General features: G+C 47.4%; 1 protein-coding gene across 2 annotated transcripts; it reads left to right on the top strand.

Annotated features, from left to right (window-relative positions):
* The first annotated feature begins 14,132 nt into the window (after window positions 1–14,132).
* Window positions 14,133–70,259, top strand: LBHD2 (LBH domain containing 2). Of its 2 annotated transcripts, none has more exons than XM_075330912.1 (4): window positions 14,133–14,349; window positions 45,140–45,227; window positions 48,114–48,294; window positions 69,732–70,259. In XM_075330912.1, exons 2-4 carry the CDS (start codon window positions 45,141–45,143, stop codon window positions 69,800–69,802), a joined length of 339 nt encoding a protein of 112 aa, XP_075187027.1. In that variant the 5' UTR covers window positions 14,133–14,349; window position 45,140; the 3' UTR covers window positions 69,803–70,259. The 2 variants fall into 2 exon arrangements, with proteins under 2 accessions (XP_075187027.1, XP_075187028.1); XM_075330913.1 differs by lacking the exon at window positions 14,133–14,349 and adding an exon at window positions 14,538–14,676.
* Window positions 70,260–72,089: the final 1,830 nt, after the last annotated feature.

Here is a 72,089-nt window from a genome sequence, read left to right as displayed (position 1 = left end):
GTGAACTCTGATATTTCTGCTTGCATAGACACCATAGACACACACTCAGCTGCAGCTGTGACAGGGGAGGGGGTCAGAGAAAGGTGTGACAATGCCTCTACAAGTAACCAGCCTGTGAGCTGGGATCTGTTGCCCTCTGCAGGGATAAGCAGAGGGCAGGGTGCTGCAGGGGGAGGACCAGTGTGTGGGGTGGGGGCTACCACAGCAAATGTGGGGTCCCCAGAGATTTCACAGCGGGGTTCTGTTGCTGCAGGAGGGGAACAGGCAGGTGAGATTGGGGCCGGTCCAGGAGCGGAAGTGCTCCCAGGTAAGATCTCGGTGCATGGTTCCCCCACAACCGGGGTGTCAGGAAGCCAGGTAGGTCTGCCTGAACCGGCGACTTGGTCAGGAACGGAGGAGGAGCAGGCACGACCCACGGTCGCAGCGGCTGTGGCCGCTGTCACCCGCAGTGGGAGTGCTGGAAGCCAAGGGGCCTCCCGGAGGTCCGATAGCTCTTCCCCTTCTGACCAAGTGGCAGCCGAGTCAGGTGGAGGCCAGGACACAGGTCCCGGGGTACTGACTGAAGATGTGACAGTCTCGTCGATTCTGGCCACATCTAGTCAGGGGTTTCAGGCAGCGTTAGAAGCTGACGACAGCCTGAAAGCTCTTAAGGAGCAGGCGGCACAGCCTCCCTCGGACTCGGACCCGGAGCGAGTGGTCTGGGACCAAGGACGGCTGTACCGGGCCACGGTCCAGCAGGGTTCACCGGAGGCGTGGCCCAGGGACCGACAGTTGGTGGTACCCTATCCGTTCCGGACGGAGTTGTTGCGGATCGCACATGAGATTCCGATGGCCGGACACCTAGGGATCGCTAAGACCAAGGCCAGGTTAAACCAGCATTTCTACTGGCCAAAAATGGGGGCCGATGTGGCTGCCTACTGCCGTTCGTGTGAAACCTGTCAGAGAGTGGGGAAGGCGGGGCCACGCCCCAAAGCCCCACTGGTATCTCTGCCCATCATCGATGAGCCTTTCAGGAGGGTGGCTGTGGATCTGGTCGGCCCGCTGGCCATCCCCAGCAGCTCCGGGAAACGCTTCATACTGACGGTAGTGGACTATGCCACCCGGTACCCAGAAGCAGTGGCCTTGTCGTCCATTCGGGCTGACAAGGTGGCCACCGCATTGCTGGAGATTTTCTCCCGAGTGGGTTTTCCCCAGGAAATGCTCACTGACCGGGGGACCCAATTCATGTCCCAGCTGATGGAGGCCCTCTGTAAGCAAGTCCAGGTGCGACATCTGGTGGCCAGCCCGTACCATCCACAGACTAATGGCCTGTGCGAGCGGTTCAATGGCACCTTAAAGCAGATGCTTAAGATGTTGGTCGACTCCCATGGGCGTGACTGGGAGCGGTATCTCCCACACCTGTTATTTGCTTACCGGGAGGTTCCACAGGCCTCAACAGGATTCTCACCGTTTGAGCTCCTGTACGGGCGACGTGTGCGGGGCCCCCTGGCTCTGGTGAAAGAGGCTTGGGAAGGGGATTTGGCCACCCCTGGAGTGTCGGTTATCGAGTATGTCATGCGCTTCCGGGACAAAATGCAGGCCTTGACGCAACTGGTACACGACAATATGGCTCAAGCCCAGGCCGATCAGAAGCGTTGGTACGACCAGAACGCTTGTGAGAGGACCTACCAAGTGGGTCAAGAGGTGTGGGTACTGGTCCCCGTACCACAGGACAAGCTTCAGGCAGCCTGGGAAGGCCCATACCTCGTGTACCAGCAGCTCAACCCTGTGACGTACCTGGTCACCCTGGACCCTGCCCGTGGAAGGCGGAAGCCCTTCCATGTGAACATGATGAAGGCACATCAGGAGCGGGAGGCATGTGCGCTCCCCGTGTGCAACCTGCCCGAGGAGGGAGAAGCGGAAACCCTCTTGGATATGCTAGCCCAGGTTAGGGCAGGCGGATCCATTGAGGATGTGGAGGTTGGCCACCAGCTCTTGGAAGACCAACGGTCCCAGCTGTGGGCCACCCTCCTCCCCTTCCGGGGGTTGTTTACCAACCAGCCCGGAAGGACTGACTTGGCTGTCCATCACGTGGACACTGGGGATCATCCCCCGATCCGGCGTTCAGCATATCGGGTCTCCCTGGAGGTGCAGCAACACATGCGCCAGGAGATTGACGAGATGCTGAAGCTGGGGGTGATCCAGGCATCCAACAGCGCTTGGGCCTCGCCTGTAGTCCTCGTCCCTAAGAAGGACCGAACCACTCGGTTCTGCGTGGACTACAGGGGGCTCAATGCGGTCACGGTCGCCGATGCGTACCCAATGCCACGCATCGATGACCTGCTCGATCAGTTGGCCGGGGCTCAGTACCTGACCATCATGGATCTGAGCCGGGGATATTGGCAGATCCCCCTGACTCGCAAGGCCAGGGAACGCTCTGCCTTTATTACCCCATTTGGACTGTACGAGTCCACGGTGATGCCATTCGGGATGAGGAATGCCCCTGCCACTTTCCAGCGGATGGTCAACACCCTGCTCAAGGGACTTGAAGGGTACGCGGCCGCGTACCTGGATGACATTGCCGTCTTCAGTCCCACCTGGGAGGACCACCTAGAGCATCTAGCACAGGTGCTCAGGCGGATCCACCGGGCAGGTTTGACCATCAAGCCGGGAAAGTGTCAGCTGGCCATGAGCGAGGTCCAGTACCTCGGTCACCGGGTAGGCGGGAGAACACTGAAGCCCGAGCCTGAGAAAGTGGAAGCCATCGCATCCTGGCCCACCCCCAGGACCAAGAAGCAGGTGATGTCCTTCTTGGGGACCGCTGGGTACTATAGGAGGTTTGTTCCATGCTATAGTAGCCTGGCAAAGCCCTTGACGGACCTCACCAAGAAGAAGCTGCCCTCTGCAGTCGATTGGACAATGGACTGCGAGACAGCCTTCCGGGCCCTAAAGGACGCCCTGTCCAGCCCGCCCGTGCTACAGGCAGCCGACTTCACGCGGCCGTTTGTAGTACAGACCGACGCCAGTGACTTCGGCCTCGGTGCGGTGCTCAGCCAGGTGGACTCTGCGAGCCAAGAGCACCCAGTCTTGTACCTGAGCAGGAAGCTGTTACCAAGGGAAGTTGCCTATTCCACGATGGAGAAGGAGTGCCTGGCCATAGTGTGGGCCCTGCAGCGTCTGCAACCCTATCTATACGGGCGCCACTTCATCGTGGAGACGGACCACAATCCCCTCAGCTGGTTGCACACCGTCTCTGGGACGAATGGGCGATTGTTGCGATGGAGCCTTGCGCTCCAGCAATACAACTTCACCATTCGCCACAAAAGGGGCCGTGACCACGGTAACGCAGACGGTCTGTCCCGACAAGGAGAGGTCGCGGACGGGCGCACGGGGGAACACCGGAGTGTGCTGCCCCCTAGCGCCCTCAAAAGGGGGGAGGTGTGAGGCAAATCCCGGGATATGAAGATGAATTATGACTCCAGTCATAATCCCTCATCACTCCCTGGCAGTGCCCCCTCCCTTCTTGTTCTCAGTGTTCCACTTACACCTCCATGGCCATGTCCTGTGATATGGAAATGAGGTGGTGTGGGAACAATGGACACAGGATGACTCCCTGCCGTCACCCTGTAGTAGGAGCTGCTAGCTAGTTAGCAAGGCTATGGAAATAGCCAGACAGAACGACTCCAGTAAAAAATGGTTCATATCTCGCAAGCCATATTTCCGATAAATATGGCAACCATAAAAATGGTGTCTCCGCATGCGGACGATGCCGGCACACCCTTTTTATGGGAGCAGGACATTGGGAAATGCCCCAGGCGTGATATCAGCCAATGGGGAACTAGCAGACAGGTCATGAGTCCCCTCGTTCTGTAGCTAAATTCATAACTGTCACAATGAGAGCATTGGCGTCCGCCTACGACGCTCCCAGGCAAAGTTATGGCCCATATTCCATGTTGGGATATTGTCCATAACTCAAGCCAGGGGTGGAGCAGTGCTCCCTGTGAGGTCACGAAGGTAGGAGGGGACCTGGATCTGCCCAGGTTGATAACCCTACTTCGGCCATTTTCCAGTGTTCTTTTCGCTGGGGGCACGTGTAGGAAACATCTGTGGGAAGGATCCTAGAAACCTGGGTACAGCGCCCCCCTGTGGCCAGACGCAACAAGGTAACTGCTGGAACTGTGTATGCCTGTTTGTAACCCATGCTTTGATTGTAACTGTACTCTGACATATGTATATTCTGTAGATTCCCTATTGTATATATTGTAGTTTCTAGTGTGCTTTAGGCTGATTAAATTATATAATTAATCTTGGGCTGTTCTGTTATCTCGATCTTGAATCCCACGTCTGTGTGTTCGGCTAATAGTTACCGTAAATCGGTTGGTGGCAGCGAATTGTGCCAAGGATTATTGTGGGGAGGCCAGTGAGATTCGGGGAGATTTTATATATTCCGCCCGCGGAGGTCGGGGGAATATATACCCTACTCTCACCGGGGACCCTTCAATAATCGGCATAAGTAGTATAGCGGCCTCCTTGCTTATGGTCGGGCAATTCCATAATTGGCCTGACTATAAGAGGGGCGCTAGAGAGCGCGTCACGTGCTCTGTCTGTCGGTCGGGAGGTATAAAGGAGGGGTGACCCCCACTTGTTACCCCCCGATTGTGACGTACTGGTAGCCAGCGCGGGGGATTTCTGAGTGACCCCCCCCGGTGGTTTGTGACACCTACCTTCACCACAACCCGTGGGTGGCGTCACGGACTAACTCCCCCAAACCAACCACCCCTTTCACTCACGGACGAGGAGCGCCACTCGAGTCCCCGGATCCGGCCCACCGCTCGAGCCACCGAGCAGCAGCGCCGGACCCGAGCGTTAGCGAGCGCAGCGGCGGCATCCTCCCCACTCACGACATACACACACACACACACGTGTGTATATATATATATATATATATATATATATATATATATAGTATACGGTATATATACAGTGTGTGTATATATATATATATATATATATGTGTGTGTTGAAATCGATAGAGATAATAAATAATAAAATAAAATGTATATAAATAATAGTGAATAAATAAAACATAAATACTAAACTATCTATATAACTATATTAGAACTATAACTATATAATCAATGAAAATACTTTGTATTTGTTACTATTATTTATTCCATTAGCTATTATTTTTATTAGTGTTAATATTTGTTGCTATTGGGCCACTGAACTCTACTAATAATAATAATAATACTTTTCAATCTGCAGAATCCTGATATTTTCTCTATTTTCCAATACACCCTAAAATACCCAGTAAAGCTAGTTGCTCTCAGTGTGGATAATCTGCAGCCCCCCATGCCCCTTCTGTTGGTGGGTCCCCCTGTTGGCTGTGTGGCACCCCCTCTACTGGTGTTGTGTCCCCCTGTTGGGTGTGTGGCATCTCCTCTGCTGGAGGTGGGTCCCCTCTGGTGGGTGGGTGGCACTTCCTCTGCTGGTGGTGGGTCCCCCTGTTGGCTGCATGGCACCTCCTCTGCTGGGTTCCTCTTTTGGGCGTGTGGCACCTCCTCTGCTGGTGGTGGGTCCCCCTGTTGGCTGTGTGGCACTTTCTTTGCAGGTGGTGGGTCCCCCTGTTGGGTGTGTGGCACCTCCTCTGCGGGTGGTGGGTCCCCCTGTTGGGTGTGTGGCACTTCCTTTGCTGGTGGTGGATACCCCTGTTGGGTGGGTGGCACTTACTTTGCTGGTGGTGGATACCCCTGTTGGGTGTGTGGCACCTCCAGCTGGTGGTGTGTCCCCCTGTTGGGTGTGTGGCATCTCCTGCTGGTGTTGGGTGTGTTGTGTAGCACCTCCTCTACTGGTGGTGGGTCTACCTGTTGGGTGTGTGTCACCTCCTCTGCTGGTGGCGTGTACCCCTGTTGGGTGTGTGGCATTTCCTCTGCTGGTGGCGGGTCTCCCTGTTGGGTGTGTGGCACCTCCTCTACTGGTGGCGGGTCTCCCTGTTGGGTGTGTGGCACCTCCTCTACTGGTGGTGGGTCTCCCTGTTGGGTGTGTGGCACTTCCTCTGCTGGTGGTGGGTCTCCCTGTTGGGTGTGTGGCACTTCCTCTGCTGGTGGTGGGTCTCCCTGTTGGGTGTGTGGCATTTCCTCTGCTGGTGGTGGGTCTCCCTGTTGGGTGTGTGGCACCTCTTCTACTGGTGGTGGGTCTACCTGTTGGGTGTGTGGCACCTCCTCTGCTGGTGGTGGGTCTCCCTGTTGGGTGTGTGGCACTTCCTCTGCTGGTGGTGGGTCTCCCTGTTGGGTGTGTGGCACCTCCTCTACTGGTGGTGGGTCTACCTGTTGGGTGTGTGGCACCTCCTCTGCTGGTGGTGGGTCTCCCTGTTGGGTGTGTGGCACTTCCTCTGCTGGTGGTGGGTCTCCCTGTTGGGTGTGTGGCACCTCCTCTACTGGTGGTGGGTCTACCTGTTGGGTGTGTGGCACCTCCTCTGCTGGTGGTGGGTCTCCCTGTTGGGTGTGTGGCACTTCCTCTGCTGGTGGTGGGTCCCCCACTTGGGTGTGTGGCACTTCCTCTGCTGGTGGTGGGTCCCCCACTTGGGTGTGTGGCACTTCCTCTGCTGGTGGTGGGTCCCCCACTTGGGTGTGTGGCACTTCCTCTGCTGGTGGTGGGTCCCCCACTTGGGTGTGTGGCATCTCCTCTGCTGGTGGTGGGTTCCCTTGTTGGCTGTGTGGCACATCCTGCACTACAGTGTGCACTGTCTCTCTAGCTCTCTCTGTCTCTTCTTCTCTCTATCTCTTCCTCTCTCTCCAGCCCCTTCTGTCTCTCCAGTTCTCTCTGTCTGTGTCTGTTCCTCTGTCTCCCACTCTGTCTCTCCAGCTCTTTATCTTTCTCTGTCTCTCCAGCACTCTCTGTCTCTCTCTTCCTCTGTCTCTACAGCTCTCTCTGTCTCTTCCTTCTTTGCTCTCTGTCTCTCCAAGTCTCTGTGCCTCTCTTTCTGACTCTCTCCTCTCTCTGTCTGTTCCTCTCTCTTACTCTCTAACTTGTCTCTCTTTGTCTCTCTCGGTCTCTTCCTCTCTCTCTCACTTTGTCTCATCCTCTGTCTGGCTCTTCCTCTTTGTCTCTTCCTCTCTGTCTCTCCAGCTCTCTCTGTCTCTTCCTTTTTCTTTTCCTCACTCTCTGTCACTTCCTCTCTCTGTCTCTTTCTCTATCTCTTCCTCCCTCTCTGTCTCTTCCTCTGTCTCTCCAGCTCTCTCTGTTTCTTTCTCTCTCTATCTCTTCTTCTATGTCCTCTATCTTTTGCTTCCTTCTCCTTCTGTCTCTTCTTCTCTGTCTCCAGCTTTCTTTCTCTCCAGCTCTCTTCTTTCTCTCTCTTGTTCTCTCTCTTCCTCCCCCTCTTCCTCTCTCTCTCTGTCTCTTGCCCTCCCACACTCTCTTCTTCTCTCTCTCTCTCTCTTCCTCTCTGGCTCTCTCTCTGTCTCACTCTTCCTCTCTCTCTCTTCCTCTCTGTCTCTTCTCCTCTGCTTCTTCCCCTCCCTCTCTCTCCTGCCTCCCTCTCTCGCTATCGCTACCTCTTTCTTTCTCTCGCCCCTTTCTCTCTGTCTCTTTCTCTCTGCAGCTCTCTTTCTCTCTCCAGCTCTCACTTTGTCTCTCTCTTCCTCTGTCTCTTCCCCTCCAGATCTTTCTCTACTCACTCTCTCCAGCTCTCTCTTCCTCTTCCCCTCTCTCACTCTCTTCATCTCTGCCTCCTCCCCTCTCTCTTCCTCTGTCTCTCCAGCATTCTCTCCTTCCTCTCTGTCTCTCTCTTCCTCTGTCTCTTCCACTCTCTTTCTGTCTTCCTCTCCAGTTCTCTCTCTTCCTGTCTCTCCAGCACTCTTTCTGTGTCTCTCTCTCCTCCTCTGTCTCTTCCTGCCTCTTTCCTCCCTCTCTATACTGCCTCTCTCTTCCCCTCTGCCTCTTCCCCTCCCTCCTGACTCTCTCTTCCTCTCTCGCTCTGCCTTTCTCTATCTTCTCCTCCTTCTCTCCCCTCCCTCTCTCTCCTGACTCTGTCTCTTCCCCTCCCTCTTTCTCCTGCCTCTCTGTTTCTCTGCCTCTCTCTCTCTTCCCCTCTGTCTTTCTCTGCCTTGCTCACAGTCATTCCTCTCTCTATCTCTGTCTCTTCCTCTCTCTCTCTTCCCTTCCCTCTCTTCCTCTCTCTGTGTCTCTACCTCTCTCTCTTCTCCTCTCTCTTTCTCTGCCTTGGTCACAGTCATTCCTCTCTCTATCTCTCTCTCTTCCTCTCCCCCTGTCTCTGCCTCTCTCTAGTCCTTTATAGCCACAAGAACCATTAGGGACGGTGTTTAACCTAAAAAGATAAACTTTATTTCTTCATATAAAAATTATATTAACAATTACATGTGTCAAGCAAGGATCGTAATCACACTGGACATGTCAACATACTTATATTGTACCAGTGAACTCTACTCATGTTGTACCAGTAAGCTCTATAGTGCTGTCAAAAACCTGGTTACAACTTCAGAAACCTATAGCCATTATTCAGCCTCACCCAAGATTACTGTAACCACCTCTAGAGGAAAATACTATTTGTGTAACTAATCTAATTCAAGTTACTATTATAGTTCTCACTGGCATCAATATTCTGATTTTCACCATTTACAAAGGTTCTACCTGACCCAATCAGAGCTCCGGCACCACTATTAAAGGGCGCTTCTTTTAAAAAGATGCACACACGTCCCCTGAAGAAGTGGGAAACGCGCGTCGGGACAGCGGACGGTCACACTAAGTACTAATACAGGTCAGTGTATCTCTACATCACCATGGGCTGCATCTACCCTTTTGGGGAAGCAATGGTTGGCAGCGGGGACGCCCGGTTACTGGGGGTCACCTTACTGGCAAAATAATCATTCAGGTCTCACTTCTATTTTTGGTGGTATCAGTCTGATTGGGTCAGGTAGAACCTTTGTAAATGGTGAAAATCAGAATATTGATGCCAGTGAGAACTATAATAGTAACTTGAATTAGATTAGTTACACAAATAGTATTTTCCTCTAGAGGTGGTTACAGTAATCTTGGGTGAGGCTGAATAATGGCTATAGGTTTCTGAAGTTGTAACCAGGTTTTTGACAGCACTATAGAGCTTACTGGTACAACATGAGTAGAGTTCACTGGTACAATATAAGTATGTTGACATGTCCAGTGTGATTACGATCCTTGCTTGACACATGTAATTGTTAATATAATTTTTATATGAAGAAATAAAGTTTATCTTTTTAGGTTAAACACCGTCCCTAATGGTTCTTGTGGCTATAAAGTGTTTTTGGTGTAAAACCTGAGTATGAGGGTCATAGAATTTGGACAAATGATGTACACTCTCTCTAGTCCTCTCTACTGACTCTCTGTCTGTCTCTCTCTTCCCATCTGTCTCTTTCTCTGCCTTGCTCACAGTCATTCCTGTGTCTCTTCCCCCCTCTATCTCTTCCCCTCTGTCTCTTTCATTCCCTCTCTCTCCAGCTCTCTCTTCCTCTCTGTCTCTCTCTCTTCCTATGTCTCTCCAGCTCTGTCTCTTCCACTCTGCCTCTCTTACTCTCCAGCTCTCTGTCCCTTCCTCTGTCTCTCCAGCTTTCTTTCTCTTCCTCTCTCTACTGCCTCTCTTTCCCTTCCTCTCTCTCTCTCTCTTCCTCTACCCGTCTCTTCCGCTCCCTCTTCCCCTCCCTCTCTGTCTCATCCCCTCCCTCTCTCCTGACTCTCTCTTCCTGTCTCTCCAGCTCTCTCTTCCTCTGTCTCTCCAACTCTCTGTCTCTTCCTCTGTCTCACCAGCTTCCTCTCTTCCTCTCCCCCTGTCTCTTCCTCTCTGTCTCTTCCCCTCCCACTCTCTCCTGCCTCTCTCTTCCTCTCTCTGTCTCTCTCTTCCCCTCCCTCTCTCCTGCCTCTGTCTCTCTCTTCCTCTCCCCCTCTCTCCTGCCTCTCTCTTCCCCTCCCTCTTCTGCCTCTATCTTCCCCTCACTCTCCTGCCTGTCTCTTCCTCTCCCCCTATCTCTTCCCTCTCTCTCTTCCTCTGTCTCTTCCCTTCCCTCTCTCTCTCTTCCTCTCCCCCTGTCTCTTCCCCTCCCTCTCTCTTCCTCTCTGTCTCTTCCCCTCCCTCTCTCCTGCCTCTGTCTCTCTCTTCCTCTCCCCCTGTCTCTTCCCCTCCCTCTCTCTCCTGCCGCTCTCTTCCTCTCTCTCGCTCTTCCCCTCCATCTCTCCTGCCTCTGTCTCTTCCTTTCCCCCTGACTCTGCCTCTCTGTCTCTTCCCCTCTCTCTCCTGCCTCTCTCTGCCTCTTTCTCTTCTCCTCTGTCTCTTTCTCTGCCTTGCTCATAGTCATTCCTCTCTCTGTCTCTTCCCCTCCCTCTCTCTCCTGCCTCTCTCTCTCTTCCCATCCCTCTCTCCTGCCTCTGTCTCTCTCTCTCTTCCTCTCCCCCTGTCTCTTCCCCTCCCACTCTCTCCTATCTAACTCTCTTCCTCACCCCTGTCTCTTCCCCTCCCACTCTCTCCTGCCTCTCTCTTCCCCTCCCTCTCTCCTGCCTCTCTCTTCCCCTCCCTCTCTCCTGCCTCTCTCTCTTCCTCTCCCCCTGTCTCTGCCTCTCTGTGTCTTCCCCTCCCTCTCTCTGTGTCTCTGCCTCTTTCTCTCTTCCCCTCCCTCTCTCTCCTGCCTCTCTCTTCCCCTCTCTCCTGCCTCTGTCTCTCTCTTCCTCTCCCCCTGTCTCTTCCCCTCCCTCTCCTGCCTCTCTCTTCCTCTCTCTGTGTCTCTGCCTCTCTCTCTTCCTCTCCCCCTGTCTCTTCCTCTCTGTCTCTTCTTCTCTGTCTCTTCCCCTCTCCTGCATCTGTCTCTCTTCCTCTCCCCCTGTCTCTTCCCCTCCCACTCTCTCCTGCCTCTCTCTTCCCCTCCCTCTCTCCTGCCTCTCTCTTCCCCTCCCTCTCTCCTGCCTCTCTCTCTTCCTCTCCCCCTGTCTCTGCCTCTCTGTGTCTTCCCCTCCCTCTCTCTGTGTCTCTGCCTCTTTCTCTCTTCCCCTCCCTCTCTCCTGCCTCTCTCTTCCCCTCTCTCCTGCCTCTGTCTCTCTCTTCCTCTCCCCCTGTCTCTTCCCCTCCCTCTCCTGCCTCTCTCTTCCTCTCTCTGTGTCTCTGCCTCTCTCTCTTCCTCTCCCCCTGTCTCTTCCTCTCTGTCTCTTCTTCTCTGTCTCTTCCCCTCTCCTGCATCTGTCTCTCTTCCTCTCCCCCTGTCTCTTCCCCTCCCACTCTCTCCTGCCTCTCTCTTCCCCTCCCTCTCTCCTGCCTCTCTCTTCCCCTCCCTCTCTCCTGCCTCTCTCTCTTCCTCTCCCCCTGTCTCTGCCTCTCTGTGTCTTCCCCTCCCTCTCTCTGTGTCTCTGCCTTTCTCTCTTCCCCTCCCTCTCTCTCCTGCCTCTCTCTTCCCCTCTCTCCTGCCTCTGTCTCTCTCTTCCTCTCCCCCTGTCTCTTCCCCTCCCTCTCCTGCCTCTCTCTTCCTCTCTCTGTGTCTCTGCCTCTTTCTCTTCCTCTCCCCCTGTCTCTACCTTTCTGTCTCGTCCCCTCCCTCTCTCTCCTGCCTCTAACTTCCTCTCTCTGTCTCTTCCCCTACCTCTCTCCTGCCTCTCTCTCTTCCTCTCCCCATGTCTCTTCCTCTCTGTCTCTTCCCCTCTCCTGCATCTGTCTCTCTTCCTCTCCCCCTGTCTCTTCCCCTCCTTCTCTTTCCTACCTCTCTCTCTCTTCCTCTCCCCCTGTTTCTTCCTCTCTGTCTCTTCCCCTCCCTCTCTCCTGCCTCTCTCACTTTCTCTCCCTCTCCTGCCTCTCTCTCTCTTCCTCTCCCCCTGTCTCTTCCTCTCTGTCTCTTCCCCTCCCTCTCTCTTCCCCTCTCTCCTGCCTCTGTCTCTCTCTCTTCCTCTCCCCGTCTCTTCCTCTCTGTCTCTTCCCCTCCCTCTCTCCTGCCTCTCTCTCTTCCCCTCCCTCTCTCTCTCCTGCCTCTCTCTCTCTTCCTCTCCCCCTGTCTCTTCCTCTCTGTTTCTTCCCCTCCCTCCTGCCTCTGTCTCTCTCTCTTCCTCTCCCCCTGTCTCCTCCCCTCCCTCTCTCTCTTCCCCTCCCTCTCTCTCCTGCCTGCCTCTCTCTCTCTTCCTCTCCCCCTGCCTCTTCCTCTCTGTCTCTTCCCCTCCCTCTCTCTTCCCCACTCTCCTGCCTCTATCTCTCTCTTTTCCTCTCCCCCTGTCTCTTCCTCTCTCTCTTCCCCTCCCTCTCTCCTGCCTCTCTCTCTTCCCGTCCCTCTCCTGCCTCTCTCTCTCTTCCTCTCCCCATCTCTTCCTCTCCGTCTCCTACCCTCTCTCTCTTTTCCCCTCTCTCCTGTCTCTGTCTCACTCTCTTCCTCTCCCCCTGTCTCTTCCTCTCTGTCTCTTCCCCTCCCTCTCTCCTGCCTCTCTCTCTTCCTCTCCCCCTGTCTCTTCCTCTCTGTCTCTTCTTCTCTGTCTCTTCCCCTCTCCTGCATCTGTCTCTCTTCCTCTCCCCCTGTCTCTTCCCCTCCCACTCTCTCCTGCCTCTCTCTTCCCCTCCCTCTCTCCTGCCTCTCTCTTCCCCTCCCTCTCTCCTGCCTCTCTCTCTTCCTCTCCCCCTGTCTCTGCCTCTCTGTGTCTTCCCCTCCCTCTCTCTGTGTCTCTGCCTCTTTCTCTCTTCCCCTCCCTCTCTCTCCTGCCTCTCTCTTCCCCTCTCTCCTGCCTCTGTCTCTCTCTTCCTCTCCCCCTGTCTCTTCCCCTCCCTCTCCTGCCTCTCTCTTCCTCTCTCTGTGTCTCTGCCTCTCTCTCTTCCTCTCCCCCTGTCTCTACCTTTCTGTCTCGTCCCCTCCCTCTCTCTCCTGCCTCTAACTTCCTCTCTCTGTCTCTTCCCCTACCTCTCTCCTGCCTCTCTCTCTTCCTCTCCCCATGTCTCTTCCTCTCTGTCTCTTCCCCTCTCCTGCATCTGTCTCTCTTCCTCTCCCCCTGTCTCTTCCCCTCCTTCTCTTTCCTGCCTCTCTCTCTCTTCCTCTCCCCCTGTTTCTTCCTCTCTGTCTCTTCCCCTCCCTCTCTCCTGCCTCTCTCACTTCCTCTCCCTCTCCTGCCTCTCTCTCTCTTCCTCTCCCCCTGTCTCTTCCTCTCTGTCTCTTCCCCTCCCTCTCTCTTCCCCTCTCTCCTGCCTCTGTCTCTCTCTCTTCCTCTCCCCGTCTCTTCCTCTCTGTCTCTTCCCCTCCCTCTCTCCTGCCTCTCTCTCTTCCCCTCCCTCTCTCTCTCCTGCCTCTCTCTCTCTTCCTCTCCCCCTGTCTCTTCCTCTCTGTTTCTTCCCCTCCCTCCTGCCTCTGTCTCTCTCTCTTCCTCTCCCCCTGTCTCCTCCCCTCCCTCTCTCTCTTCCCCTCCCTCTCTCTCCTGCCTGCCTCTCTCTCTCTTCCTCTCCCCCTGCCTCTTCCTCTCTGTCTCTTCCCCTCCCTCTCTCTTCCCCACTCTCCTGCCTCTATCTCTCTCTCTTCCTCTCCCCCTGTCTCTTCCTCTCTGTTTCTTCCCCTCCCTCCTGCCTCTGTCTCTCTCTCTTCCTCTCCCCCTGTCTCCTCCCCTCCCTCTCTCTCTTCCCCTCCCTCTCTCTCCTGCCTGCCTCTCTCTCTCTTCCTCTCCCCCTGCCTCTTCCTCTCTGTCTCTTCCCCTCCCTCTCTCTTCCCCACTCTCCTGCCTCTATCTCTCTCTTTTCCTCTCCCCCTGTCTCTTCCTCTCTCTCTTCCCCTCCCTCTCTCCTGCCTCTCTCTCTCTTCCTCTCCCCGTCTCTTCCTCTCCGTCTCCTACCCTCTCTCTCTTTTCCCCTCTCTCCTGTCTCTGTCTCACTCTCTTCCTCTCCCCCTGTCTCTTCCTCTCTGTCTCTTCCCCTCCCTCTCTCCTGCCTCTCTCTCTTCCTCTCCCCCTGTCTCTTCCTCTCTGTCTCTTCTTCTCTGTCTCTTCCCCTCTCCTGCATCTGTCTCTCTTCCTCTCCCCCTGTCTCTTCCCCTCCTTCTCTTTCCTGCCTCTCTCTCTCTTCCTCTCCCCCTGTCTCTGCCTCTCTGTCTCTTCCCCTCCCTCTCTCTCTTCCTCTGTCTCTTTCTCTTCCCCTCCCTCTCTTCCTCTCTGTCTCTTCCCCTCCCTCTCTCTCTCCTGCCTCTCTCTTCCTCTCTCTGTGTCTCTGCCTCTCTCTCTTCTCCTCTGTCTCTTTCTCTGCCTTGCTCACAGTCATTCCTCTCCCACCCCTGACCCAGTATTACCATCTCTGGGAAGCGCAGAGCTCACTGATCACCAGCAGCAGCAGCAGCAGCAGCAGCTCTGAGCCGGGCAGGAGCTGATCCGGGACCCCCACTCCAGGTGAGCACTGAGCCCCCCACATCATGCCGTCCATCACACACACCCAGCCTGTGATGTGCGAGCTCAGCCCAGTTATCAGCTCATCTCAGGGCTTCGTGTTGCACGAATTGAGTTTCAAGAGGAAGGAAGGAAATGGGAGTTAAAAATATAATGAAAAAGAAGTTTGCAGCCCGAGCTGTGTGCAGAAGTCGCTGATCTGCAGGCTACCTGCCTCTCTGAGCTCTCACTCGGGTGCAAAGACCGTCAGTGATTACATTGCACAGATAAGATCGGTCCCTGCCTGCAGGAAGTGAAGGGGTTAAGGACCACCTGTGTGACTGGGACCAGGTAAGGGCTTCTGCCTCTGGGGTTCATCGCCTGAACGATTTATTTATTAGGAAGGGGAATGGTAGATCCAGATGTTTGATGCCCCTTGCAGCTCAATGACAATACCCTGTAGGGCCCCAGGGGGCGCTGGTGGGCGTTAATGAGCAGCGCCCTCTGCAGGAATGTGTTGGGTGGGCAACAAGAATGACAGCACATAGGAGTGATGTATATTTTGTATCACAGTTTTTATGCACTGATAATTGATGGATTAAATGTAAATAATGCCCTATAAGAAAAATTTAGACTGTGGGCAAAACAGTTTAATCTTGCAATCCCCTAGAGTACAGTTAGGGGGCACAGCGCTCCATGATAAGCCCCGAGATCAGCCAATCAGATCCCCAGGATGGCAACTTCCTGTACATGACAAGGAAGCACTGATGCGATTTGGTTGGTTGCAGTTCCCAGTACTGCCTCTAGAGGGCAGCGTTGCCATCTGTGTGTGTTACTTGGCGCCACCTTCAGGAGAGTGAGGGAAGTGCTGGATCCATCAGACAGCAGATATCTTCAATAAATGAAGACTGTCTCCAGAATATTTCACAGTTGAAGGTTTGATGTTTTATGCAGCAGATATGCCCAGATATTCCCTGCACTGCATGCGGTGTGTTAATAGACACAAACCCAGCAATGATTGGAGCAAATACAGCAGGAGCCCTGCGCTGTACTGTATGGAACCACAAGTGCCAGCATGACCTGTCAATCTTATCACCAGACTGTGCCGCTGAGGACATATAAATAATCCAAAGTAACATCAAATGTAGCATGTAGTAATGTCACATAGTGTATAGCATAGTGTGCATATATAGTGTTATGTGGTGGTATAAATAGTATTGTAATACAGCTGTATAATAAAAGGTATACTATAGTGGTGTGATATAATAGCGTAATGTTGCGGTATAATATAATAGTGTAATGTAGCTTTATAATAAAGATATATTATAATGGTGTAATGTAGCGGTATAATATAGTAGTGTCACAAGGCGGTATAATATAGTAGTGTAATACAGCTGTATAATAAAAGGTATAGTGGTGTAATATAGTGATACAATAGCGTAATGGTGTGGTATAATATAATAGTGTAATGTAGCTGTATAGTAAAGATATATTATAATAATGTAACGTAGCGGTATAATACAGTAGTGTCATAAGGTGGCATAATATAGTAGTGTAATACAGCTGTATAATATAGTAGCGTAAAGTAGCGGTATAATATAGTAGTGTCACAAGGCGGTATAATATAGTAGTGTAATACAGCTGTATAATAAAAGGTATAGTGGTGTAATATAGTGTATGTATATAATAGCGTAATGATGTGGTATAATATAATAGTGTAATGTAGCTTTATAATAAAGATATATTATAATGGTGTAATGTAGCGGTATAATATAGTAGTGTCACAAGGCGGTATAATATAGTAGTGTAATACAGCTGTATAATAAAAGGTATAGTGGTGTAATATAGTGATACAATAGCGTAATGGTGTGGTATAATATAATAGTGTAATGTAGCTGTATAGTAAAGATATATTATAATAATGTAACGTAGCGGTATAATACAGTAGTGTCATAAGGTGGCATAATATAGTAGTGTAATACAGCTGTATAATATAGTAGCGTAAAGTAGCGGTATAATATAGTAGTGTCATAAGGCGGTATAATATAGTAGCATAATGTAGCTGTATAATAAAGAGATATTATAATGGTGTAATATAGCGGTATAATATAGTAGTGTAATACACTCATATAAAGGATATATTATAGCGGTATGATATAGTAGTGTCATAATGTGGCAGTATATAATAGTGTAATACAGCTGTATAATATAGTAGCACAATGTAGCGGTATAATAGAGTAGTGTCATATAGCTTTATAATAAATAGACATATTACAGTGGTGCGGTATAGTGGTATAATATAGTAGTGTCATAAGGCGTAGGAAGTAGTGGAAGAGTTAGTAAGTGTAACACTCCTGCTCTGATCCACCTAGCCCTTTTTACCATCATTTTACAGCACAATGTTTGGGTCCCCATAGACTTATATGGGGGATCGGTGTCCGGCCAGATATCAGGAATGAATTCCGGTCCCAAACTGTTTTTTTTTTCTTAAATCCGGTTGGACCCTCCGATTCCAGATATCTGCAGGTTCGCCCATCCGTACGCCTGGCCAATAACCTGCTGATGGTTTCCCTCTATTGGCATTATCAGGTGTCAGTCAATTGCTTGAAAATTGAATCAGATCTCAAAGTGGCCGTCTTCAGTGTCCTCTGTGGCATATACAGTGTGTCCACCCATATCCTGTCCACTGCCATTAACTTGAGAACGGCGGCAGCTATAGGCATAGAAGTGGTGTCTAGGTATAGTAAAGTAGCCATGCGCTACGCAATGAAACCACCTATAGCGCCACCTGGTGGAAAACAACGGAGTTAGCATTTTTATCTCGAAAACGGAACGAGATAGAGAAAAAAAGGGAATTACAAAGTTGTAGGGCATCAACAATTCAATACGAATCCACACCTTGCATACAGAAATGCTATGATATGAAACCCATGGCCCCCCACAACAAAGCCTTCTGCTTTCCTCCATGCTTTGTGCTATCTTGGGTATGTGCTTTGTCAGCTCAGCTATTCCATATGTATTATAGCTCATTCCACAGCCTCCAGTCTCGGCTACAAATGCCCCGGTGATAAGGCTGCAGATATGGACCCTGCGCCGTGATCCCGGGATTGTTCTCTTTGGGTCATTATTATGAGAAATTGTGGTAAAAGACATATTTTATAAACACAAATCTAATGTGCTACATTTTTGCCTTATAAGACAGTTTTCTGTATCACAGATTTTGTGACACTGTATACAATATTTATATTTTAAAGCCACAGAATTCACTGTTATTTTAACTAGGTCTAATCTACAAGTTTTTTTGAACTTGGAAAATGATTACAATTTTATAAAAGTGACTTGTGAGTCCGTCACCAGAACACATAGAGCGGTTTATGGCAGCCGGTATGGCCTGTATGGTACGGGCCGCCTGGCTGCTGGGAGGTTACAGGAAAGTTGATTTTCCCCATCGTGTTCTGCTCCATGAGAGAGAGATCCGGTATTAGAAGTACTGGTTGAATCTGCAAATGTGCATGTTCATTAAAAGGAAACCATCAGCAGGTAGGACTCAAACTCCTCAGATAAATCTGTATGTAATGATCTCAGTGTGGGAATGGGATTTCATTATCTCCGGCACAAATCCCCTGAAGAGGCTATTCCCAGGGAGCAGATTTTCTGCTGTGGATTTGTGAGTGGTAAGTCGTCTGGGTATTATAGTAGAAACATTGTGAACAGGAGTTTACAAAATCTCATCTTCACTCTGCAAAGAAGATCCGCAGCGCACCTGTCCTGGCACCGCAGATTTATGGCAATTTATGCTGCAGATGTCACCGCAGATTTCACCTTTAGCAATGAGAAGAGTGAAATGTTAATATACAGCATTCCTCCATGAAATATGCAGTAGCAAAAGCCGCGGTATTTACAGCATATTTTCCTTGTATTCCCCTCAAGACAATATCTTCTTCTGACCCTTCTGCCACCATTTGTCTCTTCCAGACTCCTCTATCCTCTCCAGAGCCCTTTGACCTTTCTGTTCCCCAAATCTCCATGTCCTCTCCACAAACTCCTGATTCCTGTCTTCTTCTGCCCCCACCAGACCCCTGTGTCTCCATCTGTCTCCTTCAGACCCCTCTGTCCCAAGAAAACCTTTCTGTCTTCTTCTGTATTCTTCAGACCTCCCTGTCCTCTCCAGACTCCTCTGTCTTCTTCTGACACCTCTGTCCCCTCCAGACCCCTGTATCCTCTTAAGTCCCATCTGTGCCTATCTGACACTTCTGTCCCTTCAGATTCCTCTGTCTCCTTATGACACCTCTGTCCTCCTTGGGCTCGTCCACATTTTTCTATATCCCTCCAGACCTCTCTGTCTCCTCCAAACTCATCTGTCCTCTTCTGACTCCTCTGTCCCCTCCAAAACCCTTTGTCTTCACCAGACTCCTCGGTCACCTTCTGTTTTGTCTAAGCCCCTCTGTCCTCCCCTCCAAACCCTACTGTTGTTTCCAGACTCCTCTGTCCCATCCAAACCCTGCTGTTCTTTCTAGACTCTTCTGTCCTCTCTAAACCCTTCTGTCCTCTTCAGACTCCTCTGCCCCCTCCAAACCCATCTCTCTTCTCCAGACTCCTCTGTCCTCTCCAAACCCTTCTGTACTCTCCAGACTCCTCTATCCTCTCCAGACTTCTCTATCCTCTCCAGACTTCTCTATCCTCTCCAGACTTCTCTATCCTCTCCAGACTCCTCTGTCATCTCTAGACTTTTCTGTCCCCTCCAAACCCCTCTGTCTCCCTTTGACTTTTCTATCCCCTCCAGACTCCCTTGCGTCTTGAGACCCCTCTGTTCCATCTAGACCCTTCTGTCCTCTACAAACTTTTGGACTCCGCAGGCTCGTTTGGCCCTTGTGAGCCACCCTGTTCCCTCCAGAAGTGCTCTGGTTGGGATCTATGTCCTTAGAGAACATAAGGATCAGGCACTGAAAAATTAACATGCCCAATCCTTCTTTTGTCAAATTCTTGAGGAAGAGCTGGGAGGCCCAATACACAGTTGGTTTGTGGGTTCAGCTCACCTGAAGTTATTCTCGCTTTGATAAACCAAAACCTTTCAGTTCCCATTGACCTTGAATATTAACTGTGCCCTTAAAGTGGATCCTGGAACCCAAAAATTATGGTAAAGAGAACCAAGGCTACTGTTACCATAGACGTAATCGTGGCTTTGCGGGGACAACAGAAGTAGCAGCGATACCCGTGGGCTGCAGGTATTATAACATTTTCTTTCCAGTTTTTGACCTTTTGACCGCCTTTGACCGTACAGAAAGTTGATAGAAAATAGAACGAAAAGGGCGAGTTTTTAATTAAAGAAAACAAGCTGCTCCAATCCCGGTGTCTAAACAGTTAAGAAGTGGAGTCCAATTTTTCCGTAACGTTAGCAAACAGATTATAATTTCACGTTACGGCGGGGAAATCTCGCCACATCCTGTAAATAGGCCGCTGTTTGTTCTATGGGTGTGAATGTGTTTTTCACCGGTCTACACTTTGCCAAAATTATATCCCACAAAAATTCAGATTTCATCTGTTACAGGGGAGTATTTTTCGCTCGCAGCTCCGGGGGAGTGTGGTGTCTGTGGAGTTTATATTACGTGAGTTGTGGGGAAACGAATCGCCACCTCGAGTTGGGAGCAAAGCTGGTAGAGACCGGACTCAGAATCTCCATGATAGGATGGGGCTGAGGTTCGGGCTCTGTGTCATGTTCTCCCCTCTTCTCTGTATGGACCTCGTGCACTCTGCAGTCATGGAAAATAGAGAAGGGTCTTCCCCAAACTGTTACCACAAAACTGAAGATACAATTCTCCACAATGTCTTGTGCTGACGGATTAAGATTTCCCTCCACTAGTACTAGGTGGTTGAGGTCAGCCCCTGATAACAGGCTGGAGCATTATCCTCCTCCACCATCTGTACAGTGGGCACAATGCAGTCAGGGGTGATGTCCTCCATCACCAAACCCAGACTCCTGCATCAGACGCAGATAGAGCAGTGTGATCCCTGCACAGAACACGTGTCCTCCAGAGTCCAGTGGTGGCAGCTTTACACCTCGGCATCCGACGCTCAGCATTGTGCTTGGTGATGTACGGCTCCGCATTGTGCTTGGTGATGTACGGCTCGGCATTGTGCTTGGTGATGTATGGCTCGGCATTGTCCTTGGTGATGTATGGCTCAGCATTGTGCTTGGTGATGTATGGCTCAGCATTGTGCTTGGTGATGTATGGCTCGGCATTGTGCTTGGTGATATACGGCTCGGCATTGTGCTTGGTGATGTACGGCTTGGCATTGTGCTTGGTGATGTATGGCTCAACATTATGGTTGGTGATGTACAGCACGGCATTGTGCTTGGTGATGTATGGCTTGGTATTGTGCTTGGTGATGTATGGCTCGGCATTGTGCTTGGTGATGTATGGCTCAGCATTGTGCTTGGTGATGTATGGCTCAACATTATGGTTGGTGATGTACAGCACGGCATTGTGCTTGGTGATGTACGGCTCGGCATTGTGCTTGGTGATGTACGGCTCGGCATTGTGCTTGGTGATGTATGGCTCAGCATTGTGCTTGGTGATGTATGGCTCAACATTATGGTTGGTGATGTACAGCACGGCATTGTGCTTGGTGATGTACGGCTCGGCATTGTGCTTGGTGGTGTACGGCTCAGCATTGTGCTTGGTGATGTATGGCTCAACATTATGGTTGGTGATGTACAGCACGGCATTGTGCTTGGTGATGTACGGCTCGGCATTGTGCTTGGTGGTGTACGGCTCAGCATTGTGCTTGGTGATGTATGGCTCAGCATTGTGCTTGGTGATGTACGGCTTGGCATTGTGCTTGGTGATGTATGGCACAGCATTGTGCTTGGTGATGTACGGCTCGGCATTGTGCTTGGTGATGTATGGCTCGGCATTGTGCTTGGTTATGTACGGCTTGGCATTGTGCTTGGTGATGTACGGCCCGGTATTGTGCTTGGTGATGTACGGCCCGGTATTGTGCTTGGTGATGTATGGCTCGGCATTGTGCTTGGTGATGTACGGCCCGGTATTGTGCTTGGTGATGTATGGCTCGGCATTGTGCTTGGTGATGTACGGCTCGGCATTGTGCTTGGTGATGTATGGCTCGGCATTGTGCTTGGTGATGTATGGCTCGGCATTGTGCTTCGTGATGTACGGCTCGGCATTGTGCTTGGTGATGTATGGCTCAGCATTGTGCTTGGTGATGTACGGCTCAGCATTGTGCTTGGTGATGTATGGCTCAGCATTGTGCTTGGTGATGTACGGCTCGGCATTGTGCTTGGTGATGTACGGCCCGGTATTGTGCTTGGTGATGTAGGGCTCGGCATTGTGCTTGGTGATGTACGGCTCGGCATTGTGCTTGGTGATGTACGGCTCGGCATTGTGCTTGGTGATGTACGGCTCGGCATTGTGCTTGGTGATGTACGGCTCGGCATTGTGCTTGGTGATGTATGGCTCAGCATTGTGCTTGGTGATGTACGGCTCAGCATTGTGCTGGGTGATGTATGGCTCGGCATTGTGCATGGTGATGTATGGCTTGAAATTGTGCTTGGTGATCTATGGCTCGGCATTATGCATGGTGATGTATGGCTGCAGCATACAAGACAGGTTTCCTCCAGAGTCCAGTGGTGGCAGCTCTACTCCCCTCCTTCCGACACTCAGCATTGTGCTTGGGGATGTACGGTTCAGCATTGTGCTTGGTGATGTATGGCTCCGCTTGGTGATGTACAGCTTGTCATTGTGCTTGGTGATATATGGCTTGGCTGCAGCTGCTAGGGGGGGATGCAGGGTTTGTGCTGCTGTTACCAGAAGAGGTCTGGACTCTGCAGTTATGGGGTGAATTTTTCTCCTCTGCTGCTCAGTATTCGGCCCCCCGCTCTGTAACATTACGGGGTCTCCACTTTGTGGCTGAGTTGCTGCGGTTCCTTCCACTTCTCAGTAATATCACTCGCAGATGATGGGGAGGATTCAGGAGGAAGAATTGTCATGAATGGACTTGTTATCCCAGTGGCTCCTATTATAGGAGGCGCTGGTATCAGTGAGCTCTGCACCACCGGCCACTCTGTCACGTTAGTAAAGGCAGACCACATGGGGGGGCAGAGGTTATATACATTGGGGGGCGATGGGGCTGGATATTTATATCAGGGGTAAGGGGACTGAATGAATAACTGAAATTCACAGTACCATATATATTTATAACGGTTTTATGCTTTTTTGCCACTTTTGTCCGTCCTATAGTGCAGAAATATAAACTTTCGCTCCATTGTCTAATTGTTACATGGAGCCAATATCCAAGATCTGAGCAATGAATAATTCAATCTGCTCCGACTTCCTCTTCCTCTGCTCTTTGCAATTAACGGCGGGTTTTTTTTGCTCAGAATATCCGTATTATCAGCTGCTGGGATGTGAACACACGGAGGATATTGGTTTCGTTATGAGGCTACAAGACGCCCACATGTGTTTTTCCATTGGATTAGTATTGTTATTCAGCATTGTGAACATAGAATGATCATTGTCCTGCCATGTGCAAGCAGACGGCACACTATATGTGACTTTTTATTTTATGTGGCACCGTATGGCACCATTATTAGTGCACTATTGTTGTATGGCTATAATGTGTGGACTGTATCTTACTATAATAAGGCTGCTGATGTGGATTTTTCTGCATGGTACTGTTAAACTGTTAGCAGGATGTTTTACGACATTATTTTGTGGAACCAGTGATGAACAAATCCACCAAAATTAGAATTTGGCGTTAGTTTCAAATTTGGACAGGAAATTAAATTTCCATTGGATTTAGTTGATACGAATTGAATGTTCCCTTTTATACTCTGAGGTTTCTCTGAAACACAATAACCCAATGGTTTTAAAAAAAAAAAAAAAAAATAGTATCCTGTCTTAACGCGTTTCGCCTTGGCAGCTCTCCATCTGGGGCTCCGCTGGTTTTCTTCGATTCTGGTCTTCATGGCAGGTGACGGCGCAGGGGGAAGAAAGAGACAGAAGAGGACGTCCCGTCCCATTAAGACCATTTTGATATGCCTCGAACAGATTTCTTTATGTCTAGTAGGGACTGTATGGCACTATTTTATTCAGCACGGTAGGGAATTATTATTCCTCAGCACTATTACAATACCGCATTATTATATGGTTACAATGTGTCAGTAAAGGACTTTATGTGCTGACTGTTGTTAGAATGTTACATACTGTACAGAATGTATTATTGCCGTACTGGGTGACCTGGATAAACCGGACAAACAGGTAGCAAAATGGACGATACGTTTTGGGGAAGAGGGAAAAAATGGACGTCATTAATGTTACAAATGGATTGTAAATGGGTGAGTCTGCTCTGGAGAAGGAGTTGGATGTCATTTTTGATAGTAAACCAAACTCACAGATTCCCTAAAAAGGCGAGAAATGGAACATACAGGACATAAAAAATGTGCACCCACCTACTCAGACCCCGGGCCGACTATAGCTTTAAGCGATACCGGTCCATGTGATGTTGTGATCCAGTTGCTGGTGATCTACTGAGTGCTGTTTGGTGTGTTGTGGGAATTTTCTTGTCGTCTGTTTATTCTCTCCCTGCTCTTTATTTCCTCCTGATCACGTATTGTCTAATACCTCTGTGTGTGATTACTGTGAGTTAGGGGCACTTTGCACGCTGTGACATCGCAAGCCGATGGTAGTGATGCCGAGCGCGATAGTCCCCGCCCCTGTCGCAGATGCGATATCTTGTGATAGCTGCCGTAGCAACCATTATCGCTACGGCAGCTTCACACGCACTCACCTGCCCTGCGACATCGCTCTGGCTGGCGACCCGCCTCCTTCCTAAGGGGGCGAGTCGTGCTGCGTCACAACGACGTCACACGGCAGGCGGCCAATAGAAGCGGAGGGGCAGAGATGAGCGGGACATAATCATCCCGCCCACCTCCTTCCTTCCTCATTGCAGGCGGGACGCAGGTAGGAGATGTTCCTCGCTTCTGCGGCTTCATACACAGCGATGTGCGCTGCCGCAGGAACGAGGAACAACATCGTACCTGTCGCTGCAGCGAAATTATGGAAATGACCGACACTACTCCGATCACCGATTTTCGACGCTTTTGCGATCGTTTATCGGTGCTTCTAGGCGTTACACGTTGCGACGTCGTTACCGGCACCGGAAGTGCGTCACTTTCGATTTGACCCCGACGAGATCGCAGTAGCGATGTCGCAACGTGCAAAGTAACCCTTAGAGTTTTGGGTTCCCTGGTTGTCTATTTATATGGGTATAACCACTCCTGTCCTGGCCCTCCCCCGCAGTGGGTGATAGGGGGTATTAGAGCAGGGCTGGCCAGGAGCAGGGCTAGGCTGGCGGTCCAGACCTCTTCACCATCAGAAGTATCTCGGGGGTAGGGCACAGCTAGGGTCCTCTAGCCTGGGCACCAGTGTAGGAACCCCAGTGCTGAGTTATCCCCTTATGCATCATGACATTTGGTTTACAAAAATGAGGTCACTTGTGGGGGTTTCTGATGTTCCTCGGGGGCTCTGTAAATGCAACATGCTGCCCGCTGTCTATTTCAGCCAATTTTGCTTTCCAAAATTCAAATATTGCTCTTTCTGTTCCGATCCCTCCCATTTGTCCAAACAGAGGCTTCTGACCACAAGTGGGGTATCAGTGCACTCAGAAGAGAATGGGTAACAGATTTTGGGGTCCATTTTGTCACGCTGTCCCTTGTAAAAGTGAATAATTTGGGGCTAAAGCAACATTTTTAGGTAAAATGTATTTTCTTTTCATTCATTCCTGTCCTGAAGGATTAATAAGCTTCTTGGATGTGGTTTGAGATGTGTGAGGGGGGCAGTTTTTAGAATGGGGTCACTATTGGGTATTTTCTGTCACCTCGGCCTCTCAAAGTCACTTCAAATGTGATGTGGTCCCCAAAAAAAAAAATAATTTTGTTGGAAAAATGAGAAACTTCTAACTTACGAACAAAAAAAATTGCCAAATTTTCACCAAATTTTCGTATTTTCACCAAATATCCAATATTTTCACATATGAACACAAACAATATCATGTTAAATTTACCAGTAACATGAAGTACAATATGTCCCGGCAGTGCGGGTTTATCCGGTGGCTGTGTGGCGGTTTTCTACCATACGCTGCACGTTGCTGGCTGCTGCGCTCCTTGTCGAGGTTTCCACATGATCTAATACAAATCACTGAAGAAATATGAAAGATGGGTGAAGAGTGATGGAGACTGTACGGGCGATCCAGGGGTGACACCAGAAGGAAGGAGTATGGCCGCACGCCCCCTCTGCACGACCGCAGAGACCGACTGACAGGAAGGAGAGCACGGCATCGGGCATCGCTCACACTGCTGAGGTAAAACGAAAGCAGAGTTCTCATTGGATTAAATTGAGCAGACAGCTGATTGGGTAAAATGGAAGCTGAGCTCTGATTGGTGGCTTTACTGACAGTTCAGGCTATAGGATTTGTAGGTACGGTATTTTTATTGCACACAGCACAGTGCGGTGGTATTACGTGTTACATGAGTGCGCTATTGCTGCATTCTGTGTGTACGCTGGCACTATATCTGGGTACTCTGTGGCACTGTTACATAGATACTCTGTGGCGGTGTTACGTGGGCACTCTATGGCAGTATTACATGTGTGTTCTGTGATGGTTTGTGGATTCTGTGGCAGCATTATCTTGTTATACTGTGGTAATGTTATGTAAGGACTCTGGTGGTATTACATAGGTGTTTTGTGGCAGTGTTATGTGGATACTCTGTGGCAGTATTATGGGGGTGCTGTGTGGCAGTGTTATGTGGGTGCTCTGTGGCAGTATTACATGGGTACTCTGTAGCGGTATTATGTAGGTGTTCTGTGGCGGTATTAAGTGGGTGCTCTATGATGGTATAAAGTTGATGCTCTGTGGTGGTATTAGGTTGGTGCTCTGTGGCAGTGTTATATGGGTGCTCTAGTGCTCTGTAGCCGTTTTACATGGGTACTCTGTGGCGGTATTATGTAGGTGCTCTATGATGGTATAAAGTTGATGCTCTGTGGTGGTATTAGGTTGGTGCTCTGTGGCAGTGTTATATGGGTGCTCTAGTGCTCTGTAGCCGTTTTACATGGGTACTCTGTAGCGGTATTATGTAGGTGTTCTGTGGCGGTATTAAGTGGGTGCTCTATGATGGTATAAAGTTGATGTTCTGTGGTGGTATTAGGTTGGTGCTCTGTGGCAGTGTTATATGGGTGCTCTAGTGCTCTGTAGCCGTTTTACATGGGTACTCTGTGGCGGTATTATGTAGGTGCTCTATGATGGTATAAGGTTGGTTCTCTGTGGTGGTATTACATGGGTGCTCTGTGGTGGTATTATGTGGGTGCTCTATGGTGGTATAAGGTTGGTGCTCTGTAGTGGTATTACATGGGTGCTCTATGGTGGTATAAGGTTGGTGCTCTGTGGCGGTATTATGTTGGTGCTCTGTAGTGGTATAAGGTTGGTTCTCTGTGGTGGTATTACATGGGTACTCTGTGGTGGTATTATGTGGGTGCTCTATGGTGGTATAAGGTTGGTGCTCTGTGGCGGTATTATGTCGGTATTCTATGGCTTTGTTACATGGGTTCTTTATGGCGGTATTATGTAGGTGCTCTATGGCAGCCACATATTTCTATAAACAATAATTTAGGATGTCCATTAAAATATTCAGGACAGTGATAAACTAGGCACAGAAATTTGTTTCTGGTATTCAGTGCTAGCATAATACTTAGAGGGGATATCCCATACATTTGTTGATTTAGGGGCGGTGAGTGCCCGGCCTTCTTTATAGTGACAGCTCATAGAGTCCCGCGGCTTCCAGTATCATCTCTATGCCGATGACACACAGATCTACCTCTCTGGACCTGACATTACCTCTCTACTAACCAGAATCCCACAATGTCTGTCCGCTATTTCATCCTTGTTTTCTGCGCGAATCCTCTCCCCTCGCTATTCCCCAGCCTCGCCACTCTGCCAATCCCTTCACTGGCTTCCTATTACACATTAACCATGACATACAAAGCCATGCACAACCTGTCTCCTCCCTACATCTGTGACCTAGTCTCCCGGTACCTTCCTGCACGCAACCTCAGATCCTCACAAGATCTCCTTCTCTACTCCTCTCTTATCTCCTCTTCCCACAATCGCATACAAGATTTCTCCCGTGCTTCCCACATACTCTGGAATGCTTTACCCCAGCATATCAGACTCTCTCCTACCGTGAAAAGCTTCAAGAAGAACCTCAAGACCCACCTCTTCCAACAAGCCTACAACCTACAATAGCCCTCAGTCCAGTAGACCACTGCGCAACCAGCTCTGTCCTCACCTATTGTACCATCACCCATTCCCTGTAGACTGTGAGCCCTCGCGGGTAGGGTCCTCTCTCCTCCTGTATACTGTGAGCCCTCGCGGGCAGGGTCCTCTCTCCTCCTGTAGACTGTGAGCCCTCGCGGGCAGGGTCCTCTCTCCTCCTGTATACTGTGAGCCCTCGCGGGCAGGGTCCTCTGTCCTCCTGTAGACTGTGAGCCCTCGCGGGCAGGGTCCTCTCTCCTCCTGTAGACTGTGAGCCCTCACGGGCAGGGTCCTCTCTCCTCCTGTAGACTGTGAGCCCTCGCGGGCAGGGTCCTCTCTCCTCCTGTAGACTGTGAGCCCTCGCGGGCAGGGTCTTCTCTCCTCCTGTAGACTGTGAGCCCTCGCGGGCAGGGTCCTCTCTCCTCCTGTAGACTGTGAGCCCTCGCGGGCAGGGTCCTCTCTCCACCTGTAGACTGTGAGCCCTCGCGGGCATGGTCCTCTCTCCACCTGTAGACTGTGAGCCCTCGCGGACAGGGTCCTCTCTCCTCCTGTAGACTGTGAGCCCTCGCGGGCAGGGTCCTCTCTCCTCCTGTAGACTGTGAGCCCTCGCGGGCAGGGTCCTCTCTCCTCCTGTAGACTGTGAGCCCTCGCGGGCAGGGTCCTCTCTCCTCCTGTAGACTGTGTGCCCTCGCGGGCAGGGTCTTCTCTCCTCCTGTAGACTGTGAGCCCTCACGGGCAGGGTCCTCTCTCCTCCTGTAGACTGTGAGCCCTCGCGGGCAGGGTCTTCTCTCCTCCTGTAGACTGTGAGCCCTCGCGGGCAGGGTCTTCTCTCCTCCTGTAGACTGTGAGCCCTCGCGAGCAGGGTCCTCTCTCCTCCTGTAGACTGTGAGCCCTCGCGGGCAGGGTCCTCTCTCCTTCTGTAGACTGTGAGCCCTCGCGGGCAGGGTCTTCTCTCCTCCTGTAGACTGTGAGCCCTCGCAGGCAGGGACCTCTCTCCTCCTGTAGACTGTGTGCCCTCGCGGGCAGGGTCTTCTCTCCTCCTGTAGACTGTGAGCCCTCACGGGCAGGGTCCTCTCTCCTCCTGTAGACTGTGAGCCCTCACGGGCAGGGTCCTCTCTCCTCCTGTAGACTGTGAGCCCTCGCGGGCAGGGTCTTCTCTCCTCCTGTAGACTGTGAGCCCTCGCGGGCAGGGTCTTCTCTCCTCCTGTAGACTGTGAGCCCTCGCGAGCAGGGTCCTCTCTCCTCCTGTAGACTGTGAGCCCTCGCGGGCAGGGTCCTCTCTCCTTCTGTAGACTGTGAGCCCTCGCGGGCAGGGTCTTCTCTCCTCCTGTAGACTGTGAGCCCTCGCAGGCAGGGACCTCTCTCCTCCTGTAGACTGTGAGCCCTCGCGGGCAGGGTCTTCTCTCCTCCTGTAGACTGTGAGCCCTCGCGGGCAGGGTCCTCTCTCCTCCTGTAGACTGTGAGCCCTCGCGGGCAGGGTCCTCTCTCCTCCTGCAGACTGTGAGCCCTCGCGGGCAGTGTCCTCTCTCCTCCTGTACCAGTCTGTTTTGTACTGTTAATTATTGTTGTACTAGTTTTTATATATACCCTTTCTCACTTGTAAAGCGCCATGGAATTAATGGTGCTATAATAATAAATAATAATAATAGTGATCGGTTAGTTCCAGAGTCCAGTGAGATTCATGCTCATCCCAGTTTTCTTGCTCGGTCTCCCCGGGGCTCCTGTACCCGCCCGGGGTCTGATTAGTTGGGTGCACATTTTGTGCATCCTGCATGTTCCATTTCTGGCCGTTTTAGGGAATCTATGAGTTTGGGCAGCTGCACCCGGCTCCGCTCCCCTGCGCTCTCTGACATCACTAATACCTACAGGTTTTGCGAGTGCTGCACCTACACCCGGGAATTCCCAGACTTACTCAAGTTGCTTTTTTTTACCTGCAGCGTTGAAATACTTTAGGTCAGGACACGTCAGTGTCAGCTTAATAAAGCTTAATGGCTACTGATGGATCAACAATGGTACAACGTGAAGCGAAGCGCAGCTCTGGAGCCACTTAACTGGGCGTCTGCAGATCGTCCATAGTGGAATGTTTTAATACTGAGGTCACAACATAGAAGTAAAGCAAAGCAAAGGATGCAGAGTGGCAGTCACCACTGTACGAAGAGGTACAGCAAGAGTACACTGTGTGCAGAATTATTAGGCAAGTTGTATTTTAGCGTTTTTTTTAATTATTGATCAACAACTATGTTCTCAATCAATCTAAAAGACTCATAAATATCAAAGCTTAATATTTTTGGCAGTTGGAGGGGTTTTTAGATTTGGCTATCTTAGGAGGATATCTGTGCAGGTAACTATTACTGTGCAGAATTATTAGGCAACTTAATAAAAACCAAATCTATTCCCATCTCACTTGTTTATTGTCACCAGGTAAACCAATATAACTGCATAACATTTAGAAATAAACATTTCTGACATGCAAAAACAAAACCCCAAAAAAATCAGTGACCAATATAGCCCCCTTTCTTTCTGATGACACTCAGCAGCCGACCATCCATAGATTCTGTCATTGCTTGATCTGTTTACGATCCACATTGCGTGCAGCAGCCACCACAGCCTCCAGACACTGCTCCCAGAGGTGGACTGGTTTCCCTTCCTGTAGATCTCACATTTTATGAGGGACCACAGGTTCTCTATGGGGTTCAGATCAGGTGAACAAGGGGGCCATGTCATTATTTTTTCATCTTTTAGACCTTTACTGGCCAGCCACACTGTGGAGTAGTTGGATGCATGTGATGAAGCATTGTCCTGCATGTAAATCATGTTTTTCTTGAACGATAGCGACTTCTTCCTGTACCACTGCTTGAAGAAGTTGTCTTCCAGAAACTGGAAGTAGGTCTGGGAGTTGAGCTTCATTCCATCCTCAACCCGAAAAGGTCCCACAAGTTGATCTTTGCTGATCCCAGCCCATACCAGTGCCCACCTCCACCTTGCTGGGGTCTGAGTGGGAGTGGAGCTCTCTGCCCTTTACTGATCCAGCCTCTGGCCCATCCATCTGCCCATCAAGAGTCACTCTCATTTCATCAGTCCATAAAACCTGTGAAAAATCAGTCTTAAGATATCTCTTGGCCCAGTCTTGACGTTTGATCTTATGTTTCTTGGTCAGAGGTGGTGGTTTTCAGCCTTCCTTACCTTGGCCTGTCCCTGAGTATGGCACACCTTGTGCTTTTTGATACTCCAGTAACGTTGCAGCTGTGAAATATGGCCAAACTGGTGGCAAATGGCATCCTGGCAGCTTCACGCTTGATATTCCTCAGTTCATGGCCAGTTATTTTGCGCCTTTTTTGCCCAGCACGCTTCTTGCGACCCTGTTGGCTATTTGCCGTGAAACGCTTGATTGTTCGGTGATCACGCTTCAAAAGTTTGACAATTTCAAGACTGCTGCATCCCTCTGCAAGACTCTCACAATTTTGGACTTTTCAGAGCCCGTCAAATCTCTCTTCTGACCCATTTTGCCAAAGGAAAGGAAGTTGCCTAATAATTAAGCACCCCTTATATAGGGTGCTGATGTCATTACACCGCACCCCTCCTCATTACAGAGACGCACATCACCGGATTTACTTCATTGGTAGTTGGCTCTCAGCCTATACAGCTTGGAGTAGGACAACATGTATAAAAAGTATCATGTGATCAGAATACTCATTTGCCTAATAATTCTGCACACGGTGTATATAGGGTTTGGGTATATAGTGAGGCACAGGATATAACACTGCAGAGTGTGTATATATAGGGACGCACAGGGCATACCACTGCAGGGTGTGGATAGATGGTCAGGCGGAGGGCGTAACACTGCAGGGTGTGGGTATGTGGTCAGGCGGAGGGCGTAACACTGCAGGGTGTGGGTATGTGGTCAGGCGGGGGGCGTAACACTGCAGGGTGTGGGTATGTGGTCAGGTGGCGGGCGTAACACTGCAGGGTGTGGGTATGTGGTCAGGCGGAGGGCGTAACACTGCAGGGTGTGGGTATATGGTCAGGTGGAGGGCGTAACACTGCAGGGTGTGGGTATGTGGTCAGGTGGAGGGCGTAACACTGCAGGGTGTGGGTATATGGTCAGGTGGAGGGCGTAACACTGCAGGGTGTGGGTATGTGGTCAGGCGGGGGGCGTAACACTGCAGGGTGTGGGTATGTGGTCAGGTGGAGGGCGTAACACTGCAGGGTGTGGGTATGTGGTCAGGCGGAGGGCGTAACACTGCAGGGTGTGGGTATATGGTCAGGTGGAGGGCGTAACACTGCAGGGTGTGGGTATGTGGTCAGGTGGAGGGCGTAACACTGCAGGGTGTGGGTATATGGTCAGGCAGAGGGAAGGCTTTTATTGTGGCCAGTTAATTTTCTATAGTTAGAATGTTATTTTAGCTGTTTCTCCGGGGTTAGTATTGGCGGTTTCTCCTCCGATCGTGCGCTCTGTACGCGGTGCGCTCTGTACGCGGTGCGCTCTGTACGCAGTGCGCTCTGTACGCGGTGCGCTCTGTACGCGGTGTGCTCTGTACGCGGTGCGCTCTGTACGCGGTACGCTCTGTACGCAGTGCGCTCTGTACGCGGTGCGCTCTGTACGCGGTGTGCTCTGTACGCGGTGCGCTCTGTACGCGGTGCGCTCTGTACGCGGTGCGCTCCGAATAATATCAGGTTGCACGTTACACTTTCCTGGTGCTGCATTTTCCTGGTGTAAACGGATTTGACTGATTGATTCATCTGATATGAGACCATAATTATTGTGACAAAAGATCAGCGGCGTCACCCACATCATTCCCGGTGTGACGAGGAGGAGCCGCGTCTCTGCCGGGGGCCGATCTCGCGCTGCGCTGTCATTTTCACGTTTTATCTCTGTAACTCCAGCGATGATTGATATTGATATGACGGGGACCGGAATCACTTCTGAGGAGTCTATTAAATTGAATTTTCCCTTTAATTTGATCTTAAAGGGATTGTCTGAAGGATGTGTGCGGTATCAAAGTGCGGCCCGTTACTTTTAATCCATTTTCTGTTACAATATCAGACACAAAGTCTGGCTCAGCTTCTAAAATAAAGCGGCTATAATATGGACAGAGCCTTCCACCATGCCTCCCTTTCTTGGGAGAAGCTTTTCTTGCTTTCGTTGCTGTAAAGGAACTGCAGTAAAGAATAGTGGGAATGGAAGTGAAAACTTCTCCAAACACATTTCTGCTTTGCAAAAGTTGTCAGAAAACTGTGAACAGTGTGATTGGTTTGATTCTGGCAGCTGGTGGATCCCAAATCCAGAAGTCCATAGTTTCTAACAATCCCAAATTTGTCAGGACCACTCATTGTTTTTTGCATTCTTTCCCATATCTACAGTGCCTTGCGAAAGTATTCGCCCCCCCTTGAATTTTTCAACCTTTTCCCACATTTCAGGCTTCAAACATAAAGATAAAATGTTAATGTTCTGGTGAAGAATCAACAACAAGTGACACAATTGTGAAGATGAATGAAGTTTATTGCTTATTTTAAACTTTTGTAAAAAATAATAAACTGAAAATTGGGGCGTGCAATATTATTCATCCCCTGTAAGTGAATACTTTGCAGCGCCCCCTTTTGCTGCGATTACAGCGGCAGTCTCTTGGGGTATGTGTCTATCAGTTTTGCACATGGAGAGGCTGAAATTCTCGCCCATTCTTCCTTTGTAAACAGCTGGAGCTGAGTGAGGTTGGATGGAGGTGTTTGTGAACAGCAGTTTTCAGCTCTTTCCACAGATTCTCGATTGGGTTCAGGTCTGGACTGTGACTTGGCCATTCTAACACCTGGATACGTTTATTTGTGAACCTTCCATTGTAGATTTTGCTTTATGTTTGGGATCATTGTCTTGTTGGGAGACAAATCTCCATCCCAGTCTCAGGTCTTTTGCAGACTCCAACAGGTTTTCTTCAAGAATGGTCCTGTATTTAGGTCCATCCATCTTCCCATCAATTTTAACCATCTTCCCTGTCCCTGCTGAAGAAAAGCAGGCCCAAACAATGATGTTGCCACCACCATGTTTCACAGTGGGGATGGTGTGTTCAAGGTGATGAGCTGTGTTTCTTTTACGCCAAACATATCGTTTGGCATTGTGCCCAAATAGTTTGATTTTGGTTTCATCTGAGCAGAGCACCTTCTTCCACATGTTTGGTGTCTCCAGGTGGCTTGTGGCAAACTTTAAACAACACTTTTTATGGATATCTTTGAGAAATGGCTTTCTTCTTGCCACTTTTCCATAAAGGCCAAATTTGTGCAGTGTATGACTGATTGTTGTCCTATGGACAGACTTTCCCACCTCAGCTGTAGATCTCTGCAGATCATCCAGAGGGATCATGGGCCTCTTGGCTGCATCTCTGATCAGTCTTCTACTTGTGTGAGATGATAGTTTGGATGGAGGCCGGGTCTTGGTAGATTTGCAGTGGTATGATTCTCCTTCCATTTCAATATGATCGCTTGCACAGGGCTCCTTGGGATGTTTAAAGTTGTGGAAATCTTTTTGTAACCAAATCTGGCTTTAAACTTCTCCCCAACAGTATCCTGGACCTGCCTGTTGTGTTCCTTGAATTCGTATAGACCTGGCTCACTATGAATGCGGGTGCTCTAGGGAAACAGTCAATACTCCAAAAATACAAAATTATCCCCGGCACTCCAAGAGAAAAAAGAAACAATGTCTGGGTATTTTTGATGTTTTTTATTGTGAATAGTCTTATCTCGACGTTTCGGTCATACCTTGACCTTTATCAAGAGAATTAATCAGACTATAGAAAGAGAACATAAAAAAACAGAAATTAATACATAATACAGGAGAAGAATTACCAGGAGACACAGCTCCGGTTATTTATATACATTGTACACAAAAGGAGTATACATTACAATGGTAAGGTACAGAGTCAAAGATATATATAAGATAATAACATCTGTATACACCCAAGAAGAAAGAACAACATGTTGTTGTTCTTTCTTCTTGGGTGTATACAGATGTTATTATCTTATATATATCTTTGACTCTGTACCTTACCATTGTAATGTATACTCCTTTTGTGTACAATGTATATAAATAACCGGAGCTGTGTCTCCTGGTAATTCTTCTCCTGTATTATGTATTAATTCCTGTTTTTTTATGTTCTCTTTCTATAGTCTGATTAATTCTCTTGATAAAGGTCAAGGTATGACCGAAACGTCGAGATAAGACTATTCACAATAAAAAACATCAAAAATACCCAGACATTGTTTCTTTTTTCTCTTGGAGTGCCGGGGATAATTTTGTATTTTTGTTGTGTTCCTTGGTCTTCATGATGCTCTCTGTGCTTTACACAGAACCCTGAGGCTATCACAGAACAGGGGCATTTATACGGAGACTTGATTACACACAGGGGCTTATATTTATCATCAGTCATTTAGGACAACATTGAATCATTCACAGATCCTCAATGAACTTCTGGAGGGAGTTTGCTGCACTGAAAGTAAAGGGGATGAATAATATTGCACGCCACAATTTTCAGTTTATTATTTTTTACAAGCGTTTAAAATAAGCAATAAATATCGTTCATCTTCACAATTGTGTCACTTGTTGTTGATTCTTCACCAAAACATTAACATTTTTATCTTTATGTTTAAATCCTGAAATGTGGGAAAAGGTTGAAAAATTCAAGGGGGCCTAATACTTTCGCAAGGCACTGTAAGTGGTTATTTGGAATCACCAAATTTTGGAAAGTTTTCATAAAAGTTGGGTATTTCCAGGTAAAATGAGAGGTGGAAATTAAAGGGGAAGTTAATATTCAAAAAACATGGCTGCTTTCTTTCAGAAAATGCACCACCCTTGACCATGAGTTGTGTAATTTACTGCATCTCCTTTCAATGAAGCCAAGTTACAGTACCAGACACAACCTGTCACAGGTAACAAACAGTCCTGTGGTGTCCGGCAATAGAGGGTCACAGTGTTTGGCTGTGCAATCTGCTCTCTGACATTTTATTATTCCTACTTGGTGTATTTGGTATCTTACGTATCTCCTCTGCTTGGTTTTCATCCCTTTCCCTTTAGGACCCTGCAGATTTCCTCAGCCTTTCAGCTGCTTTCATCAGCACTTCCCTTTATGTCTTTATATAACCTCATTCCCCCTTACTCTGTGCTGGTGATAGATCTAATACCCTTATCAAGTTTTCAGTGCAAGCAGTCGACTTGTATTCATCTGGAGAAACTTTGTTGTTGTTTGCAGTTCCTCTCCTAGAGGCATCTGGAGATAAATTGTTCGTTCACTTTACCCGTTTGTTATCCCTGTGTCTTCTTTAGAGCTTGGGGTTGACTAAGTGCTCATCCCATCCAGGGTCAGCCAGGAGTCAGGTATACAGCTCGGCGCATAGGTGTGGAACCTATCTAGGGTGGTGAGGGAAGCCAGAGGACAGGTATCCTGCTCAGTGCATAAGTGCAAAATCTATCTAGGGTGGTGAAGAAACCCAAGGCCTAGTAGTAGGCTTGGTCAGGGTCACCATCCCACTCTTCCGTAGACACAGGGCTTCCCTTCAATCTCGCTGTTCACTTGGTACTTCCCTAGTGTGACACAACCCATGTTCAGGTTTCTGAAAGAAAGTAGCCATCACTTTTGCTAAGTTTTGGATTTCCTTTAAGCCATAAATGTTTATTGCTCCTTTAAGAGCTCCTCTAAGAGCTGCACAAGATCTGCCAAGTTGTCCGTTCCCTGCTCCGGGCAAAGATGGTTGTAGGAGGACTCTGCTCACCGCTGCATATCGGTACCTCGCGCCTCATTGAGGCACTATGAATGCCATCCACTGTAGGAAAAACCCAGCAGAACTTTTCTGATCTTGTCGTCTGAAGATGTCTGAAGTGACATGTGTTGTGTGTGGGATGTCATCTCCCCGACAGACTGTTCTGGAGAACAGGAAGAGCTCGATCCAATGGACATTACAATAAAACATTACAGTCCAATAATCCTGCGGTGCCTGCGGAGCTGTGCGCCCTCCTCTGAGAGAACGAAAACATATCTTTCTACAGCAGAAGTGCTGAGGGGGGGGTGCACTTACTTAAAGGGAGCTTTCATTTTTTTAAAAACACTTCACTCTATAAATCTACAGAATAAACTGAGTGACTTCGTAAATACTTTGCTTTACTGGTTTTGTTCTGATTTCCAGTTATCTGCTTTTGTTTTCTCCATTTCTCTGGGTAAGCTCCGCCCTGATATCAGACATATAGCTGTCACATGACCTCCCACAATGCACCGCTCCCTGGAAGGTGCAGAATTCTCACAGTAACTTTATATATATCAATGATGAAGAAGACGCACTGAGAATGATGGGAGTTATCGTCGCTTCCTTTTTAAAGCGGTATTGCCACTGTAATCCCTTTATGATTGGCGGGGTCTGGTCTGGGAAAGACGTCTCCTCAGCATTTCCTCTGTGCATTGTGGGAGCTGAGGGTGGATGGAATACATTGCACTTAGTGATGAGAAAATCGGGTGAAATTCAAAATTTTGGTTACAATTTTGCCCAAAACTTTTATTTGCACTGAATTTATTTACATATAAGTTATGTTCTGAGGTCTCTACTGACCACTGAGCAGTATAAACATGTTAATATATATATATATATATATATATATATATATATATATATATATATATATATATATACTTCCTCACCTGTCAATCATCTGTCCAGCCGCACAGGCAGGGTCTATTCCCTCGTCTTTGATTTCATAGAGCCAGAGAAGAGAGCAGATAGCTGGAGAACATGTAGCTGGAGAGTTGTATTTAACTGTTTGGCTGCACCGTGATGTACCGAGCACCTGTTTTGGTTTAAACAGTCATTCTGTGCTGACTGACTCCATATAGCTCAGGCCTTTAGAGTCTGAGCTGTAGCTCTTGAGGTTTTTTGTTATATCTCTGGAGTTCATTTTCTAACATTATTTTAAGACAAAAATGCTTCAGATCAGCGATCAGCAAACTGCCAAAACTTCTGCTTTTATAGAGATGGTCAGACTTACTAATAAAGAGTTAATTAAGGACCTTTAATTAATAATACCTGAATAATCAACTTATTTTGTGGTAGTAAAAAAAAAAGATAGAAAAATGTTAAAAATAATGTTTCTAAAATTCACAAATAATTGAAACAAGCGTGGAAATAAAACCCCATGTATCACGCACATATGTATTTATATGTGTGTGCATGTATGTATGTACGTATGTATGTGTGTATGTATGTGTATGTATATGTATGTATGTGTATGTAGGTATATATGTAGGTGTGTGCATTTATGTATGTGTGTATGTATGTATATGTGTGTGCATATATGTATGTGTGTATATGTATGTATGTGTATGTATGTACATGTGTATGTATGTGATGTATGTACAGTACAGACCAAAAGTTTGGACACACCTCATCTCTAGAACAACTTTTAAGAGGAGACATTGTGCAGCAGCCTTCATGGTAAAATAGCTGCTAGGAAACCACTGCTAAGGACAGGCAACAAGCAGAAGAGACTTGTTTGGGATAAAGAACACAAGGAATGGACATTAGACCAGTGGAAATCTGTGCTTTGCTCTGATGAGTCCAAATATGAGATCTTTGGATCCAACCACCGTGTCTTTGTAGAAAAGGTGAGCGGATGGACTCTACATGGCTGGTTCGCACCGTGAAGCATGGAGGAGGAGGAAGTGTGACGTGTGGGGGGGCTTTGCTGGTGACACTGTTGGGGATTTATTTAAAATTGAAGGCATACAGAACCAGCATGGCTACCATAGCATCTTGCAGCAGCGTGCTATTCCATCTAGTTTGCGTTTAGTTGGACTATCATTTATTTTTCAACAGGACAATGACCCCAAACACACCTCCAGGCTGTGTAAGGGCTATTTGACTAAGAAGGAGAGTGATGGAGTGCTACGCCAGATGACCTGGCCTCCACAGTCACCAGACCTGAACCAAATCGAGATGGTTTGGGGTGAGCTGGACCGCAGAGTGAAGGCAAAAGGGCCAACAAGGGCTAAGCATCTCTAGGAACTCCTTCAAGACTGTTAGAAAACCATTTCCGGTGACTACCTCTTGAAGCTCATCAAGAGAATGCCAAGAGTGTGCAAAGCAGTAATCAAAGCAAAAGGTGGCTACTGTGAAGGACCTAGAATATGAGACATATTTTCAGTTGTTTCACACTTTTGTGTTAAGTATTTCATTCCACATGTTTTCAATCATAGTTTTGATGCCTTCAATGTGAATCTACAATTTTCAGAGTCATGAAAATAAAGAAAACGTTTTGAATGAGGTGTGTCTAAACTTTTGGTCTGTACTGTATGTGTCTATGTGTGTATGTATGTGGGTGTATGTATGTGTGTGTATGTATGTGTGCATCTATGTGGGTGTATGTATGTAGGTATATATGTATGTATGTCTTTGCCTGTGTACATGTATGTATATGTATGTGTGTATGTAGGTATATATGTATGTATTTGTCTGTGTACATGTATGTATATGTATGTGTGTTACAGCTTTCTCACCAGGGCCAGTCTATTACTGAAGTCTGATGTATAGTCTTTACATGTCTAAAATAAAGACCTCACGGTGGCGGAGGCTGATACATTACGTACTGCGGCACAATAGCGCCGTCCGCCCTCCTAAGGGCTTTATTGCGGCGGATTATGATCAGACATTATGACAAACACTTCAGTGAATGCGGAGGATCAGCCACATACAGGGACTTAAAGGGGAACTGAATCGCAAGGGAAAAATTGCCATACTTTAGGTGAGATGACAATCATGGGTTCTTCATAAAACAAGGATTCTAGAGCATCTTTGTTTACGTTTCTGCATCCTGACATTCCTCTCTTATTCCTCCTGTAAATTTATTAGTAAAGTGACAACTGGGTGTTACCATTCCCCTTGTGAAAGGGGCGGGCTCCTTCAGTGTAGCACAGTTTCGGCTGATTGGAGTGGGCAGGAACACATTCCTAATGTTGATTTATTTATACATTTCCAGGAGGAATAATAGAGGAATGACTTGATATAGGCATCTTAGGAAAGATGTTTCAGGCTGGATATTCTATGGAGAATACAAATAGAAAAGGCGATGGGAAAATCCAACGTTTATGGCTTTGCTACATCTAGCACATACGGCACCTACAGCCGCCGATGAAGAGATGGACAGTGTAATTTTTCCAAAAATAGCGCCACCCTTGATTACAGGTCGTGTGGGGTATTGCTGCCGAGTCCAATCCAAATATGCTGCAGTACCACACACAACCCATGCACAGGGGTGGCGCTGTGTCCAGAACAAAGGAGAAGTTTTCCCCCTTGTGCCTCATTTGTATCCGTTTTTTTTATTGGGCCTTTAAGAGATAAACTGTGACTTTGTCACGATCGTTAATATTGATCTCCTCGGACAAGTCATCGAGGAAAATCGATTCTTCCAGGACGAAGGGCGAGCGAGAGCTGTAGGAAAAAAATAGTTTCCACGAAAGAGATTGAGCGGTGGAGCGTTCTCCGTGCTCTCGGAGGATGATTTCATGGATTATTATAATACGAATATTCACACGGCGGCACAGCGTGGCATGGCGTGGCGCGGCGCCACTCACCTCCTTGTACACGCATCATACATGACCCGAATATATCTCCAAACGGATATGATGCCTTTCACAGCTGAGGATTTAGTTGTATCCAGTTGCGAAAGACATGAATTTGTTACAATGTATACAATGTATCAATGCAGGTAAAATGTATCAGTCTGGAGTGTGACGACCAATGGAATCATCAGTTTGTTACAATGTATCAGTCTGGAGTGTGACGACCAATGGAATCATCAGTTTGTTACAATGTATCAGTCTGGAGTGTGACGACCAATGGAATCATCAGTTTGTTACAATGTATCAGTCTGGAGTCTTACGACCAATGGAATCATCAGTTTGTCACAATGTATCAGTCTGGAGTCTGACGACCAATGGAATCATCAGTTTGTCACAATGTATCAGTCTGGAGTGTGACGACCAATGGAATCATCAGTTTGTTACAATGTATCAGTCTGGAGTCTGACGACCAATGGAATCATCAGTTTGTTACAATGTATCAGTCTGGAGTGTGACGACCAATGGAATCATCAGTTTGTTACAATGTATCAGTCTGGAGTGTGACGACCAATGGAATCATCAGTTTGTTACAATGTATCAGTCTGGAGTCTTACGACCAATGGAATCATCAGTTTGTCACAATGTATCAGTCTGGAGTCTGACGACCAATGGAATCATCAGTTTGTCACAATGTATCAGTCTGGAGTGTGACGACCAATGGAATCATCAGTTTGTTACAATGTATCAGTCTGGAGTCTGACGACCAATGGAATCATCAGTTTGTTACAATGTATCAGTCTGGAGTGTGACGACCAATGGAATCATCAGTTTGTTACAATGTATCAGTCTGGAGTGTGACGACCAATGGAATCATCAGTTTGTTACAATGTATCAGTCTGGAGTGTGACGACCAATGGAATCATCAGTTTGTTACAATGTATCAGTCTGGAGTCTGACGACCAATGGAATAATCAGTTTGTTACAATGTATCAGTCTGGAGTCTGACGACCAATGGAATCATCAGTTTGTTACAATGTATCAGTCTGGAGTCTGACGACCAATGGAATCATCAGTTTGTCACAATGTATCAGTCTGGAGTCTGACGACCAATGCAATAAACCTGTAACTTTAGGTCTGTGGATATAAACAGGAATCCACCTCTGAAGTGACAGAAAGCAGAGGTCTTAAAAAAGGCAGACAATTAAAAAAAAAAGTTTTATTAGAAGTTTAAAAAACTTTTCATTATCCAGGAATTGAGATTTATGACCATAAAGGCCTTTTAAAGGGGTTAGATAAATATGGCTGATTTTTTTTCCTTCCAAAAAAATGGCGCCACCCCTGTACACAGGTTGAGTTTGGTATTGTTGTTTAACTCCATTAACTACAATACAGCTTGCCTGCAGTACCACACACAACCTATTCACCATTGGTGGCGCTGTGACAGAATTTTCTAATCCTAAACAAGCTTTAATGGAAACCCGATCTGATTGCTATTGGTAGAGGCAGATGTCGGCTGTACAAAACAGCCGGCATCTGCACTGTCTGGCTTTCTAGAAAGCAAATGACCAGGCAGACAGACTTAAATTAATGGGAAAATATGGAAAAAGGGCAAATTTATAACTTTAGGAGATGTATAGATAAATGAAAGCTGGCTCTGATTGCTGCTGGTAGAGGCAGATGTCGGCTGTACACAACAGCAGGCATCTGCACTGTCTGGCATTCTAGAAGGCAAATGTCCAGGCAGATAGATTTAAACTAGTGGGAAAATATGGAAAAGGGGCAAGTTTATAACTTTCGGAGGTGTATAGGACGCCTAGCTGACGCCCAAGAGGATCTTGTAATGATGGTCATGTTGGTTGACAGACGAGAGCAACTCAAGGATTGTTCAAGGACAACTACTTCCATGATATTGTACATGCTGGGGGTTATAGCTGCTCCATGGTCAGTCCGCTCTATAGTAACATTGATATCTCTGTATATAAACCTCGCAGTCAGGGATCTCGTGATGTTATATCTGACAGCAGGACGGCGGCGGCGCCGCTCATGGCAGCCATACATCTGCTCCATGGAACCGGCAGATGATCCGATGTTTTCACTAAAGGTTTAGTAAATGAGAAGTAAATAAGATGTAATTGGCTGAAACACTTTCTAAATTAGTCATCAGATGAGAGAGGAATAATATAATGTCACAGGCGCCGGCATCTGACTGCACGAGCGCTAGATCCTATACCCTGAACCAAAGGGATCCGGGGAAAAGGGAACCAAAGACAATGGGCATCAGAATAAAATATAGATTATATCAGCAGCAGTATAATAGATCTATTCATATACATAGGAACAGTATTATAGCATTATAGTAGTTACCATATATCCATGTACATAGGGGCAGTATTATAGTAGTTATATTCTTGTACATAGGGGCAGTATTATAGTAATTATATTCTTGTACATAGGGGCAGTATTATAGTAGTTATATTCTTGTACATAGGGGCAGTATTATAGTAATTATATTCTTGTACATAGGGGCAGTATTATAGTAATTATATTCTTGTACATAGGGGCAGTATTATAGTAGTTATATTCTTGTACATAGGGGCAGTATTATAGTAATTATATTCTTGTACATAGGGGCAGTATTATAGTAGTTATATTCTTGTACATAGGGGCAGTATTATAGTAGTTATATTCTTGTACATAGGGGCAGTATTATAGCAGTTATATTCTTGTACATAGGGAGCAGTATTATAGCAGTTATATTCTTGTATATAGGGGGCAGTATTATAGTAGTTATATTCTTGTACATAGGGGCAGTATTATAGTAGTTATATTCTTGTACATAGGGGCAGTATTATAGTAGTTAAATTCTTGTATATAGGGGCAGTATTATAGTAGTTATATTCTTGTATATAGAGGGCAGTATTATAGTAGTTATATTCTTGTACATAGGGGCAGTATTATAGTAGTTATATTCTTGTATATAGAGGGCAGTATTATAGTAGTTATATTCTTGTACATAGGGGCAGTATTATAGTAGTTATATTCTTGTATATAGAAAACAGTATTATAGTAGTTATGTTCTTGTACATAGGGGGCAGTATTATAGTAATTATATTCTTGTATATAGAGGGCAGTATTATAGTAGTTATATTCTTGTACATAGGGGCAGTATTATAGTGGTTATATTCTTGCACATAGGGGCAGTATTATAGTAGTTATATTCTTGTACATAGGGGACGGTATTATAGTAGTTATATTCTTGTACATAGGGGCAGTATTATAGTAGTTATATTCTTGTACATAGGGGCAGTATTATAGTAGTTATATTCTTATACATGGGGTCAGTATTATAGTAGTTATATTCTTGTACATAGGCACAGTATTATAGTAGTTATATTCTTGTACATAGGAGCAGTATTATAGCAGTTATATTCTTGTATCTAGAGGGCAGTATTATAGTAGTTATATTCTTGTATATAGGGGCAGTATTATAGTAGTTATATTCTTGTACATACAGGGCAGTATTATAGTAGTTATATTCTTGTATATAGGAGCAGTATTATAGTAGTTATATTCTTGTATATAGAGGGCAGTATTATAGTAGTTATATTCTTGTACATAGGGGCAGTATTATAGTAGTTATACTCTTGTATCTAGAGGGCAGTATTATAGTAGTTATATTCTTGTATATAGGGGCAGTATTATAGTAGTTATATTCTTGTACATAGGGGCAGTATTATAGTAGTTATATTCTTGTATATAGGAGCAGTATTATAATAGTTATATTCTTGTATATAGAGGGCAGTATTATAGTAGTTATATTCTTGTACATAGGGGCAGTATTATAGTAGTTATATTCTTGTACATAGGGGATAGTATTATAGTAGTTATATTCTTGTACATAGGGGATAGTATTATAGTAGTTATATTCTTGTACATAGGGGCAGTATTATAGTAGTTATATTCTTGTACATAGGGGGCAGTATTATAGTAGTTATATTCTTGTATATAGGGAGCAGTATTATAGTAGTTATATTCTTGTACATAGGGGCAGTATTATAGTAGTTATATTCTTGTACATAGGGGATCGTATTATAGTAGTTATATTCTTGTACATAGGAGCAGTATTATAGTAGTTATATTCTTGTACATAGGGGCAGTATTATAGTAGTTATATTCTTGTACATAGGGGCAGTATTATAGTGGTTATATTCTTGTACATAGGAGCAGTATTATAGCAGTTATATTCTTGTATATAGGGGCAGTATTATAGTAGTTATATTCTTGTACATAGGAGCAGTATTATAGTACTTATATTCTTGTATATAGGGGGCAGTATTATAGTAGTTATATTCTTGTATATAGGGGGCAGTATTATAGTAGTTATATTAGTCCTCCTATATTCAGCCCCATTGTTCCCCGTCCTCTTGGACGCTGTGCTTAGTGGCGGTATATCTGGGGCTGTGTATGAGGCACATGTAACTTGTTATACATGTTTTGGGTGGTGATATCTTTCTCATTCTTTCCGCTGTGTACTTTGTGCTTGTTGCTCGCATTCTCCTATAAGTCAGTTGATCCGTGTAACTTGCTCGTCTGTCAGTTCTGAGGAAAGTCGTAGGTGGTGGGACTGAAATCAGGGCCAAATCCCAGTAAATAAATGGAGCTAAACCTTCAGCAAACACATTTTTGACCTTGGATTAGATACAAATATTTCTGTGAGATCTCAGCTGGAAACATTCGGAGTTGTTTTGCAGCAGTTGGGGAGGACGTCTGCGGAGAGGGTGTGGGTCAGAGGTCTGAGACGTCTTCAGGTGTCATTCCATTCTGCTCACCTGCCGGTCGCGCCTCTTTTTAGTTTTCAGGGTGCAGGTTTCGTAACCTTCTCATTGTCTTTTCCATCTCTGCAGTATGACGGAGGTAATGAATACGTGTGAACCTGGGATGGAAGAGTTTACGCTCAGTGCGCCGTCCGGGGCTGAAGGACACGCGGTGCAGGTAAGGTCCATGCTCTCACGATACATCTGCAGCTTTGGGCTCCTTGTACATATTTTACAGCTTGACACAGACACTAAAAATGGCGTCAGACTCATTAAAGCCGTTTCCAATTATGAAGATACCACCAAGACGTGAAGAACCTGGTGCTTTCTTGCCCCCACTCCACCCTTAGCCCAATGTGTTCTCCTGTAGTGATGGGCGAACCCAGACTGTAAAAGTCCGGATCTACACGGGTAACCTAGTTCCTGTTCACCGACTTCAGGCATGGACTTTATAGGATATTCCGGGTACCTATCCGGATATGACGTAGTAAAAACAAATAAAGGGAAAAGCAGATGCGTTATACTTACCAAGTCTCTGCACAGCTGTAACACTACTTCTGGGACCGCTCATTATCCCTCATACATATTCACTGCTTCCCCCGCCCACGGGAAGTCCTGGAGTTTGTGATTGGTTGCAACCAGACCGCACCCAAACCCTGTGTGACAGCGTCTGACTGCTTGGAGTCACACACACTGTCTGTGTGTCTATATTGGTATAAAGATAAATAAATTGGCTTAGGGTCCCTCAGATTTTGATACCCAGCACAAATAAAGCCTACGGCTACAGACTGCAGCCCTCAGCCGTGCACTTATTTTGGTTGTGTATCAAAATACAAGGGACCCCATGCCGCTTTTTTACAAATTATTTAAATAAATGATTTTAAAAACAAGGCATGTGGTCCCCTAAATTTTGATACCCAGCCATAATAAAGCTGGGAGCTGGTATTCTCAGGATGGGGAGGCCCATGGTTACTGGGCTCCCCCCTGCCTAAACATAGCAACCTGCAGCTGCCCATAATTGTCACAGTCATTAGGTGTAACAATTCCGACACTTTACCCTGTTCATCCAGATTGTCCTGGTGCGGTGGCAATCTGGGTAATATAAGGGGTTAATGACAGCTCACAACTGCCACTAAGCCCTAGATTAGTAATGGGATTAGTAATTACTAATGTGTAAGAAAAAAAAAATAAAACCCAAAACACAGAAAAAATCCTTTATTGGAAATAAAATACAACCCCCTTCACCCCTTTTTTAACCCTAAACACACAGGTTCAAGGTAATTTACACCAGATCCCATGATGATGCCAAGTCTCTGCCTGAAGCCACAGTGTGCAGACATGTTCTGTGCCAGCGCGCTGTGACTTCAGTATGTATGTAGCAGAGCTGGAATTGTCATGGGACCTCTGCTACATAATAAAGGCACAGCGCGTGGACACAGAACATGTCCGCACGCTGTGGGCTTCAGGCAGATACTGAGTAGTAGCGATGAGCAGTGACTTCCCTCAGTTTATTTGCGGTCTCAGCTGGAGGTTCCCACGGTACCTCACCTCTGGCCGCAGGTAAACTGACCTCAAATGACCTAATTGAACTCAATGACCTCACCTTAGGTGAGGTCACGGAGATCACAGACCTGCACTTCCTGGCAGAAAATCGCGCTTTTTTGCAAACAAATGCAGATTTGGTGGTGAAATTTATACACCATATTCCTGCACCAAATCAGTATCTCCTGGCAAAAAAACTGCGTCACTATCACATTAAAACTGCATCATGTTTTGATGCATTTTTTTTTTTACAGCAGATGCAGATTAGGTGCAGGAATATGGTGTTTAAATTTCAGCACCAATCTGCGTCTCTTGGCAAAAAAAAGCGATTTTCTGCCAGTAGATGCAGGTCTGTGATCTCAGTGAACTTATCTGAGGTAAGGTCACTGAGTTCAATGAGGTTGCCTGAGGTTGGTTACCTGCGGTCACAGGTGGAGGACCGTGGGAACCTCCAGCTGTAACCGCAAACAAACTGAGTCATATCACTGCTCTTCGCTGCGGCTAAGTCAGTCTCTGCCTGAAGCCACAGTGTGCGGACATGTTCTGTGCCAGCGAGCTGTGACTTCAGTATGTATGTAGCAGAACTGGAATTTTCATGGGACCTCATGTGGATGACGTCATAACTGTGTGTTTGGGGTTAATAAAGGGGTGAAAGAGGTTTTTTTTCGTATTTTATTTCAAATAAAGGATGTTTTCATTGTTTGTGTTTATTTCATCTAATGGATGCAACAATTCTAGGCAGCTGCTATATTTATGCTGGGGTGCCCAATAAGCATGGGTCTCCCCAGCCTCAGAATACCAGCCTCGAGCTGTCAGATTAATCATGGCTGGGTATCAAAACCGGGGTGACTGCACACCGTTGTTTTTAAATGATTTAATTAAATAATGAAAAAAAACCACATGGGGTCCTTTTTATTTTCATACACTCAAGATAAGCGCACGGCTGGGGGCTGCAGCCTGGAGCCGTATGCTTTATCTGTGCTCGGTATCAATATATGGGGAACCCTACACCCCGATAGGGACAGATACAGCGTGTGTGATTACAAGCAGTCAGATACACTGTTACACAGGGTGGGGCCGTGGTCCAACTGCAACCAATCACAGATGCCGGGACTGCCAGTGGGCGGGGGAAGCAGTGCATATTCATGAGGTTAATGAGTGGACCCAGAGGTAGCGTTACAGCCGCATGGGAACCTGCTCTAATCCCCCTATCCCTTCTATCACCATTTTAAACCGCATGATTTGGGTCCCCATATACTTATATGGGGATCGGCGTCTGGCCAGATATGCGGGATTAATTCTGGGCACGAAACGTATATTTTTTTTAAACCCAGTTGGAGCCGCTGATCCAGGGTATCTGAGGGTCCACCCATCACTATTCTCCTCCTTTGTAGTGACAACTGAAATGAAGCCGACTTTTCGTACCATACGAAGACCTCCCAAAGACATTATATATTTGTGTCTGTCTTCCATGAAGATGAAGCATATGATATTCATATATTATTTCACTATCCTATTCCAGATATTCCCAGACTCCCATGACAAGCACCCGAAACTAACAAAGCGGTTACCATCGATAGTGGTGGAGCCCACAGAGTCTGGGGACGTAGAGAGCGGAGAGCTGCGCTGGCCTCCAGAGGACATCTCACCCACAGACGACAAGCGGGAGGCAAAATCATGCCAAGGGTGTTCAGATATTGAAGGTAAGAACAAACGTGGCCTTCACGGGCCAAAAACACTACACAAAGCCGCATGCGAGAATAGGCTCTGCAGCACCAAGAACATGCATTGTAACAATGGAAAGCCAGAGCTGCACTCACTATTCTGCTGGTGCAGTCACTGTGCACATGCATTACATTACTGATCCTGAGTTACCTCCTGTATTATACTCCAGAGCTGCACTCACTATTCTGCTGGTGCAGTCACTGTGCACATGCATTACATTACTGATCCTGAGTTACCTCCTGTATTATACTCCAGAGCTGCACTCACTCTTCTGCTGGTGCAGTCACTGTGTACATACATTACATTACTGATCCTGAGTTACCTCCTGTATTATACTCCAGAGCTGCACTCACTCTTCTGCTGGTGCAGTACATGCATTACATGACTGATCCTGAGTTACCTCCTGTATTATATTCCAGAGCTGCACTCACTATTCTGCTGGTGCAGTCACTGTGTACATACATTACATTACTGATCCTGAGTTACCTCCTGTATTATACTCCAGAGCTGCACTCACTATTCTGCTGGTGCAGTCGCTGCGTACATACATTACTTACCCTGAGTTGCCTCCTGTTTTATAAAGTGCAGGTCAATCATACAAATGTAGGCTCCCTTAATAACAGAGCTCTGTAGATCCTGATATTTGGGGGTCCCAGTGGTCAGACCCCCATGGATCAGTAAATTTTCCCCGATCCCACGTACAGGTAATAACTTACAACACTAGGAATAACCCTTTAGCTCAGTAATAATTATGACCTCCCATCATCGGGGCAGAGAAGGGTTATTGGGTCTCTGGTTCTGTTGTGCTTTTGGGCACATGACTGCCCGATCCACCCGCGGTAATTAACAAAGAAATCTAAGGCTGCAGATGATTGGCCGATCCTGAACCAAAGTGGAACCCGATCAATTCTGGTATAAAGTAATAAAATTACAGCAAATTAGACTCAATTTTCCTCCCAAATACACGGAACCCGCGTCACAGAGTAACGGGAACCAGAGTCCTAAATCACAGACCCTCCAGCAGCCGCACAGGCGGGGCGAGGCGCCGGGAATAGAGTTAGGTCCAGAAATATTTGGACAGTGACACAAGTTTTGTTATTTTAGCTGTTTACAAAAACATGTTCAGAAATACAATTATATATATTATATGGGCTGAAAGTGCACACTCCCAGCTGCAATATGAGAGTTTTCACATCCAAATCGGAGAAAGGGTTTAGGAATCATAGCTCTGTAATGCATAGCCTCCTCTTTTTAAAGGGACCAAAAGTAATTGGACAAGGGACTCTAAGGGCTGCAATTAACTCTGAAGGCGTCTCCCTCGTTAACCTGTAATCAATGAAGTAGTTAAAAGGTCTGGGGTTGATTACAGGTGTGTGGTTTTGCATTTGGAAGCTGTTGCTGTGACCAGACAACATGCGGTCTAAGGAACTCTCAATTGAGGTGAAGCAGAACATCCTGAGGCTGAAAAAAAAGAAAAAATCCATCAGAGAGATAGCAGACATGCTTGGAGTAGCAAAATCAACAGTCGGGTACATTCTGAGAAAAAAGGAATTGACTGGTGAGCTTGGGAACTCAAAAAGGCCTTGGCGTCCACGGATGACAACAGTGGTGGATGATCGCCGCATACTTTCTTTGGTGAAGAAGAACCCGTTCACAACATGAACTGAAGTCCAGAACACTCTCAGTGAAGTAGGTGTATCTGTCTCTAAGTCAGCAGTAAAGAGAAGACTCCATGAAAGTAAATACAAAGGGTTCATCTAGATGCAAACCATTCATCAATTCCAAAAATAGACAGGCTAGAGTTACATTTGCTGAAAAACACCTCATGAAGCCAGCTCAGTTCTGGAAAAGTATTCTATGGACAGATGAGACCAAGATCAACCTGTACCAGAATGATGGGAAGAAAAAAGTTTGGAGAAGAAAGGCAACGGCACATGATCCAAGGCACACCACATCCTCTGTAAAACATGGTGGAGGCAACGTGATTGCATGGGCATGCATGGCTTTCAATGGCACTGGGTCACTTGTGTTTATTGATGACATAACAGCAGACAAGAGTAGCCGGATGAATTCTGAAGTGTACCGGGATATACTTTCAGCCCAGATTCAGCCAAATGCCGCAAAGTTGATCGGACGGCGCTTCATAGTACAGATGGACAATGACCCCAAGCATACAGCCAAAGCTACCCAGGAGTTCATGAGTGCAAAAAAGTGGAACATTCTGCAATGGCCAAGTCAATCACCAGATCTTAACCCAATTGAGCATGCATTTCACTTGCTCAAATCCAGACTTAAGACGGAAAGATCCACAAACAAGCAAGACCTGAAGGCTGCGGCTGTAAAGGCCTGGCAAAGCATTAAGAAGGAGGAAACCCAGCGTTTGGTGATGTCCATGGGTTCCAGACTTAAGGCAGTGATTGCCTCCAAAGGAATCGCAACAAAATATTGAAAATAAAAATATTTTGTTTGGGTTTGGTTTATTTGTCCAATTACTTTTGACCTCCTAAAATGTGGAGTGTTTGTAAAGAAATGTGACAATTCCTACAATTTCTATCAGATATTTCTGTTCAAACCTTCAAATTAAACGTTACAATCTGCACTTGAATTCTGTTGTAGAGGTTTCATTTCAAATCCAATGTGGTGGCATGCAGAGCCCAACTCGCCAAAATTGTGTCACTGTCCAAAGATTTCTGGACCTAACTGTATGTGAACAGTAGAATAAATAGAAATTGTGAGAGCTGCAAACAACTGGTGGCAGAGCGGCAGAAGCATCGACCGGCAGCGGCACGTACCGCGCCGGAGAGGAAACTGACCACCACCAATCCTATCATAAACCACGAAATTCAGTAGAAAGGCAAATTCTTCAATTTTTTTTATATTATTATTATTTATTATTATAGCGCCATTTATTCCATGGCGCTTTACAAGTGAAAGAGGGTATACGTACAACAATCATTAACAGTACATAACAGACTGGTATAAGAGGAGAGAGGACCCTGCCCGCGAGGCTCACAGTCTACAGGAGGAGAGAGGACCCTGCCCGCGAGGGCTCACAGTCTACAGGATGAGAGAGGACCCTGCCCGCGAGGGCTCACAGTCTACAGGGAATGGGTAATGGTACAATAGGTGAGGACAGAGCTGGTTGCGCAGTGGTGTACTGGACTGAGGGCTATTGTAGGTTGTAGGCTTGTCTGAAGAGGTGGGTCTTGAGGTTCTTCTTGAAGCTTTTCACGGTAGGGGAGAGTCTGATATGCTGAGGTAGAGCGTTCCAGAGTATGGGGGAGGCACAGGAGAAATATTGTATGTGATTGTGGGAAGAGGAGATAAGAGAGGAGTAGAGAAGGAGATCTTGTGAGGATCTGAGGTTGCGTGCAGGAAGGTACCGGGAGACTAGGTCACAGATGTAAGGAGGAGACAGGTTGTGCATGGCTTTGTATGTCATGGTTAATGTTTTGAACTGGAGTTGTTGGGCGATGGGAAGCCAATGAAGGGATTGGCAGAGTGGTGAGGCTGGGGAGTAGCGAGGGGAGAGGTGGATTAAGCGGGCTGCAGAGTTCAGGATAGATTGGAGGGGTGCAAGACTGTTGGAAGGTAGGCCAGAGAGCAGGAGGTTGCAGTAGTCGAGGCGGGAGATGATGAGGGCATGCACTAATGTTTTTGCTGATTCTTGGTTAAGGAAAGCACGGATCCGGGAGATATTTTTGAGTTGTAGTCTGCATGAGGTGAAGAGGGCTTGGATGTGTGGCTTGAAGGATAGAGCAGAGTCGAGGGTTACTCTGAGGCAACGAGCTTGTGAGACTGGGGAGAGTGAGCAACCATCGAGTTTGATGGAAAGGCATGTTGGAGGAGATGAGTGAGGAGGAAAGACAATGAACTCTGTTTTGTCCATGTTCAGTTTTAGGAATCGTGCAGAGAAGAAGGATGAAATAGCAGACAGACATTGTGTAATTTTGGTTAGTAGAGAGGTAATGTCAGGTCCAGAGAGGTAGATCTATGTGTCATTGGCATAGAGATGATACTGGAAGCCGTCGGACTCTATGAGCTGTCCCAGGCCGAAGGTGTAGATGGAGAACAGCAGGGGTCCAAGAGCTGAACCTTGGGGGACACCGACAGATAGGGGGCGAGATGTGGAGGTGGTGTGAGAATGGGAGACACTGAAAGTTCGTTCGGTTGGGTATGAGGAGATCCAAGACAGGGCCAAGTCTGTGATGCCCAGAAATGAGAGAATCTGTAGTAGGAGGGAATGGTCTACTGTGTCAAAGGCAGAGGACAGGTCCAGGAGGAGGAGAGAGTAGTGTCACTCGGCTTTGGCGGTTAGTAGATCATTGGTGACTTTGGTTAGGGCAGTTTCAGTAGAGTGATGTGGTCGGAAGCCAGATTGTAGCTGGTCAAAGAGGGAGCAGGAGGAGAGGTATGAGGACAATTCAAGATGGACATGCTGTTTCAGTAGTTTTGAGGCATAGGGGAGAAGGGATATGGGGCGATAGTTTGACACAGAGGATGGGTCAAGGGAGGGCTTTTTGAGGATGGGTGTGATTGAGGCATGTTTAAAGCATGAGGGGAATACACCACTTGTTAGTGATAGGTTGAAGAGATGGGCTAGAGCTGGGATGAGGACTGCGGTGATGTTGGGGATGAGGTGCGATGGAAGCGGGTCAAGTGCACAGGTGGTTATATGTGATCTTGAGAGTAGAGTGGAAAGATTGTTTTCTGTCATGGTGGAGAAGCTGGATTTGGAGGAAGAAGGCTGAGTAGCTATGATGAGGGTCTGTGGTGATTGTGGGCCAAAGCTTGCTCTGATGTTGTCAATCTTCTGCTTGAAGAAAGAGGCAAAGTCTTCAGCTGAGATGAGAGGAGAGGGAGGTGGTGCCGGAGGACGGATGAGAGAATTGAAAGTATTGAATAGCTGTTTAGGGTTGTGAGAGAGAGAGGATATGAGGGATGAGAAGTAGGTTTGTTTTGCAGCAGTGAGTGTGGATTTGAAGATGGTGAGGGACTCTTTATATGCAATGAAGTGCTCAGTGGAATGAGACTTCTTCCATCTGCACTCAGCAATTCTGGAAGCCCGTCTCAGTTATTTAGTCTGACTCGTGTGCCAGGGTTGCCTGTTGATTGTGCGGGTTGTGGTGTGTGTGAGGGGGGTAGCTGATTCGAGAGCTGCAGAGATTGTAGTGTTGTATAAAGTTGCAGCAGCATCTGAATCGTGTAGAAATGCAATGTCTGTGAGAGGTAGAAGGGACTGAGATAGAGCGTGTAAATCAAGGTATTTGATATTTCTGTGAGGGTGTGAAAGTTTGTGGAGCGGGGGTTGCGTACTTGGAGAAGAGAGGGAGGAGAATGTGAGTAGGTTGTGGTCAGACAGGGGGAGAGGTGAGTTAGAGAGGTTAGATAGGGAACAGAGGCGAGTGAAGATGAGGTCCAGCGTGTGGCCATCTTTGTGAGTAGCTGCAGAGGACCATTGGGTGAGGCCGAAGGAGGAAGCGAGTGTTAGAAGTTTGGAGACAGATGAGTGGGAAGTGTCAATGGGGATGTTGAAATCACCCATGATGATGGTGGGGATGTCGGTGGAAAGGAAGTGTAGTAGCCAGGTGGTGAAATGGTCAAAAAAGGCAGTGGCTGGCCCTGGAGGGCGGTAAATGACAGCCAGTTGAAGGTTGGACAGGGCGTAGATGCGTATGGAGTGCACCTCAAAAGATGGGAGAGTAACAGAGGGTGGTAGTGGAATTGGTGTAAAGGAGCATTGGTCAGACAGGAGCAAACCCACTCCTCCACCATGCTTGTTGCTGGGGCGGGGGGTCTGAGAGAGTTGGAGACCACCATAAGAAAGTGCAGCAGGAGAGGCTGTGTCAGAGGGGGTGAGCCAGGAGAGGCGGTGTCAGAGGGGGTGAGCCAGGAGAGGCGGTGTCAGAGGGGGTGAGCCAGGAGAGGCTGTGTCAGAGGGGGTGAGCCAGGAGAGGCTGTGTCAGAGGGGGTGAGCCAGGAGAGGCCGTGTCAGAGGGGGTGAGCCAGGAGAGGCTGTGTCAGAGGGGGTGAGCCAGGAGAGGCTGTGTCAGAGGGGGTGAGCCAGGAGAGGCCGTGTCAGAGGGGGTGAGCCAGGAGAGGCCGTGTCAGAGGGGGTGAGCCAGGTTTCTGTGATGGCGAGGAAGGAGAGTTTATTAGTGATGAAGAGATCATGAAAGTAGGAAAGTTTGTTGCACACATTATTATTATTATTATTATTATTAATAATAATAATAATAATAATAATATAGAAAAAAATAACTAATATTTGTATTACTATTTTTTCTCAAATTTATTAACAATAATATTTAATATAATAAAAATACATATAATCCTCCTACTACTACTAATAATAAATATGATAACATTATTTTTTTATTATTTCTTATTAGTAACAATAAAGTTTAATATAATAAATAAAATACATAAATAATTATTTTATTTTTATTATCATATTTATTAGCAATAACATTTAATACAATTAAAAAAAATTCTAATAATAATAAATATAACATTATTATTTGTATTAATATTTTAGATTTATTATAAAAAAACTACTACTACTACTAATACTACTACTACTAATAATAATAATAATAATATTAATGCAATAATTATATAATAATAATAATATTAATAATAATAATGTGATAATATTTTTATTTGTATTACTATTTCATATTTAATAGCAACAATAGTATTAATTTATTAAATAAAATACATATTATAATAATAATAATAGCATTCTACTTTATTACTATTTCAAATTTATTATTGACAATATTTAATATAATAAACTAAATAAATAATAATAAATGTGATAACATTATTATTTTTATTACTATTTCATAGTTATTAGCAACAATAATATGAATTTAATAAATAAAATACACATAATAATTATTATTAATAATAATAATAACATCATGACTTTATTACTATTTCATATTTATTAGTAACACTAATATTTAATATAATAAACAAAATAATAACAATAATAATAAATGTGATTACATTATTATTTTTATTGCTATTTCATATTTATTAGCAACAATAATATGAATTTAATAAATAAAATACATATAATAATAATAATTATTATTATTATTAATAATAATAATAGTAATAGCATCATTACTTTATTACTATTTCATATTTATTAGTAACAATAATATTTTATAAAATAAATATCATTAATAATAATAATAATAAATGAGATATCAATAATATTTAATGAAATAAAATACAAATAATAATAATATATAGGGATGTGACATTTTATGATATTCTGCAAACATATTCCATTATGAACAGATGCTAGTTATTCTTCAGGGATATGATACGTTATTACTCGGATATGAGACATTCTGGTAAGATCTGATTTCTTATGAGGAGAGATGAGGCTGCAGGGTGTGAGATCTTAGGGATCGGATACATTTTGCAGCAATGTGCCCTGTTATTCCAGAGATCAGTATCTTGCAGGTGACGCCGGGGATGTGACGTATTACAGCGGCCCGTGCTGTGTTGTATGTTACAGGGAATGTGATGTGAGATATTAGACAGGGATATCACATATTAGCAGATATTCTTCAGGATATGACATATTCTGTTGTTTTTCCTCTTATAACATTGGATGTGACTTTTGGGGTTGGAGATAATTTGCAGGGATTTGACATATAGTAAGGATATTATGGGGTCGGACGTGTTACTCCAGGGTTACGAGATATTATAAGATACAGTCATATGAAAAAGTTTGGGCACCCCTATTAATGTTAACCTTTTCTCTTTATAACATTTTGGGTTTTTGCAGCAGCTATTTCAGTTTCATATATCTAATAACTGATGGACTGAGTAATATTTCTGGATTGAAATAAGGTTTTTTGTACTAACAGAAAATGTGCAATCCGCATTTAAACAAAAATTTGACCGGTGCAAAAGTATTGGCACCCTTATCAATTTCTTGATTTGAACACTCCTAACTACTTTTTACTGACTTACTAAAGCACTAAATTGGTTTTGTAACCTCATTGAGCTTTGAACTTCATAGGCAGGTGTATCCAATCATGAGAAAAGGTATTTAAGGTGGCCACTTGCAAGTTGTTCTCCTATTTGAATCTCCTATGAAGAGGGGCATCATGGGCTCCTCAAAACAACTCTCAAATGATCTGAAAACAAAGATTATTCAACATAGTTGTTCAGGGGAAGGTACAAAACGTTGTCTCAGAGATTTAAACTGTCAGTTTCCACTGTGAGGAACATAGTAAGGAAATGGAAGAACACAGGTACAGTTCTTGTTAAGCCCAGAAGTGGCAGGCCAAGAAAAATATCAGAAAGGCAGAGAAGAAGAATGGTGAGAACAGTCAAGGACAATCCACAGACCACCTCCAAAGACCTGCAGCATCATCTTGCTGCAGATGGTGTCACTGTGCATCGGTCAACAATACAGCGCACGTTGCACAAGGAGAAGCTGTATGGGGGAGTGATGCGAAAGAAGCCGTTTCTGCAAGCACGCCACAAACAGAGTCGCCTGAGGTATGCAAAAGCACATTTGGACAAGCCAGTTACATTTTGGAAGAAGGTCCTGTGGACTGATGAAACAAAGATTGAGTTGTTTGGTCATACAAAAAGGCGTTATGCATGGAGGCAAAAAAACACGGCATTCCAAGAAAAGCACTTGCTACCCACAGTAAAATTTGGTGGAGGTTCCATCGTGTTTTGGTGTGTGGCCAATGCCAGCACCGGGAATCTTGTTAAAGTTGAGGGTCGCATGGATTCAACTCAGTATCAGCAGATTCTGGACAATAACGTGCAAGAATCAGTGATGAAGTTGAAGTTACGCATGGGATGGATATTTCAGCAAGACAAAACACCGCTCCAAATCTACTCAGGCATTCATGCAGAGGAACAATTACAACGTTCTGGAATGCCCATCCCAGTCCCCAGACCTGAATATCATTGAAAATCTGTGGGATGATGTGAAGCGGCTGTCCATGCTCGGCGACCATCAAACTTACCTGAACTGGAATTGTTTTGTAAACAGGAATGGTCAAATCTACCTTCATCCAGGATCCAGGAACTCATTAAAAGCTACAGGAAGCGACTAGAGGCTGTGATTTCTGCAAAAGGAGGATCTACAAAATATTAATGTCACTTTTATGTTGAGGTGCCCATACTTTTGCACCGGTCAAATTTTGTTTAAATGTGGATTGCACATTTTCTGTTAGTACAATAAACCTCATTTCAATCCAGAAATATTACTCAGTCCATCAGTTATCAGATATATGAAACTGAAATAGCAAAAACCCAAATTGTTATAAAGAAAAAAGGTTCACATTAATAGGGGTGCCCAAACTTTTTCATATGACTGTAAGAGGTACGTGACATTACGCCCGGGACGCGGGAATCTCCGGTGTTTTCTCCGTCCGGTGTGAGCACTGACCTGCCGGTGACGGAGCTGCCGATCTTGTGAAGATTAAAGCGATGGTGTTTGAGCCGGCGGCAAGAAAGATTCGGAGGAACGCCGCTGATTACAGGATTTAACGACTTCACAAAATGTGGGATTGTTGGAAGGCACAGTCTGTCTTCTTGGCCTGAAAAGAAAAAGAGGTCAAGAGGGGATTTTAAGATATATTATACAAGAGAGAGATTTTACTGTTCACTGGCAAGTGGGCCGGTGGTGAGAACACGCCGCCGCCGCCACATACCGGATGACAATGCAGCAATTATATCCCCAGCCAAGGAGATACAATTACACTGAGACGCAGAATAACTCCACCATCATGAAGAAGCCAATATTCTCCACAGCCGAGGATTCCTCTTCAGAAAAAGACCCTGAGGCAATGTGCTTCAGAGCTGCATTCACAATTCAGACACATCATATAGCAGACACAGCATTGTGTGTGCTGGCAAAGATTGCTGTAATGAGTTTTATTCTGACCCCCGTATTATACGAGCTCCGATTTATGGGAGTTTCAAACAACAAGCATGCAAACTGGGTTAAAAAAACAAACAGCAGAATAGTGAGTGCAGCTCTGGAGTATAATACAGGCGGTAACTCAGGATCAGTAATGTAATGTATGTACACAGTGACTGCACCAGCAGAATAGTGAGTGCAGCTCTGGAGTATAATACAGGAGGTAACTCAGGATCAGTAATGTAATGTATGTACACAGTGACTGCACCAGCAGAATAGTGAGTGCAGCTCTGGAGTATAATACAGGAGGTAACTCAGGATCAGTAATGTAATGTATGTGCACAGTGACTGCACCAGCAGAATAGTGAGCACAGCTCTGGAGTATAATACAGGAGGTAACTCCGGATCAGTAATGTAATGTATGTACACAGTGACTGCACCATCAGAATAGTGAGTGCTGCTCTGGAGTATATTACAAGAGGTAACTCAGGATCACTGAGGTTCATAGCGGTTGGAGCCCAGCAGTCAGTAAATTATCCCTATACTATGGATATAAATGTGCTTTGCTGCAGAAATCTCTCCCCTTCTCAATAGTTTTCTACAATGTATCAAGCAGAGAAGTTAGAAATGGTGAAAATAGAAGCAGAACATGTATCAGATCGTCAGTCTAAAGGGATTAGGCTTTAACAACATGTACTGGCCCTTTAAATGTTGATGGCAGCCTGTAATCTGCCGCTCAGGCTGATGTGATGGAGTGTGTTCCGGAGGTTGCAGCTATTGATCTGTATTTTCATAGATTTGTCTTGTGCATTTGTTAAAAAGAAGGAAAAAAAAATATCACAATTTGCATGTTCATTATTTGCAAAGATTAAACCTTGAATGTGCGGTGTGGGGGAGTGGAGCTGAATCATCCGCGCTCCAGAAATATGTCAAAAAACACATGTTTTCTGCAGCTTTGGTTTCTGCACATGAAAGCATGATATAGCGGGGGCACTTAAAGGGACGGTTTGTTATCCCACCTCTATCCTGCATCAATATGCAGCTGGGCATGACCCTGAACCAGCAGGGAATGAGAGGGGAGAGGATGTGCAGCCAGACAGCCGAAGGGATGAGCAGACTGGCAGAATTACGAGTGCGGCTCTAGGTGTGAGCGCAGTATAACATTTGCTGGATTGTGTCTGTACAGTCGGTTTTGACAGATTGGGGTCTGCAGGCTGATTCCCGGTCTCTGCGGGCAGATAAGGTCACACCGCCGGAGGGAGCCCTGTAGTCGGACAATGATATTATGAAGCTTCAGGTCCAATTTTTCCATCTTGAGGTTGAAAACTCACATGTGATCATCAGTCTCCGGCCGCCCGGACTCTCTGGGGGGCTCCGGGGGTATTTTTAGGAAATCCAGGAGGATGAGTGCAGATAACAGGGTCTCGGACCAGGAGAGACGTGTGCTGTGAAAGAACGGAAAGCTCTCATCTGTCTCCAGAACATGATATCCAATGCGTAAAGCTGAGTGTATGTCTGTGCATGTATGTATGTATATGTTTATGTATGCATGTATGTATGTGTTTATGTATGTGTATGTGTGTGTTTATGTATGTATGTGTTTATGTATGTATGTATGTGTGTATGTATGTATGTGTGTGTGTATGTATGTATGTGTGTATGTGTGTATGTGTGTATGTATGTGTTTATGTATGTGTATGTGTGTGTTTATGTATGTATGTGTTTATGTATGTATGTATGTATGTATGTGTTTATGTATGTATGTGTTTATGTATGTATGTGTTTATGTATGTATGTGTGTGTGTGTGTGTATGTATGTATGTGTTTATGTATGTGTATGTGTGTGTTTATGTATGTATGTGTTTATGTATGTATGTGTGTGTGTATGTATGTATGTATGTGTTTATGTATGTATGTGTTTATGTATGTATGTGTTTATGTATGTATGTGTGTGTGTATGTGTGTATGTATGTATGTATGTGTTTATGTATGTGTATGTGTGTGTTTATGTATGTATGTGTTTATGTATGTATGTGTGTGTGTATGTATGTATGTATGTGTTTATGTATGTATGTGTTTATGTATGTATGTGTTTATGTATGTGTGTGTGTGTATGTATGTGTTTATGTATGTATGTGTGTGTGTGTGTATGTATGTATGTATGTATGTGTTTATGTATGTATGTGTTTATGTATGTATGTGTTTATGTATGTGTGTGTGTGTATGTATGTGTTTATGTATGTATGTGTGTGTATGTATGTGTGAGGTAAATCCGGAGATATGACGATAAATCATGATATTCAAGTTATGTCAGGAAGCCCTCTCCTGGTGTCACCCCCCCTTTCCTTCACACAACTCCTTCAATCAGAAAATTTACCACAGGGATAAACGGTTTGTTTAGCAGATAGGTGTCAAAGGAACTGGTCTGTGTTCCACTTACACCTCCATGGCCATCTCCTGTGATATGGAGATTAGATGATGTGGGAACAATGGACACAGGATGACTCCCTGCCGTGACCCTGTGGTAGGGGCTGCTATCTAATTAGCAAGCTTGGAAGTATCCAGACAGAACGACTCCAGTAAAATATGGTTCATATCTCGCAAGCCATATTTCCGATAAATATGGCAACCATAAAAATGGTGTCTCTGCATGCGGACGATGCTGGCACACCTTTTTTATGGGAGTAGGACATTGGGAAGTACCCCAGGCGTGATATCAGCCAATGGGGAACTAGTAGACAAGTCATGAGTCCTCTCGTTCTGTAGCTAAATTCATAACTGTCACAATGAGAGCGTTGGCGTCCGCCTACGACGCTCCCAGGCAAAGTTATGGCCCATATTCCATGTTGTGGATATTGTCCATAACTCCAGCCAGGGGTGGAGCAGTGCTCCCTCTGAGGTCACTAAGGTAGGAGGGGACCTGGATTTGCCCAGGTTGATAACCCTACTTCGGCCATTTTCCAGTGTTCTTTCGCTGGGGGTCACGTGTAGGAAACATCTGTGGGAAAGATCCTGGAAACCTGGTCTACAGCGCCCCCCTGTGGCCAGACGCACAAGGTAACTGCTGGAACTGTGTATGCCTGTTTGTAAACCATGCTTTATCTGTAACTGTACTCTGACATATGTATATTCTGTAGATTCCCTATTGTATATATTGTAGTTTCTAGTGTGCTTTAGGCTGATTAAATTATATAATTAATCTTGGGCTGTTCTGTTATCTCGATCTTGAATCCCACGTCTGTGTGTTCGGCTAATAGTTACCGTAAATCGGTTGGTGGCAGCGAGTTGTGCCAAGGATTATTGTGGGGAGGCCAGTGAGATTCGGGGAGATTTTATATATTCCGCCCGCGGAGGTCGGGGGAATATATACCCTACTCTCACCGGGGACCCTTCAATAATCGGCATAAGTAGTATAGCGGCTTCCTTGCTTATTGTCGGGCAATTCCATAATTGGCCTGACTATAAGAGGGGCGCTAGAGAGCGCGTCACGTGCTCTGTCTGTCGGTCGGGAGGTATAAAGGAGGGGTGACCCCCACTTGTTACCCCCCGATTGTGACGTACTGGTAGCCAGCGCGGGGGATTTCTGAGTGACCCCCCCGGTGGTTCGTGACATATTGGTGGCATAGCGGTGGGATCGAGATAATAGTGTGTGTGAGTGTGAGACCCATACTCCCAGACACTAAAGACTGCCTGCAGCAGCTGTGGCTGCTGGGGTCTTCAGACTAGCTCAACACTAGAGTGTCAGAGTGCAGATACTGTAAGGTGTGTGGGCGCATCAGGTGTCAGTTCTGTGTCAGTGACCAAAAGTCTGCAAGAATGGCTGAGAGCACCAGGAGCAAAGCCAAAGGAATGGCCGATGCTCAGGCCAGAGACGATGAGGAGGTTGTCCATGAGCCCTCCAAGAGCCCGACGCCAGAGAACAGCTCTGCAGAGGACATCGCACAACCTGGCACTGCTGGACAAAATGAGGAGGAGCTCGCCCAAGGGTCCTCAACGAGCCAGATGCCAGTCCTCCGCTCTGAAATGGACAGTGAATCACCTGGCTCTGCAGCGTGCCGCAGATCACCACTTGCCAATCCCTCCGGCCTGAGAGGTGCAGAGGCCCTCCTTCAAGCTGCCTTGGCCAGGCTTATGTCTGGAGACCGGGATACCTACGAGATACTCATGGCCGAGCGTGAGCGACAGGCAGCGCGTGACGCTGAGGCTGCGGAGCGGCAGGCAGCGCGTGAAGAGCGACAGCAACAGGCAGACCGTGACCACCAGCTGCAGCTAGCTCAGCTCCGGCCCTCATCAGCCACCCGTGACCTTCAAGACACCAAACTTCCAAAGGTCCGTGTTGAGGACTTTCCCGTGCTGGAGAAGGATGGAGACTTGGACTCTTTCCTGACTGCTTTTGAACGGACTTGCCTGCAGCACCATCTGGACAAGGACCAGTGGGCCAAATACCTGACCCCCCGTTTAAGGGGTAAGGCCCTGGAAATCCTTGGGGACTTGCCTACTGAGGCAGATCAGGGCTACGACACAATCAAGCGGGCCCTGATCCAACAGTACAACCTCACTCCGGAGTCCTACCGCAAGAAGTTCCGGACCCTGCAGAAGGGACCAAAGGACTCCTGGGCTGACCACCGGCGGGCACTTGCCCGAGCTGCCGACCACTGGACCCAAGGCCTGCAGCTTTCCACCGGACCGGAGATCCTGGACTTGGTCATCACAGAGCAACTCTTGTGGAACTGCCCTGAGGATCTCCGCCAGTTCATCCGAGACCAGAAGCCAAAGGGGTCCACGGCTACAGCTGCCCTGGCCGATGACTACACCAACAATCGGGCTCCTGAGGCCAGGAGAGCAGCCACCAGCAGCACCTGGAGATGGGGTAAGATGAACTCTGCGACTGCCCCACCTGCCCCTAGACTGCAGGGGGTGTCCCCCTCAACTCCCCTCTCCAGGCCCGTGGCAGAACCAAGACGGTGCCACCAGTGCAACCTACCTGGACACTTCAAGGCCATGTGCCCTCAGCGTCCCAAGGCCCCGGCTCCGTCCCCGTCCCAAGGGCCGCCCAAGGTGTATTGTGTGGGTGGGGGTGGTGGTAGGTCCCTGGACAGCTTCCAACCTGTCACCGTCGGCCGGTCTGTGACCATAGGACTGCGAGACAGCGCCTCGGAGGTGACTCTGGTGCGGCCTGAGATGGTGTCCCCCCAAGACTTGATACCTGGAAAAACCCTCGCTGTCTCCGGGATTGGAGGCATTGACCCGGCGCTGCCTGTTGCTGGCATTTATGTGGACTGGGGCGCAGGGCGAGGGGTGAGAGAGGTGGGGGTAACTGATCGGATCCCTGCAAACGTGCTACTTGGGACAGATTTGGGGCAGATAACCTCCCAGTTTGGGCCCCCCCCAAGGGCTGACCCTTCAGCCAGTACTGACATGCCTCCTGACAATGTTAATGTGTTCTCTATGAATGATGTAAGGGAGGAGGGAGTGAACTCTGATTTTTCTGCTTGCATAGACACACACACAGCTGCAGCTGTGACAGGAGGGGAGGGGGTCAGAGAAAGGTGTGACCATGCCTCTACAAGTGATCAGCCAGTGAGCTGGGATCTGTTGCCCTCTGCAGGGATAAGCAGAGAGCAGGGTGCTGCAGGGGGAGGACCAGTGTGTGGGGTGGGGGCTACCACAGCAAATGTGGGGTCCCCAGAGATTTCACAGCGGGGTTCTGTTGCTGCAGGGGGGGAACAGGCAGGTGAGATTGGGGCCGGTCCCGGAGCGGAAGTGCTCCCAGGTAAGATCTCAGTGCAGGGTTCCCCCACAACCGGGGTGTCAGGAAGCCAGGTCGGTCTGCCTGAACCGGCGACTTGGTCAGGAACGGAGGAGGAGCAGGCACGACCCACGGTCGCAGCGGCTGTGGCCGCTGTCACCCGCAGTGGGAGTGCTGGAAGCCAAGGGGCCTCCCGGAGGTCCGATAGCTCTTCCCCTTCTGACCAAGTGGCAGCAGAGTCAGGTGGAGGCCAGGACACAGGTCCCGGGGTACTGACCGAAGATGTGACAGTCTCGTCGATTCTGGCCACATCTAGTCAGGGGTTTCAGGCAGCGTTAGAAGCTGACGACAGCCTGAAAGCTCTAAAGGAGCAGGCGGCACAGCCTCCCTCGGACTCGGACCCGGAGCGAGTGGTCTGGGACCAAGGACGGCTGTACCGGGTCACGGTCCAGCAGGGTTCACCGGAGGCGTGGCCCAGGGACCGACAGTTGGTGGTACCCTATCCGTTCCGGACGGAGTTGTTGCGGATCGCACATGAGATTCCGATGGCCGGACACCTAGGGATCGCTAAGACCAAGGCCAGGTTAAACCAGCATTTCTACTGGCCAAAAATGGGGGCCGATGTGGTTGCCTACTGCCGTTCGTGTGAAACCTGTCAGAGAGTGGGGAAGGCGGGGCCACACCCCAAAGCCCCACTGGTATCTCTGCCAATCATCAATGAGCCTTTCAGGAGGGTGGCTGTGGATCTGGTCGGCCCGCTGGCCATCCCCAGCAGCTCCGGGAAACGCTTCATACTAACGGTAGTGGACTATGCCACCCGGTACCCAGAAGCAGTGGCCTTGTCGTCCATTCGGGCTGACAAGGTGGCCACCGCATTGCTGGAGATTTTCTCCCGAGTGGGTTTTCCCCAGGAAATGCTCACTGACCGGGGAACCCAATTCATGTCCCAGCTGATGGAGGCCCTCTGTAAGCAAGTCCAGGTGCGACATCTGGTGGCCAGCCCGTACCATCCACAGACTAATGGCCTGTGCGAGCGGTTCAATGGCACCTTAAAGCAGATGCTTAAGATGTTGGTCGACGCCCACGGGCTTGACTGGGAGCGGTATCTCCCACACCTGTTATTTGCTTACCGGGAGGTTCCACAGGCCTCAACGGGATTCTCACCGTTTGAGCTCCTGTACGGGCGACGTGTGCGGGGCCCCCTGGCTCTGGTGAAAGAGGCTTGGGAAGGGGATTTGGCCACCCCTGGAGTGTCGGTTATCGAGTATGTCATGCGCTTCCGGGACAAAATGCAGGCCGTGACGCAACTGGTACACGACAATATGGCTCAAGCCCAGGCCGATCAGAAGCGTTGGTACGACCAGAACGCTTGTGAGAGGACCTACCAAGTGGGTCAAAAGGTGTGGGTACTGGTCCCCGTACCACAGGACAAGCTTCAGGCAGCCTGGGAAGGCCCATACCTCGTGTACCAGCAGCTCAACCCTGTGACGTACCTGGTCACCCTGGACCCTGCCCGTGGAAGGCGGAAGCCCTTCCATGTGAACATGATGAAGGCACATCATGAGCGGGAGGCATGTGCGCTCCCCGTGTGCAACCTGCCCGAGGAGGGAGAAGCGGAAACCCTCTTGGATATGCTAGCCCAGGTTAGGGCAGGCGGATCCATTGAGGATGTGGAGGTTGGCCACCAGCTCTTGGAGGACCAACGGTCCCAGCTGTGGGCCACCCTACACCCCTTCCGGGGGTTGTTTACCAACCAGCCCGGAAGGACTGACTTGGCTGTCCATCACGTGGACACTGGGGATCATCCCCCGATCCGGCGTTCAGCATATCGGGTCTCCCTGGAGGTGCAGCAACACATGCGCCAGGAGATTGACGAGATGCTGAAGCTGGGGGTGATCCAGGCATCCAACAGCGCTTGGGCCTCGCCTGTAGTCCTCGTCCCTAAGAAGGACCGAACCACTCGGTTCTGCGTGGACTACAGGGGGCTCAATGCTGTCACGGTCGCCGATGCGTACCCAATGCCACGCATCGATGACCTGCTCGATCAGTTGGCCGGGGCTCAGTACCTGACCATCATGGATCTGAGCCGGGGATATTGGCAGATCCCCCTGACTCGCAAGGCCAGGGAACGCTCTGCCTTTATTACCCCATTTGGACTGTACGAGTCCACGGTGATGCCATTCGGGATGAGGAATGCCCCTGCCACTTTCCAGCGGATGGTCAACACCCTGCTCAAGGGACTTGAAGGGTACGCGGCCGCGTACCTGGATGACATTGCCGTCTTCAGTCCCACCTGGGAAGATCACCTAGAGCATCTAGCACAGGTGCTCAGGCGGATCCACCAGGCAGGTTTGACCATCAAGCCGGGAAAGTGTCAGCTGGCCATGAGCGAGGTCCAGTACCTCGGTCACCGGGTAGGCGGGAGAACACTGAAGCCCGAGCCTGAGAAAGTGGAAGCCATCGCATCCTGGCCCACCCCCAGGACCAAGAAGCAGGTGATGTCCTTCTTGGGGACCGCTGGGTACTATAGGAGGTTTGTTCCAGGCTATAGTAGCCTGGCAAAGCCCTTGACGGACCTCACCAAGAAGAAGCTGCCCTCTGCAGTCGATTGGACAATGGACTGCGAGACAGCCTTCCGGGCCCTAAAGGACGCCCTGTCCAGCCCGCCCGTGCTACAGGCAGCCGACTTCACGCGGCCGTTTGTAGTACAGACCGACGCCAGTGACTTCGGCCTCGGTGCGGTGCTCAGCCAGGTGGACTCTGCGAGCCAAGAGCACCCAGTCTTGTACCTGAGCAGGAAGCTGTTACCAAGGGAAGTGGCCTATTCCACGATGGAAAAGGAGTGCCTGGCCATAGTGTGGGCCCTGCAGCGTCTGCAACCCTATCTATACGGGCGCCACTTCATCGTGGAGACGGACCACAATCCCCTCAGCTGGTTACACACTGTCTCCGGGACGAATGGCAGGTTGTTGCGATGGAGCCTGGCGCTCCAGCAATACAACTTCACCATTCGACACAAAAGGGGCCGTGACCACGGTAACGCAGACGGGCTGTCCCGACAAGGAGAGGTCGCGGACGGGCGCACGGGGGAACACCGGAGTGTGCTGCCCCCTAGCGCCCTCAAAAGGGGGGAGGTGTGAGGTAAATCCGGAGATATGACGATAAATCATGATATTCAAGTTATGTCAGGAAGCCCTCTCCTGGTGTCACCCCCCCTTTCCTTCACACAACTCCTTCAATCAGAAAATTTACCACAGGGATAAACGGTTTGTTTAGCAGATAGGTGTCAAAGGAACTGGTCTGTGTTCCACTTACACCTCCATGGCCATCTCCTGTGATATGGAGATTAGATGATGTGGGAACAATGGACACAGGATGACTCCCTGCCGTGACCCTGTGGTAGGGGCTGCTATCTAATTAGCAAGCTTGGAAGTATCCAGACAGAACGACTCCAGTAAAATATGGTTCATATCTCGCAAGCCATATTTCCGATAAATATGGCAACCATAAAAATGGTGTCTCTGCATGCGGACGATGCTGGCACACCTTTTTTATGGGAGTAGGACATTGGGAAGTACCCCAGGCGTGATATCAGCCAATGGGGAACTAGTAGACAAGTCATGAGTCCTCTCGTTCTGTAGCTAAATTCATAACTGTCACAATGAGAGCGTTGGCGTCCGCCTACGACGCTCCCAGGCAAAGTTATGGCCCATATTCCATGTTGTGGATATTGTCCATAACTCCAGCCAGGGGTGGAGCAGTGCTCCCTCTGAGGTCACTAAGGTAGGAGGGGACCTGGATTTGCCCAGGTTGATAACCCTACTTCGGCCATTTTCCAGTGTTCTTTCGCTGGGGGTCACGTGTAGGAAACATCTGTGGGAAAGATCCTGGAAACCTGGTCTACAGCGCCCCCCTGTGGCCAGACGCACAAGGTAACTGCTGGAACTGTGTATGCCTGTTTGTAAACCATGCTTTATCTGTAACTGTACTCTGACATAACTGTATATTCTGTAGATTCCCTATTGTATATATTGTAGTTTCTAGTGTGCTTTAGGCTGATTAAATTATATAATTAATCTTGGGCTGTTCTGTTATCTCGATCTTGAATCCCACGTCTGTGTGTTCGGCTAATAGTTACCGTGAAGCGGTTGGTGGCAGCGAGTTGTGCCAAGGATTATTGTGGGGAGGCCAGTGAGATTCGGGAAGATATTATATATTCCGCCCGCGGAGGTCGGGGGAATATATACCCTACTCTCACCGGGGACCCTTCAATAATCGGCATAAGTAGTATAGCGGCCTCCTTGCTTATTGTCGGGCAATTCCATAATTGGCCTGACTATAAGAGGGGCGCTAGAGAGCGCGTCACGTGCTCTGTCTGTCGGTCGGGAGGTATAAAGGAGGGGTGACCCCCACTTGTTACCCCCCGATTGTGACGTACTGGTAGCCAGCGCGGGGGATTTCTGAGTGACCCCCCCGGTGGTTCGTGACAGTATGTATGTATGTGTTTATGTATGTGTATGTGTGTGTTTATGTATGTATGTGTTTATGTATGTATGTGTGTGTGTGTATGTATGTATGTATGTGTTTATGTATGTATGTGTTTATGTATGTATGTGTTTATGTATGTATGTGTGTGTGTGTGTATGTATGTATGTGTTTATGTATGTGTATGTGTGTGTTTATGTATGTATGTGTTTATGTATGTATGTGTGTGTATGTATGTGTGTGTATGTATGTGTGTGTATGTATGTGTGTATATGTATGTGTATCTATGTGTATGTATGTGTGTGTTTATGTATATGTGTGAGTGCATGTATGTATGCGTTTGTGTGCATGTATGTATGTGTGTATGTATGTATGTGATTGCACATATGTATGTGTGCATGTATGTATTTATGTGTGTATGTATGTGTGTATGTATGTGTTTGTGTGTGTGTGTATGTCCACTAAAGGAATCCAAATCACAATTTTTGCACTGACACCTTATTCAAGTCAGGGAGCTTCATAGATTATGTTTTGAGGGGAAAACTTAAGCTCTCGCTTCACAGTTATCAAAAAAAAACCCTGCCTCCATTAAAGTCAATGGAGCTGGGATTGGATCTGTTATTATTGACTCCTGTTATGGACAGAGAAAGACCCACACACACAGAAAGAGAAAAGAAGACACACACACACATACACACACATAAAGAGACACACACACACACACACACACAAAGAGACATACACACAGAAAGGGACATACACAGAAAGAGACACACACAGAAACACACACACACACACACACACACACACAGAAAAAGAGACGCACAAACATAAAGAGACACATACACAGAAAGAGACACACAAAAAGAGACAGAAAAATACACACACAGAGGAGACACACAGACAGAAAGAGACTCATAGACAGAAAGGGATACACACAGAATGAGTCGCACAGACATAAAGAGACACAGACCAAGAGACACATACACAGAAAGAGACACAGAAAAATACACACACAGAAGAGACACACAGACAGAAAGAGACTCATAGACAGAAAGAGACACAAAGAGACACATACACAGAAAAAGACACACAGAATGAGACACACACTCACAGAAGCTGGTGTTTTGCCAGTTACCCTGTTATTCACTGGCAGCAAGCGGAGGTCTTAGATATGGTGTAAAATGTAAATGCTGAGTATATTGGAAAGTTGTAGTAAAACACGTGTTAATGGCACAGGAATTGATAAATTCTTTTCTCTCTTGCAGGTGCCACACTCTCCGCTCATGGGGAGGAATACTACGCGGGGTGCAGAGCGGGGGGGAACGGCGCTAATTAAAAGCCTTAAATATCGTGTCTCTCTCTGTTTTTTTTCTCATCATTGTGAGAACAGGCAGAAATAGAAGCGACATCCATTCAGTATCAGTGGCGTAGTTAGCGCTTGTGAGCAGCAGTTGGGACTGATCCGTTCCTCCAGATTTCCAGGAAAGTGCCGGGGTCACTTGGCACCGTCTATTCCGCGTAGTTTAGGATTGGCGCTGACTCACGAGCAGAAGAATCCAACATGTACAATCCTCAGCCAAGCTGCTGAGAAAGCCTCGAATATTCCCGAGACCTCGTCCGAGGCGCAGTATAACCCCCACCGGGAGCAAAATGAATCCTCCTCCTGGTCACATGGTGTCACCGTCCAGGACCGCGACCCCGCTCCGTATGTATATAGCTGTCCGTTTAGGAGTCTCGCTGTACAATAATTTACATTGACGATGTGACTAAATACATATTCATCTGATGGCAAATGCAATGGCACGAGTCGTTATTTTATAGCAAAAACCTTCTGATTGTGATTGTCTGACACTGCAGGGGCTTCATGCACCACATGAGGGTCCTGAAATACTCTGTGCTGCTGGGGGGACCCGCTCACATCTCAGCACCTCCCCTGTCACATGCAGCCTGGCCCATTATAAGAACCTCATGCAAGTGTCCCCCAAATCAACAGACTGCCCATCTGAAATACTCTGTGCTGCTGGGGGACCCGCTCACAGCACAGCACATCCACTGTCACATGCTCAGCCCTTTATAAGAACATCATGCGGGTGCTCCCCCCCCAAAAAAAATCAACATATTGCCCATCTGAAATACTCTGTGCTGCTGGGGGACCCGCTCACAGCACAGCACATCCACTGTCACATGCAGCTCGGCCCTTTATATGAACATCATGTGGGTGTCCCCCCAAATCAACAGACTGCTCTTCTTTGCAGGGGCTTGATGTCCCACATGAGGGTCCTGAAATACTCTGTGCTGCTGGGGGGACCCGCACACAGCACCTCCCCTGTCACATGCAGCTTGGCCTTTTATATGAACATCATGTGGGTGTCCCCCCAAATCAACCTACTGCCCATCTGAAATACTCTGTGCTGCTGGGGGACCCGCACACAGCACAGCACATCCACTGTCACATGCAGCTCGGCCCTTTATATGAACATCATGTGAGTGTCCCCCCAAATCAACAGACTGCTCTCCTGAAATACTTTGTGCTGCTGGGAGACCCGCTCTGACTTTGCAGGGGCTTGATGTCCCACATGAGGGTCCTGAAATACTCTGTGCTGCTGGGGGGACCCGCTCACATCACAGCACCTCCCACGTAACATGCAGCCCGGCCCTCTATAAGAACATCATGCGAGTGCTCCCCCCAAATCAACACACTGCTCCTCTGAAATACTCTGTGCTGCTGGGGGACCCACTCACAGTACATTCATCGTAACATGTAGCCCAGCCCTTTATAAGAACATCATGTGAGTGTCTCCTCAAATTAACCTACTGCTTGTCTGAAATACTCTGTGCTGCTGGGGGGAACCGCGAACAGCACGTAACCATAACATACAGCCCGGCCTTTGCCAAGAACATCATGCGGGTGCTCCCCCCAAAAATCAACGTATTGCTCCTCTGAAATACTCTGTGCTGCTGGGGGACCCGCTCCCATCACGTTCCCCGTCACATGCAGCCCGGCCCTTTATAAGTACATCATGTGAATGTCCCCCCAAAAATCAATCCTCAAGGAGTAACAGGACCCCTTAAGGATAATCTTGGCTCCTTCACAGAGGCGTACAGTGTATACAGTATATACACAATGCGCACTCTTCAACATCGAAGTAACAACTCCGAGAAGGGAAAGTGATGGACATCAATGGGAGGAGCCGCTACTGATCTGTAAACAAAGGAAAAGTGGAAACAGAATTTTCTCTACGTCCTTATTATTTTGTCCGGAGTCTGAGCCTCGCGCAGAAGCCCCGGCACTTCCAGCCTCGGCCGCTATCACTGAGGTCATTAATGGTCGTCTGAGGACGGTACTACTGCTGAACGCACTTGGACAAATCAACAAGATCTTCTGCTGGCAGCTGCTCCTGAGTAATCACTGAGCAATGACTCCTGGAATGGAGGCCGGAGGCTGGAATGGAGGTCTGTCCTTTGCAGTGATGAGTCCTGTTGGATGCAATGATAGTAGGAGATTGGATTGGAGATCACAAGGGCACCGCCATGAAGAGGATACCTAAGGAAACACGACATTGGTCCTACTCCCAGGATTACGGGGTGTGTATGTGTGGGGGGGTTATAATGTATGGTTCCCA

Source organism: Anomaloglossus baeobatrachus, chromosome 12 (assembly GCF_048569485.1).
Source record: "Anomaloglossus baeobatrachus isolate aAnoBae1 chromosome 12, aAnoBae1.hap1, whole genome shotgun sequence".
NCBI classification, from domain to species: Eukaryota; Metazoa; Chordata; class Amphibia; order Anura; family Aromobatidae; genus Anomaloglossus; species Anomaloglossus baeobatrachus.
This window is presented reverse-complemented; position numbering and strand designations above follow the sequence as displayed.

Excerpts from the sequence above, each read along its gene's own strand:
- LBHD2 (XM_075330912.1), top strand. The coding sequence starts at position 45,141 with ATGACGGAGGTAATGAATACGTGTGAACCTGGGATGGAAGAGTTTACG. Across the intron at positions 45,228-48,113 it reads CTGAAGGACACGCGGTGCAG|ATATTCCCAGACTCCCATGA; the intron begins GTAAGGTCCATG and ends ATCCTATTCCAG. Across the intron at positions 48,295-69,731 it reads AGGGTGTTCAGATATTGAAG|GTGCCACACTCTCCGCTCAT; the intron begins GTAAGAACAAAC and ends TCTCTCTTGCAG.